This window comes from Sus scrofa, chromosome 7 (genome assembly GCF_000003025.6).
Source record: "Sus scrofa isolate TJ Tabasco breed Duroc chromosome 7, Sscrofa11.1, whole genome shotgun sequence".
NCBI classification, from domain to species: domain Eukaryota; kingdom Metazoa; phylum Chordata; class Mammalia; order Artiodactyla; family Suidae; genus Sus; species Sus scrofa.
In genome coordinates, this window is record NC_010449.5 from 75,783,079 (window position 1) to 75,854,146 (window position 71,068).

At 43.3% G+C, this 71,068-nt stretch overlaps 2 protein-coding genes across 2 annotated transcripts; one reads left to right on the forward strand and one right to left on the reverse strand.

The window, feature by feature from the left end:
• Positions 6,106 to 14,949, forward strand: HOMEZ (homeobox and leucine zipper encoding). The gene is made up of 2 exons (XM_003482254.4): positions 6,106 to 6,322; positions 12,186 to 14,949. Exons 1-2 carry the CDS (start codon positions 6,283 to 6,285, stop codon positions 13,781 to 13,783), a joined length of 1,638 nt encoding a protein of 545 aa, XP_003482302.1. The 5' UTR covers positions 6,106 to 6,282; the 3' UTR covers positions 13,784 to 14,949.
• On the reverse strand, positions 15,817 to 48,377 carry RNF212B (ring finger protein 212B). The gene is made up of 15 exons (XM_021099238.1): positions 48,223 to 48,377; positions 46,442 to 46,542; positions 42,757 to 42,809; positions 41,525 to 41,599; positions 33,196 to 33,311; positions 32,279 to 32,339; positions 31,013 to 31,041; positions 30,089 to 30,135; positions 29,885 to 29,927; positions 29,661 to 29,721; positions 28,644 to 28,692; positions 20,683 to 20,722; positions 20,294 to 20,394; positions 18,734 to 18,795; positions 15,817 to 16,622 (listed from the first exon to the last, which is right to left on the reverse strand). The coding sequence occupies exons 2-15, from the start codon at positions 46,539 to 46,541 to the stop codon at positions 16,557 to 16,559; spliced, it is 903 nt and encodes a 300-aa protein (XP_020954897.1). The 5' UTR covers position 46,542; positions 48,223 to 48,377; the 3' UTR covers positions 15,817 to 16,556.

The window sequence follows — 71,068 nt, forward strand, 5'->3', positions numbered from 1 at the left end:
TCCTATTCCCTTCCCTGTCTGCTAGAGTCATCTGGCTATGTGAAAGCTGGGCAGGGAGTTCCCATTGTAGCACAGTGGAAACAAATCCGACTAGTATCCATTGAGGATGCAGGTTCAATCCCTGGCCTTGCTCAGTGGGTTGGGGCTCCAGCATTGCCGTGAGCTGTGGTGCAGGTCGCACATACATCTTGAATCCTGTGTGGCTGTGGCTTTGGTCAGCAGCTGCAGCCTTGATTCAACCCCTAGCCTGGCGATTTCCATATGCTTCAGGTGCGTCCCTAAAAAGAAAAAAAAACAAAAACAAAAAAAGGTTGGGTGGGAATAAGACGTGGAGACACTCCTATAGTAGTATCACACCACCATTTTGGGTAGTGATAGAAAAAGTTACCAGGGCCCAGTGCTTAGGTCCCCTGCACACAGCACCACCTGCTGGTGCAGTTAAAGGGAAAAGGGAACAGCTCAGGTAAAAGCCTCGTGTTTCTCCCTTGGTGGGGTATTCTTTTTTTTTCCCGGTCTTTTGTCCTTTTAGGGCCGCACCTGCGGCATATGGAGGTTCCCAGGCTAGGGGTATAATCGGAGCTATAGCTGCCAGCCTACGCCAGAGCCACAGCAATGCCAGATCCAAGCCATGTCTGCGACCTACACCACAGCTCACGGCAATGCCGGATCCTTAACCTGCTGAGCGAGGCCAGGGATTGAACCCGCAACCTCATGGTTCCTAGTCCGATTTGTTAACCACTGAGCCACGACAGGAACTCCATGGTGGGGTGTTCTTAAGGGGGCCATCCAAATTACATTCTGCTCCATAGGCACTGGAGAGAAGAGTGCCTTTTTCTCCATCAAGGGCAACCCCAAAACAAAGGATGAGAAATACTGGCAGGAAAAGCAAGGACCTCTGTCTAATCCAAAATAAAGTGACAAGAAATATATTAAGGGAAGCATCCTTGAAAAACATCAAGTACTAACTCCCATGTCACCTGAATGATGAAAGAGTCCAATTGCCCACAAAGTAATGAGACAATGTTCCTTATAGGGACGCCCTAGCCCAAGAATAATCAGATGCCTCGTCATGACATCATAATGGCCAAGTTGTGATGTCACTGCCGAGCACCCAGTCCTTAGTATGCATTGTAATTGAAACCAGATATGCTGAAGGGTAGAGCCAGCATGAGGTGCAGACACCCAAGGAGAGGTAAGTGGGGTTCCTTCAATGGCTTATTGCCTAAGGTTGCTCTGTGGCTGTCTTTCCTGACTTGTCAAACAAACATCTTAGTTTGGTGGTAGGTTTGTCTGAAATCTTTCTTCTGCAAACTCCTTTATTGCAGCTTTTGCTGTCCCAAATCCTCAATACATGCAATTCTGATTAGCTAGCCCTTTCACTGGTATTTCTTAGGACAGAGTATAGAACATTGGAGGAAAGTTTCCCTAAATGGGGCAGAAACTCACTACATCTGTTTGGTTAGTCCCAGGGATAGATATAAGTTTTTAACTGCCTGAAGCATATAGCTTTCAGAGTCTTTTTCAAGAAAAATAAATACATAAGGCACAAAAGTGATTGCATTTCAGAATGAGAGACGATATAAACAAATTACAATTTTAAAAAGCTGACAGGGAGTTCTCTGGTGGTCCAGTGGTTAGGACTTGGCACTTTCACCACCACCACCCAGGTTCAATCCCTGGGTCTGGGAACTGAGATCCCATGTCAAGCTGCTGCATGCCATGGGCAAAACAACAAATAAACCCAACCAATATCACAAAATCAAGAAAAATAAATTTTTTAAATTACCTACATGCAAACCTATATGGTTTTTTTTACTACAACTTTGTTTTTGGCTGCATAGTCTTTGATAATCTTTTTATATGATGATTATATACAATTTTTCCATAAAAAGGTAATTCTTTCTTCCCTATGATCACTTTAAAAAATTCAGAGTTCCCGTCGTGGCGCAGTGGTTAACGAATCCGACTAGGAACCATGAGGTTGCGGGTTCGATCCCTGCCCTTGCTCAGTGGGTTAATGATCCGGCGTTGCCATGAGCTGTGGTGTAGGTCGCAGACGCGGCTCGGATCCTGCGTTGCTGTGGCTCTGGCGTAGGCTGGCGGCTACAGGTCCGAATAGACCCCTAGCCTGGGAATCTCCATATGCTGCAGGAGCAGCCCAAGAAATGGCAAAAAAAAAAAAAAAAAGACAAAAAGACAAAAAAATTAAAATTAAAATAAATAAATAAATAATTCTTGGAGTTCCTGCTGTCGGGCAGTGGGTTGTGAATCTGACTGCCGCGGATTGGGTCGCTGCAGAGTTGTGAATTTGATCCCCTGCACGGTGGGATTAAGGTTCCCACGGTGCTACAGCTATGGCATAGGTAAGAACTGTGGCTCGGATTTGATCCCTGGCCTGGGAACTTCCATATGCCAAGGTGTGTTCTTGATAATTTTTCACCTTCACACCTTGTAAGTAATGAGGTCACAATTTTTTTTGGCTGCACCTGTAGCATGTGGATGTTTGATCCTCCTGGGCCGAGGATCAAACCTGAGCCTCAGCAGCAACCCAAGCCTCTGCAGAGACAATACCAGATCCTTAACCCACTGACCCACGGCAGAAACTCCACAATTGTTTTTGGCCTTGCTCACAGCATGTGGAAGTTCCCAGGTCAGGGACTGAACCCAAGCCACATCAGTACAAGCTGCTGCAGTGACAATGCTGGATTCTTAACCTGCTGTGGCACAAGGGAACTCCAAAATGTCACTGTTTAAAATTTTTTTGTTGTTGTTGAACTTGGAAAAACACTACCAACACTCTCCCTCTCTCTCCCTCTCTTTTTTGTCTTTTTAGAGCTGTGCCCGTGGCATATGGAAGTTCCCAGGCTAGGGGAGTTGAATCAGAGCTGCAGCTGCTGGCCTACACCACAGCAACACCAGATCTGAGCTGCGTCTGTGACCTACACCACAGCTCACAGCAACACCAGATCCTTAACCCAGTGAGTGAGGCCAGGGACTGAACCTGCATCCTCATGGATATAAGTCAGTTTCATTACTGCTGAGCCACAACAGGAACGCCCCCAGATTTCTTTAATATGTGTGGTGTAAGATTTTGGTGCATTTTCAAATTTGCAATAATGAATGTCATAAACTCTGAATTGCTGACATTAGGAGTATTGCTGAAAGCTGTATGTACTAGTTTGTTAGAGCTGCCATAACAAAATACCACAGAGTGGGTGGCTTAAACAGTGGAAATTCTCTCACAGATTTGAGGCTAGAACACTGAGATCTGGGTCAGCAGGGTTGATTTCATTCCAAGGTTCCTCTCTTTTGGCTTGTAAACTGCCATCTTCTCCCTAAGTCTTCACATGGTCTTTCCTACCTGCATATCTGCATCCAAATTTCTTATTATAAGGACAGCAGTCATTGAATTAGGACTCACCCTTAAAGACCTCATTTTATTTTTTATTTATTTATTTTTTTTGTCTATTTGCTATTTCTTGGGCCACTCCTGCGGCATATGGAGGTTCCCAGGCTAGGGGTCCAATCGGAGCCATAGCCACCGGCCTACACAAGAGCCACAGCAACTCAGGATCCGAGCCGCGTCTGCAACCTACACCACAGCTCACGGCAACGCCGGATCGTTAACCCACTGAGCAAGGGCAGGGACCAAACCGGCAACCTCATGGTTCCTAGTCGGATTCGTTAACCACTGCGCCACGACGGGAACTCCTAAAGACCTCATTTTAATTACCTTATAGACCTTATCTCTAAATACAGTTACATTCCAAGGTACTGGGAGTTACAACTTTAACATAAGAATTTCAAGGGGACACAGTTCAGCCCATAACACTACACTTAATATTTAACTATTCACAGAAGTAACTGCAAACCACAGATGCATACCTCCTAAACCCAAACTAAATACATCCCCAACTCAACACTGTTAGTCAATCCCAAAATGCCCATGGCTTCTCCACTGCCACTGTATAAAAGGAGAAGTATGATGGAGGGGAAGTCAGAAAGGAAAGAGACATCAATATTGACCAACTGCGGTTTAAATTATTTTTTCTCAAATTCTACAAAAACCTATGACTATATTAACACATTATTAGGACTCTTTCAGTGCTTTGGAAGAGTGCAAGGGAGAGGCCTTAAGTTCCTCTAGCTTTCTCAGCTATTGGGTAAATTATGTGTTTGATCAGCCCTGCAAATCTTACTGAACCCTGCAAATGGGAGAGGGTGTTTTCACCAAAGGTTGAGGATGACCTGGTAAATCCAAATTCTGCAGCCCTAGTCCTTAGAAGAGCTGGGAAGATTATTGTCTTGCAAAAGGTGGGACCCTCCCTTCTCTGATAATGTCAGTCTGGACCGCTTCCTCTCTTCCCCTCCCCCATCCCAATCTACTCCATCTTCTAAAGTGTTAGGATGAAACCCACACAAAAGAGGGAGGCTTTAGCCTGCTCTCCAGAACTGCCAGAGGTCTTTCTTCTCCTTTCCTTGGATTCTTCTCCTAAATCTGTCTTCAGTTCTGTTCCCTACTCCTAACTTGGGAATGAGTATCCTTCTGAGACAAGAAAGGTGGCTGAGTTGTCTACCCTTCGTAATTCGCAGCCCATGATCAGTGATGTCCAGAGTGACTGATTGAAACCTTCAGGGGCAACCACTAAATTCTTATAGTGCTTGCCCGGCTTTCCAGACAAACAAGCTCATTGTTTGGATTATAAGAGAATGAACTGACAATTGCGAGCAGCCACTGCCTGAAATATTTCACTTTTCCCTTCTTTCGTTACATACAAACCATTGGGATATTGTAATAAGTCATGATTTAAGAGAAGATCTGTATATGCCACAGCCCTGGCTTAATCCTAAGAGATTAAAAGTTTCTAATTCTAAAACTGAGAATATTGTTTCTGTTGCTTACTCCTATGATGTTTTTGTGGGATACTAGCTTAAAGGACACAGCTTTTAGGAGCTGAGACTGTTACTAAATGTGCTGAGGGAGAGAGGAGAGGAATGGGCAAACGCAAGGCACACAAAAGAAAATAGGGTTCTGAGCTGAAGCACAGATATATTTCTGATGCTTTGCAATCCTAAAAAAGCTCTAGACCTTAGTGTGGAGTGGTGAAGAATCAGAAGTAGCAGTTATGATGGCTGAATTTTAGGGGGTACACGAGAAGGGGTGAAGTCTGTGGAATACAGAAGAGTCACTTCTGAAAGTACTGTTCCCATATATGTATAACTGGGTCACTTTGCTGTACAGCAGAAATTGACAGAACATTGTAAATTGACTACAATAAGAAAGAAGGAAAAAAAAGTACTGTTCCCAAGTTTTAGTCAGAAGACTGAGAATCCTGACTATACAAATTTACGGCCCAGAATTGTGGTGTGGAATACTGTTTTAGTGTAAACCCTTTCTTGACAGCAAAACCCACGGTCCCAAATATGAGTTACAGCTCCAGGTCCTCTTTACTATGGCAGAAAGGGGGGCCTGGGGAGGTGTGGAGTGTCCTAAACAAGGTGACCCCTCCAGCACTTCCTCTTTGAGAACATCCGTCTGGTGACAACTGGACCCGGGAAGCGGCCCAAGGTGCCAGGCTGCTAGGATCCTTGTCTTTCGGGGTGGCCAAGACATTCTATACAAGTTCCCGGTTGCTCTACGCGTTTACAGTGACGCCGCCGACGGCAGCTGGGAACGCGCGCCTCCTTGTGTGAGCTGGGAAAGGAATACAGAAAAAGTCTTCCTTCCGGAGGAAACAAATAAGGAGTAGTTTGTAGGCGGTCTGGACAGTTCAACAAACTGCTGTGAATTCCTTGGGGAATTCCAGCAGGAACAGGGCCCTGTGGACTCCGAAGATCCGGTGCCCACAAGGTGGGGGGGGCGGGGGAGCGCGGGGCGGAGTACCATTCACGGCACCCTAGCGGCGGGGGGACATCTTCCCTGTCCCACGCACCCAATAGTCACCCCGGCTGAGGCACAACGCAGCCAATAGCGGACTTCAACAGAGACCCACGCTGCCAATGGCCGGCTCAGCCCCTTCCGCCGGGGCCCGCCTCCTTAAACCCACCAATCAGGACTCTGGCCACCTTGGCACCGCCCCTGGGGCCCGCCCCACCCATCCGCCCCGCCTCCAACTCGCTGGAGCTGGGCTGGGCTTGACCGGCGCGCTCTCGGGGGCGGGAGGGGGGCAAGTCCCGGTCCTGGCCCTCGGCGCGGGTGGGCTCGGAGCAGGCCGCACCGGGCAGCAACCCTATTCTCACCCCGGAGGCCCCCTGCCCTTTCTCCCCCTTTCCCCCCGGCCCATGGTGCGAGGCTGGGAGCCGCCGCCCGGGCCGGACAGCGGTGAGTGATCCCCAGCCCTTTCGACTTCCCCTCCCAGCCCGTGTACGATCTCCGACCTCTGGAGTTCCATCCCCGCGCTAGGGGGAGGAGAATTCTGGGTTCGAAGTTGCCCGGTTCTCTCTCCTTTCTCCTCTGGACTTTTCGGTTCCCTGTTGTAACTGGGGGAGGGTGAGTGGGTGTGTAGGGAGGAGGGGAAAGCAGGGTTGGGACGCCCTCGGAAAGGGGAGGATAAAGATTCGCCTGCTCTCTGGGGCTCATCGCCCCAAGTGCAGCAACTTTTTGTTCTCTGACCCAGTTCGGAGCCTTCTAGACTGCCTGTGAAATGGAGGATAGGAGAAACGTTTCCTTCCCAAGGCCTCCCCTCCTCCCCTCCACGACTACCTCCTGGCGACCTCAACACACGCACAGAAACCTGGCCTTATTCCTGGGGAGCAGTGGCCTTTGGGAATGAAAGGTTTAAGAGAAACTACTCCTTCTGACCCCTTTACCCAGCCATACTCAGAAAATCAAACCAGTAAAGTGAGAACCTGAGTCTTCAGAGGTTCCTGGTGTTGCGTCCTAATCTGAGACTTCTGAACCGAAAGACTCAAGCTGAGACCTATTTGGTAATGTGGGCCCAGATGAGATCTTTTATCATATGACCCCCCTTCTCACCATACCTTTGAAGCGCTTTTTATGGTTAAGATAGGTAGGTGGCAGTAATTGAAAACAAAAAAGCCAGCTGGGAATTTTTAAATGATGCATACACATCTTAAGCATTGTCATTAAAAGTACATTCATTTCACCAATCTCTTGGGTTAGTGTCCAGGCGTTTTCTTTGTGTACATTCTGCTGACTGGCAGTCCCAGTTGCCTTTGTAGTATAAACTACATAAGCAAATCTCAAATCTGACTGCACCCTGAGAACTTTTTAAAACTACTTATGCCTGGGCCCTAGTCCAGGCTAATTAAGTCGGAGTGAGGAGGTGAATGCTCTGGTTTCAGTTTTCCAGGTAATTCTAATGTGCAGTCTGAGACAGGAGCCACTGCCTCTCATCTGTGATTTCCAGGTTTCGTTTCTTTATAGTGAAGTGGAAATTTAAACACAAATTTAAAAACATTTAAATCTGAATGGAATACCTCTTGAGATTTTTAAGTCCCCTGCCCCTTCCATTCTTTTACAGTTGTCTTGCCTACTCTCAAGTTTTTTAAAATGTACGCTCCTTTGTATTACGTCTTTTGAAAGCATGTGACTGTTTTCATAGGAACAATTCTTAACATACTAATTTTTTCATAGGTTTATGTGATGTTGAATTTATATAAACACAGAAAAACAATAGGCCTAAGCAGGCTTGGAATATCACACACCATGCCTGAGGACACAGAACGACTGAAGGAAGCAGGTGATTTTGGCACACTGGAAAGTAGCCTAACAGCCTCTAGTTTCCAGTGCCCTGTGGGTGTGGATTACCATGTAATCCAGTGAGGATCTGTTAAGTCAGGCTCCTGGCCCAGTTGAACATCCCTGGCTGCCACTCTTTCCAACTAATATCACCAATACCTAATCCCTTCAAGGCTAATTCAGATTCTCTTGAGGCTTCCATCCACTCTTTTGATTCATTCATAAAAAGTTGTTTCTTCTTTAAGCAATTACCACACATTGCCTTTATTTATTAAATCGGGAGGACATAGGCAGAGTTTCTTAACCTGGGCTTGTGGGCACTCAGTGAACCCCCTGAGATTATACTATATATAATATGAGAGTGTGAATGTTTATTGGTGGGGGGGTATAAGTCATAACTTTCTGAGGGTCTGTAATTTCTGATTTTCAAAGAGTTCCTTGATCCAAAAACTTAAGAAGCACATGAATATCACTAAAAGCCCCTTAAGGTCCTGAAAACTCTCACCAAAACACATTTCATTCAAAAACATACTTCAGTTCTCTGAGTAAACATTTAGGGAATTTAGCAGGATCATATCTGTTCTCTTATTTGAATGATCTCTTGCTTTAACCACAAGTCTAGGCTCAAGTTCAATTTTTTTTTTTTCCTTTTTGTCTGGGCCAGGGATCAGATCCCAGCTGCAGTTTGTTATCTGAACCGCAGTTTGCGACCTACACTGCAGCTGCAATGCTGGACCCTTTAACCCACTGTGCCAGGCTGGGGACTGAACCTTGGTCCTAGTGCTACAGAATATTGATCCCATTGTGCCACAGCAGGAACTCCTAGGCTCAAGTTCTGAAGACCTCCTTTCTCTAGGATTATTGTGAACATCAACATCAGAAGTTTAAGGCAACCCATTTTTTTCTGCCATCTGCCCAGGGGTATGGAAAGCCCAAAGGGAAGTAAGAGTGTTATCTTGACTGTATTTATTGATGACTTTAAGTAGCAGTGGGACATATGTGGCAATTTTTGGGGGCATTTTTAATAAGGATGCAAACTTAATAGTAATTCAGAATTGATAATACCACCACTGACATGGACACCTCTGCCCAGAGGATTTATTTCTCTAGCTCTGATTCCCTTTTTTCCTACCTTCTCCAAAGGAGGTACAAGAACACAAGACACTGTAGTGTCTTCACTGTGGTTGTGATTACTGTAGAATCTACCCTTCTTGTTGGAGTTCTCATAAGCCACTCCCTGGTTTCTTCTTATTTCAAAGCCAGATTCTTGTAGGGAGTTGCCAGCTATACAGCTGTGCCTTGATTTAAGCCACCATTCTGTATCAGGAAATCTACAACTGTGTTTTGTGTAGTTGGAAAACTGTGGATATATGCAGTGTAACAAATAGGGCCTTGTTATACTGAACTATCAAACTGATGCCATGAGAATATGAAGGATAGCAGACCACATGAATAAAAGCAAAAACTTAAGTTTTTTGTTTGATAAGCTGTGCCTGCTTTATTTCTCATCTGGCAGTCTTCTCACACTGGACTGCTTTATTCCTTATGCCACCTTTTCCTCATATCTGAAGTGTTACTATTGCCTTGAAGAAAAGGACACAGATAATGTTACGTGGATGTCAAGTATTGGATCATATTCTCCAGTTTAGATTTGATGGTGTTCCTGGTCGGCCACAGTTTCTGAATGGTGATTTAGGAGTTCCCTTCATGGCTCAGCGGTTAACAAAACCAGCTGGGATCCATGAGGATGTGTGTTCAATCCCTGGTCTCACTCAGTGGGTTAAGAATCTGGCATTGCTATGAGCTGTGGTGTAGATCGAAGACACGGCTCAGATCCCATGTGGCTGTGGCATAGGCAGGCAGCTGTAGCTCCGATTCGACCCCTGGCCTGGGAACTTCCATATGCCACAGGTGCAGCCCTAAAAAACAAAAATAAATAAATGAATAAATAAATGGTGGTTTAGTGCCTGGCCTTGCAATGAATTCCTCACAGCTGATCCTGGGATGAACCCGAAGGATAAAGGCAGAGCCACCACACTGGCAATTCACCTAGCAATCGAAAAGGATTTATATCTAAATTATGGATTCAGTTCTGAAGCAGTGATTTGGATATTTCCTTAAAGCTGCAAAGTCCTTTTTGGAATTATATCCAACTCTGCAAATATAAAAAGTACAAAATCCGAGCTACCTTGGTTTTCTCTACTACTCATTAGAATTAAGACTGCAATAGCAGTAATTTTAAAGGAGTCTTTGCCTCACTTCCCCTGTTGTCTAGGAGTAGTACCTTATATCAGAATCACATGAGGCTAAAGCAACTGATAAAAGCTGTTATTTATTGAGCCTTTACTTTGGTCCAGGCATAATGCCAGGTGTATTTTTTTATTTAGTCATAAACTTACAAAGTAGATGCTGTTAGGACCTCTATTCTAATGGGAAACTGAGAGCCCTCTAGCAAGTGGTTAAGCTGTGATTCACCTCAAATCTGCCTCACCCTAGACATCTACCTCTAACAGGTTTAGGCCCCACCTGTATAAGACAGCTAGCACATAATAGGTGCTTTGTAAAAATACATAACTTTACATACACTCAACACTGTCTCTATTTTTTGGGGGAGGTGGGGGGGTGTACCAGTGGCATGTGGAAGTTCCTAGGCTAGTGATGGAACCTGTGCCACAGCAGTGACACCAGGTCCTTAACCCACTGAGCCACCAGAGAATTCCTTATCTCCGGTTTTTACACATGAGGAAACTTAGGCTCCTATAAATTCAGTGGCTTTTGCCCAAGATCACATGGCTGGTGGAAGAATTGGGATTCAAACTGCAGGTTGACCTTAATCATATTTTTAGCCACAATGCCATGCTACCTTCATTTAGCCTCTTAAGGTTCTCTTCAAGCTGTAGTGCCTTTAGGGTTTGCATGACCTTCAATTTGTTAAGATTTGCTTGTTGAAAGAGGATAGTGACACACATTAGAATGCTTCCAAATTTTTTTTGATCATCATATAAAATCCCTCATACTGCTCTATCTGTAACTTTTCTGGACTTGAGATTTTTCTTAGTTCATCATGTAACGTTTACACAGGAATCCTGTCCTATCCTTAACATATCAGAAGTAATACTTATAAACTCAGATGAGATTCCTCTAAAAGTAAAGATGTGTTAAAGTTGCTAATACCCACATATGGGATCAGAGTTAAAATTTGGTCAATAGAATTATTCTGGGAAATAACTTGAGCGGGTACTCCAGGAATGAAGCAGTCAGAGGCTTACCCTGCAGTCCCCATACCCATGACGACCCTAGGAGCCCTGGTGCTGCTGGGTAGCTTGGTTATAATTTATATTAAGTCTGCCCACCTGAACTGAAGAGATAAGAGGCTGCAGGCCTCCCACCCTGTGTGGAGGGGGCTGTCAAGGTCTGAGGGAGCTCTCTGGGCTCCCTAGAGAGAGAGACACAGCAGCTCGAAGAGACAAAGGCTGTGGGGAGGGGGATAAACCTTTGTTCCCAGGATGATGACTTGCAGAAGGAAACATTCCCCTCTCTTTACCTTCCCTGGACCAAAACCTGGGGAGAGTAAGCCCCATTTATCTCAGATACTTGGCCTATCTCACCCTGCTGATTGAAAAAATAAAGGGTTTAAAAGTACTATCAATCCCCACTGTACCCCCAAGAAGGGAAAGAAAAGGGGGCTGGGGGCTGGGCAGAGAACAGAGCTGTCCCACCTTCTAGATTTTCACATGTTGTATTCCCAACCTTTCCACATTCTAGAGGTAATCTATAGAGATAACTACTTTTATTTCTGGGCCAAACCTGCGACATAGGGAAGTTCCCAGTCTAGAGGTCAAATCAGAGCTGCAGCTGCTGGCCTACGCCACAGCCACAGCAACATCAGATCTGAGCCAAATCTGCAACCTACACTGGATGTGGCAACGCTGGATCCTTAACCCATTGAGTGAGGCCAGGGATCGAGCCCGTATCCTCATGGATATTGGTCAGGTTATTGACCTGTGGAGCCACAAAGGTAATTCCAGAGATAACTAGAGATAATCTGTTAGGAGCTAAAGTGTTCTGAGATTACACCTCTTGTTTTCATTCTGAGTCCTCAATTTGTCACGCTGGTTCCATGAACTTAGAGGATGAAGTGAACTGAATTGGAATGATAAAGGCTATAAGGATGTTTTCCTTCTTAACCTCTAAAGACAGATTTTTCTTCCTGGTAACAACACTTGATAGTCTTGTGACTTGGGATAATTTAATTTCTATGGACTTTGGGGGTTTTTTTGTATAGCAGGAATTATGGCAGGCTCTGATGACTCAGAAGTTTATGAAAATTAAATGAGAAATTGTTAAGCACTTTAAAAGCAATCCAACACAGTACACCTAGAAAGTTGATTGTTTTGGACTCCAAACATTTTGTTTGGTAGAAAGTGAGCAATGGGCTGAAAGAGGAGCCCCAGTGATTGAACTGTTTTTCTTCTTATTACAGCGATCTCTGAAGGGCACAAGTCAGAAAGCACCATGCCTCCTAATAAAGAGGCCAGCAGTCTTAATAGCTCCCCTGCGGGGCTCATCTGTCTCCCTCCAATTTCTGAGGAGCTACAGCTTGTGTGGACCCAAGCAGCCCAGACCAGTGAGCTGGATGGCAATGAACACTTGCTACAAACCTTCAGCTACTTTCCCTATCCCAGTTTAGCAGACATTGCCCTTCTCTGCCTACGCTATGGGCTGCAGATGGAGAAAGTCAAGACTTGGTTCATGGCCCAGCGCCTCCGCTGTGGCATTAGCTGGTCATCCGAAGAAATAGAAGAGACTCGAGCCCGTGTGGTCTACCATCGGGACCAACTCCACTTCAAATCCCTTCTCTCTTTCACTCATCATGCAGGGCGGCCCCCAGAGGAGGTGCCTCCTTCTCCGATGCCACCTCCAGAACAAGTGGGTCTTGGAATAGTGCCCCTGACTCTTAGCGAGCCCACCCAGAAGAAAGGATTGAAGGTAGAGCCTGAGGAGTCCTCAGAGCCACTGAGTCACCAGAAAGCAAAAGAGCCCCTGTTGGTACCTGGCACTGGGACATTCCCCCACCAATCAAACTTTTGGCAGGATCTTCAGAGCAGTGGCTTCTCTAAAGGGCAGGCAGGCAGGGATCCCGACCAGTCCCACGGCCTAGGTACTGCTTCCTGGAACCACTCCACAGCTGTCCACCAGCCCCGAGCTCGGGATAAGCCCCCGCCCATCTCATTACTTGCCAGTAGTTGCAAGAAGGAGTCCGCATCTAATGTGACTCCTCCTTCCTCTACCTCTTCTTCCTCTTTCCAGGTACTGGCTAATGGAGCTACTGCCACCTCTAAACCCCTCCAGCCACTGGGCTGTATCCCACAGCCACCATCACCCAAGGAACAGGCACTACCCCCACATCTGGAGCCAGCCTGGCCCCAGGGGCTAAGGCATAACTCAGCACCAGGGAGGGTTGGCCCTGCAGAGTACCTTTCCCCAGATATGCAGCGCCAGCGAAAGACCAAGCGCAAAACCAAAGAGCAGCTGGCTATCCTCAAATCATTTTTCCTACAGTGCCAGTGGGCACGGCGTGAGGATTACCATAAATTAGAGCAGATCACTGGTTTACCTCGGCCTGAGATTATTCAGTGGTTTGGTGACACACGCTATGCCTTGAAGCATGGGCAACTAAAATGGTTTCGGGACAACGCAGTACCTGGGGCCCCTAGCTTCCAGGATCCAGCAATTCCCACACCACCACCTTCAACCCGCTCCTTGAATGATTGGGCTGAGACACCACCTCTGCCGAATCCCCCACCCCCACCGGATATACGACCCCTGGAGAGGTACTGGTCAACCCACCAACAGCTACGGCAGAGCGATATCCCTCAACTGAGTCAGGCATCAAGGCTGAGCACCCAGCAGGTATTGGATTGGTTTGACTCTCGATTACCTGAGCCAGCTGAAGTGGTGGTTTGTCTAGATGAAGAGGAGGAAGAGGAGGAGGAAGAACTGCCAGAAGACTGTGAGGATGAAGAGGAGGAGGAAGAAGACGATGATGATGATGACGATGATGTGATCATCCAGGACTGAGTGGGGGGCGAGGGGAGGTCTGTTACTAAAAGATGAACCAACTTAGTAACTGTTTAAACAAAGAAACCACATTTTTTTATAATTACCTTGTGGCAAAGAACTGAAAAGCTTTGTGTTCTTGAGGGTCGGGACTGGGGGATGTAGTGAGGGAAACCAGGAAGGATGACCAAGGCACAAAGTGAGGTGGGGATTGGATGGGCAGGAATCCAGGCCTGCAGCCTCAATGAAGAGAGTGCCAAGGGTCTGGTCCAAATGATGGGGCCGGAAAAGGCTCTTGCTCTCCTCTCAGATCTGCCATACTTTTCCCTACTGTACTACAGAGAGGCCAGGCTTTGGCCCATGTCTATGGGGGAAGGCAAAGGAGGAGTAAAGAATTTTGATTCACTGATGATTCCAGTACATCCCCCAGTCCCACCATTTTCCCTGGAACATAAAGCTGCCTTGCACCCCTTCTTTTCTCTCCAAGCACAGGTCCTTGCATAATGCAGCTAAGAATCTCATGTCCCCATCAGTCACAAATATTTCCTCTCCCTCATATCAGCTTGACTTTATATGTTTTCCTGCTGCTTTTATCGAGTCACACAGGGAGCAGAATGTTTTCATTTCTGATGCTGGGACCACTATGCCTTGTACCTTTTTATCTTTCCAGAATCCCCATTCTGTTTATTATTTGTCTCAGGGTAAATCTTCCCCCCAGAGCTTGTGAAAAAGTTTAATAATTGGGTGGAGAATAATTTAGACTGGATATTTATTGGAGGTGGGATTTAGGCGAGATGTCCTTTTAAAAATGAATTAGATTACAGAGGGATAAGAGGAGAGGGAATGGTTTCTACTGTTTGGAAGGACGGTGAAGGTAGGTACCAGGTTTGGTTTTACAAACCTGACACTCCCTCCTGCCTAGCTTGACAGAGACTGATTTTTTATCTTTTTCATGTTAGTTTAATTTGTGTCCAGAGAAGAGACTTTTCCCTCTCTTGATAGGATCTGTCTTGGGGACAGAGGGACCATGGTCTTTAACTGAATTAATTGATGTTTTAGAATGGTTTTCATCAGATGGGGTCACCTATAACAATATCAGTGGGTTAACCATCTGGAAATAAAAGGTTGGAAGCCCCCAATTACTAGAATAATAATAAAAAGGCCAAAAATAAAATTGTTTCTCTCTCCTCCACTTTGCTACTTTAATCGTTTAGAGATTAATGGAGCCAAATCCATTAACTTTCTGATTTAGTATACTTTTTATTTATTTATCTTTTAAGCATCAGGATATATTGAGTTAAAGTAAAAGAACAAAAATTTTAAAAGACAGTAGATCAGTATCTATTACTAGGCAGACTGTTTCCTGCACTTGCTACAGCAGAGCCTCTTGCTCAGAAGAGGGGGAGTCTAGAAATGCCTTTAAAAATCCAATTCAGGAGCTCCCATCGTGGCTCAGTGGTTAACGAATCCGACTAGGAACCATGAGGTTGCAGGTTCGATCCCTGGCGTTGCTCAATAGGTTAAGGATCCGGTGTTGCCATGAGCTGTGGTGTAGGTTGCAGATGCAGCTTGCATCCCGTGTTGCTGTGGCTCTGGCATAGGCCGGCAGCTACAGCTTCAATTGGACCCCTAGCCTAGGAACCTCCATATGCTGAGGAAGTGGCCCAAGAAATGACAAAAAGACAAAAAAGAAAAAAAAAATCCAGTTTCAGAAAGGGTAGTGGGGTCCTATTCAGCTATAACGTCATTACCAAGACCTCATTTATTTCTGGCAGATGCTCTCTTTAACACTTTACCAATGTTTTCGCCTAAGGTATGCCTGCCAGTGGCCCACCCACTTAACTCCTCTTTTTTTTTTTTTTTTTTTTTTTTGGCTTTTTGCTATTTCTTGGGCCGCTCCCACGGCATATGGAGGTTCCCAGGCTAGGGGTCGAATCGGAGCTGTAGCCACCGGCCTACGCCAGAGCTACAGCAGCATGGGATCTGAGCTGCGTCTGCAACCTACACCATAGCTCGCGGCAACGCCGGATCGTTAACCCACTGAGCAAGGGCAGGGACCGAACCCGCAACCTCATGGTTCCTAGTCAGATTCATTAACCACTGCGGCCACGACAGGAACTCCTTAACTCCTCATTTTACCCCTTGGTACCCAAAGAAAAATAAATGTTCGATCTCAGTGGTAGTGTTCTTTGCCCATCCCACCATTCTAGAGCTTGTAATACCAGTATAGTTGCAGTAGCAGTAAAAGGGCATCCTCTTTATTTTATTATCTGTGTACTTTAGTAAGCTGAAAGCCTGTGCCTCCAACTGGTACCAGACAGAAAGAAAAATTAACATATTTAATAGTAACCAGGCATGGAGGAAACAAGAGGCAAACAGAAAACGTATACTCAATTAGGGCAAGGAACAGAGTTTTTGCTTGTTAACACTGGCAATGGGAGAATATATCCAAAGCTAAAAAGTGAAATCCGGAAATAAAACACGGTTAATGAGCATATTACCACCATCACCCCCCCATGCCAAGAATTGTTTTTATAACCTTTGTTTCAAGTTGTAGGAAATAAGGGAGCTACGTATATCTTATAGGAAAGATACTGACATCTTTCTGAAGCACTGACCTGATCCCTTTTGTAGGAAGTAATACAGGGTATACAGGGTAAAGACTGAAAGAAGATACAGAGTGAAACCAGGAAATAAGGCAGGGGTGCATTTTCCCAGGCCATCAGGTCTAAACGAGTTTAGATGCTAACGTCCGTCCTTCAGCCGTATATATAGATCAGACCTGGAACATGGTCTATCTGGGAGTGTTCCATACTTCTTTCCCCCTGGCTAATCCCATCTGCCTCTGTTGGTAGAGATTCTGCAGCAAGGACAGGAAGGCAGTTAAGGGTGTTTGTAACAAAAAAGGCTATTAAGGCCCTTGCAAGTCATTATATGAAATTTATCATGACAGTAAACCACCACTGTTGCTTCTCCATAATGATTTCCAGTGCATGGAAACTAACTTTTCCAAACTAATATTTGATACATCTAGTGTGACAAAGGCTACTTATGACCCTGGAACATTTCAGTGGTTTATGGTGGTGATAAGCAGAATATCTGAAAATCAAACTCTGTTTTGGGAAACCTGGAACACATGACTACCATACCCAGAGACAGTCACCAGGGAGGCAGAATTCTTATGCTTTTGAGAAAGTGGTACTTTCTTCAATAACTTTCTTTTATAAAGCTTATTATGGAAAATTTCCCAAAACACAAAAATACAGTAGTATGATGGACTTACATGTACTCATCACTCAACAATCAACTCATAGCCAATTTTCTTTCATTCCTACTCTCTCACTGCCCCTCTCAACTAGATTAAATCAAAGCAAAACCCAATCATTTAACTTTCAACAGGAGTTCCCCTTGTGGTGCAGCAGAAATGAATCCAACTACGAACCATGAGGTCATGAGGTGGCGGTTCGATCCCTGTCCTTGTTCAGTGGGTTAAGGATCTGGCGTTGCTGTGAGTTGTGGTGTAGGTCACAGACGCATGCGGCTCGCATCTGTTGTTGCTGTGGCTCTGGCATAGGCCAGAGGCTACAGTTCTGATTCGACCCCTAGCCTGGGAACCTCCATATGCTGCAGGTGTGACCCTCAAAAGACAAAAAAGACAGGGAAAGAAAAAAAAAGATCCAAGTGGGGGGCATTTATTTAAGAAGGTTTATATGTCTCAAGTCTTTTTTCACTTGCAGGTTAATCCCTTATGAGGATATTAGAGGGATGTTATTTCCCTAGTGTTGCCTCTTAGGGCTTAGACCCTAATTTCTTGCTGATGAAAATAAAGGGCATTTTGGAATTTGAAAGCAAAATATTTACCTCTTAGTAGGTCACCAAGAGGTTGGCCTAAATATTCTCAAAACATAAGCCTTAAAAGTGAATTTAAAAAGCAAGACCGGACTTTTCTTTTATCTTTTTAGGGCCAAACCCCTGGCATATGGAAGTTCCCAGGCTAGGGGTTGAATCAGAGCTGTAGCTGCCGGCCTATACTACAGCCACAGCAACGCCAGATCCAAGCTGCATCTGCAACCTACACTGAAGCTTACAGCAATGCCAGTTCCTCAACCCTGAGTGAAGCCAGGGATAGAACCCGAGTCCTCTTGGACACTAGTTGGGTTAGTTACCACTGAGCCACAGTGGGAACTCCAATTGGACTTTTCATTTAATAGAGCTCCTGACAAATCACTCCTCATTCCCGTGCCATTTTCCTCTTGTTTCCTGGATCAGAATCATAGTCTCATAAATTAACAAGACATTAATTATTCTAGCTATCACTGGAGAAATGAGAATAATTTTTCCTAGTTCAAGCAGTACCTCTATCCAAAAGACATATCCCACTGAAAATAATTAGCTGTGAACCTTTTGGGAATGTCATGTGTCACATACTTAGTGTACCCTTCAAGGACCTCTCAGTTTAAAACCTTTCACTAGGAGTTCCAGTTATAGCTCAGCAGTGGAAAATCCGACTAGTATTCATGAGGACTTGGGTTCAATCCCCTGTCTCGCTCAGTGGGTTAAGGATCTGGTGTTTCAGTGAGCTGTGGTATGTGGTAGCTCAGATCCCAAGTTGCTGTGGCTGTGGTGTAGGCCGGCAGCTGTACCTCTGATTTAATCCCTAACCTGGGAACTTCCATATGCCACAGATACAGCCCTTAAAAAAAAATTAAAGCCTTTCACTACCATGTGACCTAATTTTTAAACCCCAAACTAGGAAACTAATCTGACAGTAGGATAAAATCTTTGAAACCAAGACCACTTTGGAAAATTGTGTACATATCTGTGTACATATCATTACCACACTTGAAATCCATGTCATTCTCCACTGGTTACATTCTATCACCTTAACACTAGACCAGAATGAGGCATTTAGTGTGCAGGCCTAACTGTGTGTTTTTCATGTGCAGCCAAGTTAGTCTAGCCAGGGCTCACCTGCAGGACTGGTAGCTGGAAACCAGGAAGACTCTCTAGGGTGGTTCTGCTCTCTCTCTGACCTAAAATATAGAATGGAATGGTGAAAGAACTTTCTGGAGCAGTTCCTCAGTATTGTTATTTATGGATCAGGATAAATAAGTGGTTCTTAATCTGTAGTACACTACTCAGAAGGGAAAAGACTGTTAGCTAAGCAATTCAAGAAGAGGGTTATAAAGTCCATTCTTTTCCTGTAAGGACGGGGTGCTGACATGGAGGTCTGTGAGTTGAGTAGAAAGATGTAGAGAGAGCAGTAAAGATTTTGATTGGAAGATCATAGACCCTTGGGAATTCCCATGGTGGCTCAGCGGGTTAAGAACTCAGCTAGGGAGTTCCTGTTGCGGCTCAGTGGAAATGAATCTGACTAGCATTCATGAGGACGCAGGTTCGATTCCTGGCCTCTCTCAGTGGGTTAAGGATCCAGTGTTGCCGTGAGCTATGGTGTAGGTCACAGACACAGCTCAGGTCCTGCATTGCTGTGGCTGTGGTGCAGACCAGCAGCTACAACTCCAGTTCAACCCCTAGCCTGGGAACTTCCATATGCTGTGGGTTTGGCCCCAAAAAGACAAAAAAAAAAGAAGAACTCAACTAGTATCCATGAGGGTGCAGGTTTGATCCCTGGCCTCGCTCAGTGGGTTAAAGGATCTGGTGTTGCCATGAACTGTGGTGTAGGTCACAGATGAGGCTCAGATCTGGCATTGCTGTGGCTGTGGTGTAGGCCAGCAGCTACACCTCTGATAGGACCCCTAGCCTGGGAACTTCCATATGCCACAGGTGTAGCCATGAAAAAGAAAAAAAGGGGAAGATGACAGACCCTTATCATGAGGACTGGTAGCAGAGATACCTTTTTGGAAAACATGAGGAGAAAAAAGCAAGCTTGTTTTATCATTCTCTTTTAGTACTGACCTCCCCACAACATTCCAAGACAGGGATCTCAAAAGAAACAAACAAAGAGCCAGTTTAATTCTTTGTGTTTTATGTGTGTGTGTGTGTGAATGTGTGTGTGTCTTTTCAGTGCTGAACTCATGGCATATGGAGGTTCCCAGTCTAGGGGTTAAATCGGAGCTATAGCTGCCGGCCTAGGCCACAGCCACAGCAACTCCAAATCTGAGCCACGTCTGCAGCTTATACCACAGCCCACAGCAATGCTGGATCCTTAACCCACTGAGCGAGGCCAGGAATCAAACCCTCAACCTCATGGTTCCTAGTTGGATTTGTTTCCACTTCGCCACAACGAGAACTCCAAGCCAGTTTAATTCTATGTGCTGACCTTCTGGCTAAATAGCAGAACTCAACCCCTGGTGATACAGGATGAGTGAGATTCAGGCAAAATCCAAAGCCTTCCTTCACTATGAAGGAAATGGAGTAATTCTTAAAGAATATTAAGGCGTCAAACTTGAGTCAGTGCTTTTTGCAGGGGATGGAGTGTGCAAACCCCAATTTTTCACTTTGAAAATCTTCACTTTAGTGTATATGTCAATGACTGAAGCTCCACTCCTTTGGGAATGTTATTTAACGTACCTGAATTGTTGGAGGTGAGGACTCTTGTGAGATCTGAATCCCCACCATTTAGGGATGGTCTGAAAGAAAAAATCCCCTGTCCGGAGGAGGCAGATGAAGGTCTAAGGAGGAAAAATAAAAGCATCAGCAGAGAAAAAGAAAGGTTAAAGTAAAAAGCACATGTAAAAGAAGAGTCTATACATTTAAGCCAGCGAGGAAATAAATCCCCTGCTTGCAACTGAGAATACAATTAAATAATTCAGACGTATTTTAGACACAGTCCTATTCAACCTTCTCTTTTGTTTACAAAGTAGATTATAAACCTCAGTGGTATAGGCCAGTAGAGGAGTAACCCCAGGGCTGCTGGCAGAGTGTCAGTGTGAACAGATCTCAAGTACAGTTTTACTTACCTATAAGACAGGCTGTGAGTAGAAGCTGGTGAAGGGGTTTCTGGAAAGCATAAAAATGAACCTATCAGATAATCCATGAACCAAGAAAGAGATTCAGGTATTTTGGAGGTCAGGGCAAAGGATTAGGGGGTCAAAGATTTCCTGTATACATGTTAGGCTAAGGGACGAATGGCAAGTAAAAACACCCACAAATCACCTAGCAGGGGATCATAAAGGTGCTTTCTTCTCCTTTTCATGAATTTGTGTGCCAGGCCCATCACTGCCTTGATGTGCCCTAATGTATCTGTGCCTTGGTTTCCCCTCTAAGGTGAAGATTACTGGGAAGAACGGCAAAAAGGGTCATTAAATTGGCTGGAAGTGACATCAGCAAAAATGACAGAATAAGGGCCTCCACAGATTCTATCCATAAAAAGAATAAGAAAACTAGGAAAAAAAATTTTGGAACCAACTTTTTCAGAATTCTTGAAATTAGCAAAGTGCTTTTAGCAATCTGAGGGATGTTTATTCCAGAAAAATAGCTGAATGTGAGTAAGAACAGTGAGGTTTGTGGCATCTTAACTTGCCCTGTTCCCATTTCTCCCGCTCCAGCTCCATGGTAGCCTTGAAAAATCAATAGTCTGGCAGTCACCAGAGGGGATGTAATGTGGTGGGAGCTCTTTCAAAGCCTCATTCCCAGAGAACTGTCATTACTTGACCTGTCTAATGGTTCACTGGAAGACTTCACTTGCAAAGCTGCCTTTATTTGACCTGACTTGGAACCAAACTCACCAGGACTTGGAGTTTAGAGTTCACCAAGTGTGAAAAGCATTTTCCTGGGAGTGTTTGTTGCAAACAATTAAAGGCACTTGTTTCAGCTGCCTGAGGAGGTAAATATCAACTGGGGCAAATAATAGGCTAACCAAAAAGCATCAAAGAAAAGCTGTGGAATGAGCTGTCCACTGGGGCTTTGAAAAAGAACAACATGTTCTTAGGAGTCTAGGCCATGTGCATGCACAGCACTGTGTGCACGATCAGGAAATACCTGAAAAGGCCCTAAGTTCTCACCTTGGGTTTACCTTGAGGTCATCAAGCAGAAAGTAAAGGCTAAGGCACACAGTTGTCAATTTCCTGGCTGAGTGTTCAAAGAACACCCCAACACACATTGGTCCCTAAGCAATGACTTAGAGACTTATTAGTAGCAGGTGTTTAAGGAAATCTCTGTCCAATCATTAGCTGACTGCTAAGCTAACTAAATAGAGACTTCAGTGGCCACACATGACAAGGAATACAGATTTTACAGAACTAGTTTTAGAAAGTTACCAAAACAGGAGTTCCCGTGGTGGCGAAGTGGTTAATGAATCTGACTGGGAACCATGAGGTTGCAAGTTCGATACCTGCCCTTGCTCAGTGGGTTAACAATCCTGCGTTGCCGTGAGCTGTGGTGTAGATTGCAGACGCAGCTCGGCTGTGGCTCTGGTGTAGGCCAGCGGCTATAGCTGCGATTCAACCCCTAGCCTGGGAACCTCCATATGCCACAGGAGCGGCCCAAGAAATGGCAAAAAGACAAAAAAAAAAAAAAAAAAGTAAAAAGAAAGTTACCAAAACAAACAACAGAAAACCTTGGTGAAGGGAAGTATCTGATTCCTAGAGTTGCCACGTTATATTATTTAGATGTACAGTTTCTTTTTTTTTTTTTCATTTCTTGGGCTGCTCCCGCAGCATATGGAGTTTCCCAGGCTAGGGGCCAGCCTACGCCAGAGGCACAGCAACACAGGATCCGAGCCGAGTCTGCGACCTACAACGCCGGATCATTAACCCACTGAGCAAGGGCAGGGATCGAACCTGCAGCCTCATGGTTCCTAGTCAGATTCGTTAACAACTGCGCCACGACAGGAACTCCTAGATGTACAGTTTTCAATAAAAAAATTAATGAGGCATGCAAAGAAATAAGAAAGTATCACCCACATAAAGGAAAAAAGTATAATAAATAGAAACTATCTTTGAGGAAGCCCAGATACATTGGATCTTTAAGATAAATAATTTAAACCAGTTATTTCAAATGTGTTCGAATAACTAAAGGAAGCCATGTGTAAAGCACATGAAAGTATGAGAATGATCTCATCAAATAGAGACTATTAATAGAAATTATATTTAAAAGAAGCAAATATAAATTCTGAAATTAGGAGTTCCCGTCATGGCTCAGCAGTTAACGAATCTGACTTGGATCCATGAAGACGCAGGTTCAATCCCTGGCCTTGTTCAATGGGTTAGGGATCTGGCATTGCTGTGAGCTGTGGTGTAGGCCAGCACCTACAGCTCTGATTTGGCCCCTAGCCTTGGAACCTCCATATGCTGCAGGTGCAGCACTAAAAAAGCAAAAAAAAAAAAAAAAAAATCTGAAATTGAAAAGTATGATACTAAAATATAAATTTTACTAGAGATATGAGCAGGTGGAAGAAAGAATCAGCAAATTTAAAGATTAAATAAGATTATCAGTGTAACAAAGAAAAAGAAAAAGTAATGAAGAAAACTGAACCAAGCCTCAGAGACCTTAGTGGGACACCGAGCATAGCAGCATGTGCAAATTGAGGGTTCCAGGAATTCCCGTTGTGGCTCAGTGGCTAACAAACCCAATTAGCATCCATGAGGATGCAGGTTCGATCCCTGGCCTTCCACAGTAGATTAAGGATCCAGTGTTGCCCTGAGCTGTGGTGTAGGTCACAGATGCAGCTCAGATCCGGCATTGCTGTGGCTGTGGTGTAGGCTGGCAGCTACAGATCCAATTCGACCCCTAGCCTGGGAACAACGTCCCAAATTAGATGAAAACATAAATCTACACATCTAAGAAGTTCAACAAACCCCAGTGAGGATAAATCAAAGAGATCCACACCTAGACTCATCATAAACTGTTGAAAGCTAAAGACAAAAAAAAAAAAAACCTTGAAAGCTGCAAGAGGGGAGACATTTATCACAAGCAAGGGATTCTCAATAAAACTGGCACTGATTTTTCCTCAAAAACTATGCAGGACAGAACATAGGAGGATAATATATTTGAAATGCTGAAAGAAATACTGTCAACCAAAAATTTTAAATCTAGCAAAATCACCCTTCAAAAATGAAGGAGAAATTAAGATACTGAGAGAATTCATCACTATCAAACTGACTTTAGAAGGAATACTTAAGAGAGTCCTTCAGGCATAAATGATAAGACACTGGAGAGTAACTCAAATCTTCATGAATAAATAATAAAAATCACTGGTAAAGATAATCAAATGAGTAAGCATAAAGCCTAAGTGTATTTTTGTAACTTCCTTCATTCTGATTTAAAAGACAACTGCATAAAACATAATTGTAAATTTTTGTTGAAGAGAACACAATTTTTAAGGATATAATTTATATGATAACAGGACAGTGGAATGGGAAGGGGAATGGAACTACACAGGAGCAAAGCTTTTGTACACTTTTGAAATTAAGATTGTATTAATCTGAATTAGATTGTTATAAATTAAGATGTTAATTATAATCCCTAATAACTCAAAATATATAGTAAAAGAAACTAGGAGGGAAGGGAAGTGGTATACTAGACAACAGCTATTTAGAAAAAAAGAAGGCAATAATGGAGGAAGTGAGGCACAACACAAACATAAGACCTATTAGAAAATAAATAGCTACTGGCACAAAGTCAGAAATATACATCAGTGGAACAGGATAGAAAGCCCAGAATTAAACCCACGCACCTATAGCCAACTAATCAACGACAAAGGAGGCAAGGATATACAATGGAGAAAGGACAGCTTGTTCAATAAGTGGTACTGGGAAAACCGGACAGCCACATGGAAAAGAAGGAAATTAGAACACTCCCTAACACCATATACAAAAATAAACTCCAAATGGATTAAAGACCTAGATATAAAACCAGACACTAAAAACCCTTAGAGGAAAACAGAGGCCAAACACTCTCAGATCATCTTCTCAGATCCACCTCTTAGAGTAATGACAATAAAAACAAAAATAAACAAATGGGACCTAATCAAACTTCAAAGTTTCTGCACAGCAAAGGAAACCCTAAACAAAATGAAATGACAACCCACAGAATGGGAGAAAAATCTTTGCAAGTGAATCAACTGACAAGGGATTGATCTCCAAAATTTACAAACAACTTTTGCAGCTCCATACCAAAAAAACAAACCCCATGAAAAAATGGGCAGAAGATCTAAACTGACAGTTCTCCAAAGACATACAGATGGCCAAGAAACACATGAGAAGATGTTCAACATCACTCATTATTAGAGAAATGCAAATCAAAACCACGTTGATGTACCGTACACCAGCCAGAATGGCCATCATCCAAAAGTCTACAAACAGTAACTGCTGGAGAGGGTGTGGAGAAAAAGGAACACTAGTACACTGTTGGTGGGATTGTAAATTGGTGCAACCACTGTGGAAAGTAGTATGAAGATTCCTCAGAAAACTAAACATAGAACTACCATTTGATCCAGCAATCCCACTCCTGGGTGTCTATCCAGAGAAAACCACGACTCGCAAAGACACATGTACTCCAATGTTCATTGCAGCACTATTTACAATAGCCAAGACATGGAAACAACCTAAATGTCCATCACCAGAGGAATGGATCAAGAAGATGTGGTACATATACACAACGGAATATCAGCCATTAAAAAGAACGAAATACTGGCATGCTTAGCAACATGGATGGACCTAGAAACTATCATGCTAAGTGAAGTCAGCCATACAATGAGACACCAACATCAAATGTTTTCACTGACATGTGGAATCTGAAAAAAGGACAGATGGAACTTCTTTGCAGAACAGATGCTGACTCACAGACATTGACAAACTTATGGTCTCCGGAGGAGACAGTTTGGGGGGTGGGGGATGTGCTTGAGCTGTGGGATGGAAATCCTGTGAAATCAGATTGTTATGATCATTATACAACTACGACGTGATAAATTCATTTGAGTAATAAAAAAAGTAATAAAGGGAAAAAAAGAAGAAAATAGCAAAATGACAGAAGTCTTTTCTTATCAGTAATTACATTAAATGTAAATTATTAAACTCTTCTATTTATGTATTTGTTTGTTTGTTTATTGTCTCTTTAGGGCTGCACCCGTGGCATATGGAAGTTCTGGGGGCCAGGAGTCCATTCAGAACTGCAGCTGCCGGCCTATACCACAGGCACAGCAATGCCAGATCCAAGTTACATCAGCAACCTACACCACAGATTGCAGCAACACCAGATCCTTAAACTACTGAGCAAGGCTAGGGATTTAACTCTCATCCTCATGGATACTAGTTGGGTTCTTAACCCACTGAATCACAATGGGAACTCCTAAACTCGTCAGTTTTTATTTATTTATTTATTTATTTACTTTTTGTCTTTTTGCCATTTCTTGGGCCACTCCCATGGCATATGGAGGTTCCCAGGCTAGGGGTCTAATCGGAGCTGTTGCCACCAGCCTACGCCAGAGCCACAGCAACACGGGATCCAAGCCACGTCTGCGACCTACACCACAGCTCACAGCAATGCCGGATCCTTAACCCACTGAGCAAGGGCAGGGATCGAACCCACAACCTCATGGTTCCTAGTCGGATTTGTTAACCACTGCGCCACGACAGGAACTCCTAAAGTCATCAATTTAAAAGGCAGAAACTGGCCAAATGGTGAAAAAAGATCTAGCTATACATTATCTACAAAACATGTACTTTTTTTTTTTTTTTTTTTGGCTGCACCTGAGGCATGTGGAAGGTCCTGGTCCAGGGGTGGAATCTGGGCTGCAGCTGGGACCTACGCCACAGCTGCCATAATGCTGGATCCTTAACCCACTGGGCTACAGTGGGAATTCCTACAAAAGACTTTAGATTCAAAGACACATATAAATTTAAAGTAAAAGGACAGGAAAAAATACACCATGCAACCAGTAAACAAAAGAGAGTTGGAATGGCTAATATCAGACAAATGTACTTTAAGACAACCTTGTGGCGTTCCCGTCGTGGCTAAGTGGTTAACAAATCTGACTGACATCCATGAGGATGCAGGTTTGATCCCCGGCCTTGCTCAGTGCGTTAAGGATCTGGCATTGCCGTGAGCTGTGGTACAGGTCACAGACACGGCTCAGCTCCTACGTAGCTGTGGCAGAGACCCGCAGCTACAGCTCTGATTTGACCCCTAGCCTAGGAACCTCCATATGCTGCAGGTGTGGCCCTAAAAAGCAAGTAGAAAAAAAAAAGGATCCAGCATTACCGAGAGCTGTGGTCTAGGTCACAGATGCAGCTCGGACCCCAAGTTGCCATGGCTGTGACTGGCAGCTCAGCTCTGATTCGACCCCTAGCCTGAGAACTTCCACATGCTACAGGAGTGGCCCTAAAAAAAAAAAAAAGAATGAGTTCCCGTTGTGGCTCAGTGGAAAAGAATCTGACTAGCATTCACGAGGACGCAGGTTTGATCCCTGGCCTCACTCAATGGGTTAAGGATCCAGTGTTGCTGTCATGAGCTGTGGTGTAGGTCGCAGATGCAGCTTGGATCTGGTGTCGCCATGGCTGTGGCTTAGGCTGACAGCTACAGCTCTAATTGGACCCCTAGCCTGGGAACCTCCCTAAAAGACAACAACAACAACAACAACAAAAAATTGTTGGAGACTCCAACACCCCACTTTCAATAATGGGTAAAACAAATAAATATGAACTCCCTGATAGCCTAGAGGGTTAAGGATCCAGCATTGTTACTGATGTGGTTTGGGTCACTGCTGTGACAGGGGTTTGACCTCTGCCCCGGGAAATTTTCTATGCTGTGGGCGAGGTAAATAAAAAAAGATCTCAAGTCAATAATCTTCCACTTTAAGAAACTTGAAAAATTAAACCCAAAAGAAGAAGGAAAAAAATAAAAATTAGAGCAGAAATAAATGAAATAGTGAATAGGATAACAGTAGAAAAATCAAGAAAACCAAAATTTGTTTCATAGAAATGATCAATAAAATTAACTAATCTTTAGTCAGTCTGCTCAAGGAAAAAGAAGATAACAAAATCAGGAATGAAAGAGAAAGTATTAGTACTAATCTGGCAGAAATAAATTGGCTAGAACACCTACATTTTTCAAAGGGGTGATGTGAAAGAATCGGAGAGAGACCATTTGATGACATTTCAAAAATGGTTATTCAAGAAGAGATCTGTAAATTTCAAAACTGCCTCTAGGGAAAGAAAGGGAAATCCTCTCTGATAAGTATTCTCTATTAATTGCGCAATACTTTGAAAACAGTAATAATTCTACGGAGAAAGAGACAAGAGCTTAACTGGGTGGAATCAAAATATTTCTTCTCTGAAATTATTTTTATGTTTGATACACAATGAAGAAGCCAGATACCCTTCAGGCTAACATAATCAGCATCGAGTTTATTTTTTTTTAGACTTAACTTCTACCGCCATCTTGTGGCAATTTAAAAATTCACGTCAGGAGTTCCTGTTGTGGCTCAGTGGTAATGAAGCCAACTAGTATCCATGAGAATGCGGATTTGATCCCTGGCCTTGCTCAGTGGGTTAAGGATCTGGCGTTGCTGTGAGTTATGGTGTAGGTCGCATATGCTGCTCAGATCTGGCGTTGCCATGGCTGTAGTGTAGCTCCAACTTGACCCCTAGCCTGGGAACTTCCATACACTGTGGGTGTGGCCCTAAAAAGCCAAAAAAAAAAAAAAAAAATCCACATCAATTATTTTACTCAAAGTTATCTGTCTCCTGACCAGAGATTTTCAATGTCTTTCTTTTACTCACATTTCAAGTTTCCCCTTATCAGTTTGAGAAAAGAAATATATCATTATTTGAAAAGGAGGAATACATATGTGGATACCTAGAATCACTGTCTGGAGAAAAAGCAAAATAAAATGGCATTATATTATGCACAGAAAATCAGAAATCTACTGGTATCTGCACAGAATATGCTGGTTTCTGATACCTTTTCTCCCCCTGCTCACCGGTATAAGAGTCTCTGGGAGTGCTCCTAGCCTGCAGGCCTCTGACTCCCTGAGGGACAAATAATAAACATTAATAAATATATCCCAGAATATATCCCAGTTCTCTGGCCTCCATATTTCTTTCTTTCTTTCCTTCTTTCTTTCTTTCTTTCTTTCTTTCTTTCTTTCTTTCTTTCTTTCTTTCTTTCTTTCTTTTTTGCTTCTGAGGGCCATACCCGCAGCACATGGAAGTTTCCAGGCTGGGGGTTGAATTGGAGTTACAGTTGCTGGCCTAGCCACAGCAACTCAGGATCCTGTGTCTGTGACCTACACTATAGCTCACGGCCATGCCAGATCCTGGACCCACTGAGTAAGGCCAGGGATTGAACCTGCATCCTCATGGATACTAGTTGGATTTGTTTCTGCTGCACCACAAGAGGAACACCTGGCTTCCATATTTCTTGCTATAGCTATACACCAAAGCATATGTTGTTCTCCCAGAGTGGGTATGCTGGTCCAAGAAGAATCCACACATTACTTCTTCCAAAATGAACATGAGGGAAGCTGTTAATGCAGCCCACTATATTCATTCTGAGTCATGAAATAGGTCAGTTTCTAACATCAGGTCTGCATTGCCAAAAGAAAAGAGAGTCCAGACATGGCATCAGGTAATTCATGCCAAAACCAATACAAGTTTACTCTTGTTTTAATCTTGGCTTTTGTTTAGTATTAGAAATCTCAATCTGGGAGCTCCCACAATGGCACAGTGGGCTAAGAATGGGACTGCAGCACCTCTGGTTGCTGTAGAGGCTCGGGTTTGATCCCCTGCCTGGCAAAGTGGATCTGGTGTTGCCGTAGCTGCAGTATAGGTCGCAGCAGTGGCTCAGATTCAATCCCTGGCCTGGGAACTTCCATGTGCCACAGGTGTGGCCATAAAATAAAGCAAAAAAAAAAAAAAAAAAAAAAAAAAAAAAGAAAGAAAAAAAGAAAAAGAAAAAAGAAATCTCTACCTGGAAAGACCAAGTAAATAATACTTACTTGTCCCAAGTTACTAAAGCCAGCCACTCTATAAGGGATAGACTCCACTGAGGAGGATCGACTATATAAGGTGAAACAAAAAAGGAAAAATAAACAAACCTGGTATTAAACTTTTACATAGGCACAAAGGCTCCTCAGTCCCTACCCCAGCCACAACTAGGCATTTCTTTCATGTTTCAACTTTTGCCAACAGTGTTAATGTTGCTGTGTAGTTTTCTTCTCACCTGACCACTTGGCTACTATGCTGAGAACTGGGTCGTGGGGTAACTGAAAGGGAATAAAATGAAGAATCAAAAACTGCCATTAATAGTGTGGCATGTTTTCCTAGCCTATCTACTGCAAGTGTGTATCTGAAAGTACAACCTTCCATATGAGAAAAGGATATTTACTCATCTCACACAGATATTTGGACAAAACATGGTCTCTACCTGACTGTGATGGAGAGGTAATGCCCACTGGTCGAGGTGTGGTTGATCTGCAAGGGAAAAAGAAAGAAAGGCAGTACTAATTTTTCTAAGCAGATGTTAGCGCCACCTTAAAGGATCAAACAGATCACAGTTTACAGATATCGCTTCCTCACTGAATACAAGTTGTTTACTATCATGTAGTACAGTTATCAGACCAAAATATGGAGGCAAGGTTTCCATATGGGACTCCTTGACTCTCCACCTCCCTAAATGAAACATTCTCCACTTCTCTATTGCCTGTAATAGAAGTTCTAAAATCCTTTCTCCCTTCCTTCAGTGCCTTGCCACGTACTCCCAACTTTATATATCTATCTATCCATCTGTCCATCCATTCATTCATCTACCACCTCCTTACTCCCTCCCATACCTTCATCCATCTGTCTACAAGCATTTATTTAGTGCTTATATGTCTCAGACCCTGAGGTTACAAAGATAACTAGAGAGTTTGTGTTGTGGCTCAGTCGTTAATGAACCCGACTAACATCCATGAGGACACAGGTTCGATCCCTGGCCTTGCTCAGTGAGTTAAGGATCCAGTGTTGCCATGAACTGTGATGTAGGTCACAGACGGGCTCAGATTCTGAGTTGCTGTGGCTGTGGTGCAGGCTGGCAGCTATAGCTCTGATTTGATCTCTTGCCTGGGAACCTCCATATGCTATGAGCGCGGCCCTAAAAAGCCAAAAAAAAAAAAAAAAAAGAAAGAAAGAAAGAAAGAAAAAGAGAGACAGACAGACAAACAGATTTTACATCAGTATTTCTTGGAAACATAAAAGATAAGTTCATAAACCATTTCCTCCACCTCAGAGCCTACATAGGAGATATAGCCAAGAGTCAAGAAAGGACAGAAATTTTCAGAGGGCTAGTACAGGGCCTGATAAAACTCACCTGCTTCCTTGGTACCAACTTGGAGATTCCTGTAGGTGAAAAAAACAGGAGTGAAGGAAGCTATATAGCTCAAGGGTCCCAATTAATGGATCTTGCTTGTCTCATAACTAAGCTGCAAAGTCCTCTAGTTGTATGATTACTCTAAGATTCCCAATAGGAGAAAAAAGAGCAGCAATGTTTCCTTAGAAAATTATTAGCTTTAGGAGAAGAAAATTTTAGTTCCTCTTCACAAAAACACATTGGCAACCCTGTAGATTGATACATGTGGGGGAAATAATCTATGGGGAGAGAAAGGAAAATGACAGGATGACAACATGCTAGAATAGTTACGAGAGTAAGATCAAAAGGAACGTTACATAAACACAAAGAACAACTTTGGGAAGAGAGAAACGTGTAGGAAATAGAGTTTGAGGGAGAGGAAGGATCCTGAGGTGTCCTGGGATTCTTGAAGAGAAATTTTAAGTTCTAACAGACATTTCCTCTATAAGAGAGCTTCCGGAGTTCACATTGTGGCTCAGCAGGTTATGAAGCTGACCAGTATCCATAAGGATGTAGGTTCAAGCCCTGGCCTTGCTCGGTGGGTTAAGGGTCCGGAATTGCCGTGAGTTGTGGTTAGGTCACAGACACAGCTAGGATCAGGCGTTGCTGTGACTGTGGCATAGGCCAGGAATTGCAGTTCTGATTCAACCCCCCTAGACTGGGAACTTCCATATGCTGCACAAATGGCCCTAAAAACCAAAAAAAAAAAAAACAAAAAACAAAAACAAAGAAGGCTTCCCAAGTGGCATGTCATCACTCACTGATGTTCAATATTGGGTTACCAGAGTTCCCATCATGGCTCAGTGGAAATCAATCTGACTAGCAGGTTCGATCCCTGGCCTCGTTCAGTGGGTTAAGGATCCTGCATTCCCATGAGCTGTGGCATAGGTCGCAGACTCGGCTCAGATCTGACGTTGCTGTGGCTGTGGTGTAGGCCAGCAACTAGAGCTCTGATTCCACCCCTAGTCTGGGAATCTCCATATGCCACAGGGGCAGCCCTAAAAAAAAAAAGCAAAACAAATTGGGTTACCAGTATGCTAAATTTAGTCCTTTCATCCCTCTAAGGTCTTCATGGCCTTGTCCATTTACTATGGTGTGCTTGTTGTACAAATATTATCAGCTGTACGTGCCATAATGTGAAAAAGGTTAAGAAACACTATACAGTCAGCTAGATAGAGGGGCAAAATAGGAGAGAAAATGATAGTAAGGAAAATCTGTTTTATTCACCTTTAGGATGGCTAGAAATTTCTTCAGTTCTCCATTCTCTTTCCTTAAGACTGACAGCTCTCTAGGCAAAAGATGGAAACAATCAGCAGGTCAGTGGGACAAAAAAACAAACAAAAACCCTGATTTTTATTATTATCAGCATCTAGTTAATGCTTGCTGTTTTACAAGATGTTTCTGCCAGAGATCCAGGCATTCAGTGAGGTTTTGGTGGTGAGAAGAATCAGGTGAACAAAATAAGCAGTTATTTGGAATGATTTCAGAGGAGTCTACACAGGATTGCATTTCCTCTCCACAAGTACCCCTGGCCTGCTGATGTCTGAAAATTTCCATCAGAGATTTTTATCTTTTAGCTTAAGATTTCCAAAATATACCCTCCTAGAGAGGGTATTAAGTGCATCTCCTGGGAATTCCTGTTGTGTCTCATTACTAGTGGTAATGAACCCAACTAGTATCCATGACAACTCTGGTTTAATCCCCGGCCTCACTCAGTGGGTGGTGTTGCCGTGAGCTATGGTATAGGTTGCAGACTTGGCTCAGTCCTGGCCTTGCTGTGGCTGTGGTGCAGCCTGGCAGGTGAAGCTCTGTCTGCCCCTAGCGTAGGAACTTCCTGCACCCCTAAAAAAGAAAAAAAAAAAAAAGCCATCTCCCATCATTATCACTGTGAAAGGCTATGTCTGATTTCTCTGAAGAAGCAATTTTTGATAGAGGATGAAGACGACAAAAGCTATAAAGTGAGGAGGGTCCCTTGAGGGAAGAAAGAGAAAAATAAAATGGAGATTGAGGGACCAAAAATTCTGTATCCAAGACAAATATAACACATATGGAGCAATTTTCAGGCTTTGCAACCATAAGGAAATAGGGGCTACAGCTTCTCCGAAAAGAAAAAAAGCTCTCTAGTGATTTGGTTTGTCACTTACTTGTCCTTGTTGGTCAATGTTTGCTGTGCCTCCTGTAAGGATGCTTCTAACTTTGTAATTCTATGCTTAAAAAAGGCAATGAGGAGATCTGTTTGTTTCTTCTGGAAACTCCACACCTACTAGGAAAAAACACACCTTTGACATATGCCCCAGAACTCTTTTTCCCCTACTCCTGGCAACAAAAGGAAATCCATCCATACTTTATTACTGACCATTTTCTTCTGAAGTGTCTGACTTAATTCATGACTCCCCAAAACTAGAGGGTTTGACACAAAGCTCTAGGAAAAGCCAAAGGTTTTCCTCTGCAGGATAATGCCTTCCTAATATCTTAATGAGAATATTCTGGCACAGAATAGCCCTTTAAAAATATAATCATTCATCTTGAGCAAGAAGAGTGTCAAGCTTAGAAGTGGTTCTGATCTCACTTGTTTACTATTAGTTTGGACTCAGCTTCCACATTCCTAGCTATTACAAAGTATTGGTAACCAATTTACTTTCCCTCAGATACTCACATGAAGACATCTGCAGGCTGTTATTCCACTACAGTAAAGGGCAAAGAGGTGCAGAAGGAGATTACCTATTCCAGAATTTTATTCTATTTCTGGGCATGAGCAAATAATTTTATCTTTTGCTTTAGTTTACCATTCGATATACTGATGTGCCTATCATGCGATCATTGAATCAGATCAAAAGTTAATATTTAGAAGGTGTTTTAGCTTTGTCAGGCTCTATTTTTGAATACACAGCAGTATTTATGTCTCATCTGTTTCCTCCCTACTCAGACTATAAACCTTTTGTCTAAGGTCCTTCCTAGATCTGGTACTTTTGTCATAAACTTTTTGTTCTCACCTAATTTGCAGGTTGCTCTTGGCATCTGACTAAAGAAATCTACTTCAGAGTTTTTAATAGTCTCTAGCCTCTTTCCTTTCCATTCAAAAGCAAACTAAACTAATTCTACACAGATAAGAATTCACTGTAGTCTATTTTTTAAGTTACTGTTTTCAATGAAAGTAAAATATATTCATTTTAGAAAATGTGAATAATGCAAAGCATAAAAAAGGCACTCAACCCTGGGAGTTATCTAAAAAGGCAAAGGCTTAAGGATCAATAGATAGTACAGATAGATATCGCATATAGCCAAGAAACGGCATCCCAAACATCCTAACCTGCTCTTGGGATCAGTTTGTGGTAAAATTTAGTATCAGTCTTGAGCAAAGAAAGCCCAAATCCTGCCCTAGATCTTAAAGATCACCAAGGGTCATGTGTGAAGGGGGAACAGACACTCCATGGAACTCCAGAGAGCCAGACTGGACTATGCCCGGCAGGGATGGGGTAGGGGGCGGTGGGTGCTTTTACCTAGGCCTAAGCATGCCTGCATGCTTCACCTACTTACCCCCTAAACTCAAACCCAAATCTCAGAGCTAACCATTCCAAGAGGAAGAAAGACCAATCCAGAAAACCACCACCAACAAGAACAAGCGTTAGAGACAAACAAGGGATTCTGTCCCATACTGGAGTACAAATGTTTAGCCTATTTCAAACACATCCATCAAAGATTCTAAACCCTAACTCGGGAATGAATCTCAGTATTTTACAAATCTCGACTGTTAGCAAACTCATTATTCTGTCTTATTCAAATTCTTCAGCCTCATAAAAAGGTTAGTTTCTTTTTTTTCCCCTAAAGAACAAATTTTGGGGAGTTCTCATTGTGGCACAGTGGAAACAAATCCAACTAGTATCCCTGAGGATGTGGGTTCACTCCCTGGCCTCACTCAGTGGGTCGGAGATCCAGAGTTGCAGTGAGCTATGGTGTAGGTCACAGATGCGGTTTGAATCTGGCATGGCTATGGCTGTGGCCTAGGCGGGCAGCTGTAGCCCTGATTTGAGGCCCAGGCTGGGAACTTCCATATGCCTTGGGTGTGGCCCGAAAAAGCAAAAAAAAAAAGAACAAGTTTTGTTTACTTGGCTTTTTTTAAAAGTTGGGATTATTTTATTAAAATAATAACTTAGAGCAGATAATAGTAAAAGTAGTTTTGTTGATACCACTAAACATTGGATAATGCCAAATGCTAAATATTGTTTTATCGGAACAATGCATGCAACTGTCTACTTCAATACTCAGATTCCTTTCCTATATTTCCATACTGGGACCGGCTAAGGGTATCATGGTCTTCATGCTCTGGATTCCCACTCCTTCTAGAATTGATAACATGGACATAATTTTTATTTTATTTACTGAAGAGATTTTTTTAAAAACTTTATTTATTTATTTTTGGCCACACCTGCAGCATGCAGAAATTCCAGGGCCAGGGATCAAACCTGAGCCACAGATGTAACCACAACAGTAACAATGCCAGATCTTTAACCTGCTAAGCCACAAGGGAACTCCCTAAAATGTATACTTTGGAAATGAATATTAACTTGACCAACCTTTTTTTTAACTAAAGAATTTCTCCCCTGTCCATCCCAATCCCTCCCCCTCTCCTTTGGCAACCACAATGCAAACTATTACATTTAGAATGAATAAACAATGAGGTCCTACTGTATAGCACAGGGAACTATAGCTAATCTCCTGAAGTAGACTATGATAGAATAATATAAAAAAAGAAAGAATATATATATATATGTAAAACTGAGTCACTTCGCTATACAGCAGAAAATGGCACAACATGTAAATCAGGAGTTCCCGTCATGGCTCAGGGGTTAACGAATCTGACTAGGATCCATGAGATTGCGGGTTCGATCCCTGGCCTCCCTCAGTGGGTTAAGATCTGGTGTTGCTGTGAGCTGTGGTGTAGGTTGCAGACACGGCTCAGATCCCGAGTTGCTGTGGCTCGGGCGTAGGCCAGTGGCTATAACTCCGATTAGACCCCTAGCCTGGGAGCCCCCACATGCCGTAGGTGTGGCCCTGGAAAAAGACAAAAAGACAAAAAAAAAAAAAAAAGGCACAACATTGTAAATCAACTATACTTTAATAAAATAATAAAAAAGAATGGCTTTCCTAATTTTTACTTTTTTAAAAAAAATTTATTGAAGTATAGTTGATTTACGATGTTGTGTTAATTTCTGCTGTAGAGCAAAGTGATTTAGTTTTATATATATATGTTATATATATATTATATATATATATGTGTATATTCATTTTCTTTTCTTTCTTTCTTTTTTTCTTTTTCTTTTTTTGCTTTTTAGGGCTGCACTTTCAGCACATGGAAGTTCCCAGGCTAGGGGTCAAATCAGAGCTACAGCTGCTGGCCTAGGCCACAGTTTCCGATAAGACCCCTAGCCTGGGAACCTCCATATGCTGCAGGTGCGGCCCTGAAAAGACAAAAATAAATACATACATACATACATAAAAAAGAAAGGAGAAGAAACTTATAGTTTATAAAAAACTTGGAGTTCCTGTTGTGACTCAGTGGGTTAAGAACCCGACTAGTAACCATGAGGATGCAGGTTTGATCCCTGGCCTTGCTCAGTGGGTTAAGGATCCAGCATTGCCGTAAGCTGTGGCATAGGTCACAGACGTGGCTCAGATCCGGCATTGCTGTGGCTGTCAAGTAGGCCAGCAGCTACAGCTCCAATTTGATGCCTAGCCTGGGAACTTCCATATGCTGCAGGTGCAGCCAAAAACAACCAACCAACCAAAAAAACCCTTGAGACATAATAGCCAACTCAACTATATAGACCTTACTGAAATCTGATTCAAACAGTTTTAAAATAATTAGCAGACAACTGAGGAAATGTGAATGCTGACTGATTATTGGACAATACTAGGGAATCATTATTTTAGCAAAAACATGGTTATATTTAATAAAAGAGTACCCATCTTCTAAAGATTCACTCTGAAATCTTTGCTAAGTGGCATGGTATGGGTTTCTATCCTTTGGTAGCTACCGCCATATAGTACAAGAGACATTCAGACATGTGAACCAATAGCTAAAACAAGCTGATAGGCAGCACAGAAGTATGTATAAAATATAGAAATAATAATTAAGAGATAACTTCAGTGTGGAAGCCAGGCTGGCATTCCAGGCATAGAGGTATGAAACTACATGATGTATAAAAGAACTGCAAAGATCTAAACCTACCCTGTAAATTAGGTAATAGATAATCTATGTAAGACCTTACATTGGCACTTAAGCTGTGACGTGGCAGTTGTGGATGAGATTGGATCTTATGGCCTATGTACATCACAGCCACAGCAGTGCCAGATCCAAGCAGCGTCTGTGACCCACACCACAGCTCACGGCAATGCTGGATCCTTAGCCAACTGAGCAAGGCCAGGGATTGAACCTGTGTCTTCATGGATACTAGTCAGATTCATTTCCACTGAGCCACAACCAGAACTTCATGTACTTAATTTTAAAGTGGATGAGCCCTTGGAGTTCCCTTTGTGGCTCAGCAGTAATGAAGCTGACTAGTATCCATGAGGAAGAGGGTTTGATCCCTGGCCTCACTCAGTGGGTTAAGGATCCTGCATTGCTGCAAGCTGTGGTGTAGATCGCAGATATGGCTTGGAACTATTATTACTGTGGCTGTGGTTTAGGCCAGCAGCTACAGCTCTGATTCAACCCCTAGCCTGGGAACTTCCATATGCCACAGGTGTGGCCCTGAAAAGAAAAAAAAAAAATTAATTAATTAATTAAAATTAAAAATAAATTAAAAAGCAACCATTAATAATAATAATAATAATAATAAAGTGAAGGGCCCAACAAAATGGGAGAGAATGAATAGGAGTTATCTTCTGGTGCATTGGGTTAAGGATCTGGCAGTTACTGTAGTTGCTTGGGTTGCTGCTTAGACTTGAGTTTGATCCCTGACCCAGGAACATCTATATACCACGGGTGCAGCCAAAAAAAAAAAAAGTTTACTTGCTGTATAGCAGAGGGAACTGTATCTAATCACTTGTGATGGAACATGATGGAAGTTTCATGTGAAAAAAAGAATATACATAAATGTATTACTGGGTCAATTTCTGGGTACAGCAGAAATTGACAGAATATTATAAATCAATTATAACAAAAATTTTTTGAAAGTTTACTATGTGACCCATTAATCCAATTCCTATGTATATATCCAAGAGAAGTGAAATATATGTCCACACAAAAACTTGTACACAAATTCATAGCAGTATTATTTATAACAGCCCAAAAGTAGAAACAACCTAAATGTTTCTCAACTGATGAATGGATACACAAAACATATCCATCTATATAATGGGATATTATTTGGTCATATAGGAATGAGGTATTAATGAAGTTCTAATATAAGCTACAACATGGATTAACCTTGAAAAAACATTATGCTAAGAAAAGCAGACAATAAACAAGTACATTATAAAATGTGAGAGGTAACATCTACGATGTAAAATAAAGCAGGGTAAGAAGTAGAATTGGGGCTGATATTTGAGATATGAGGGTCAATAAAGGTGTGACTATGGGAGGAAAATGTGAGCAGAAGCCTGAATCAGACAATCTAAATATTCTTGGATCAGTTATTCAACTTCATGGATTAGGAAAACACATTGTCAGACACTGCTGACTTCACCAAACTGGCCCTTCACTTAAGTGATGATTAACTGACCCTTTCCATTTATTTTAACTTGATTACTTGACCATGTGTAATTGGTCCCGTGATTAGGCAGGTTAGAATTCAGACTACACTGAAGTTCTCCACTGATCATTAACTAACCCTGGGTTTAGCTATTAACCAAAGGTCTGCTCTTTCTCTTATTCATGTGACCTTGTTTACACTTCTCCTTGAGTCTCAGCTAGATTTTTATCTCCCCATAATGTTAAATAGTATCTCAAATATGATGGCTCACCCAAACAGCTAAAGTCAAGATACAGTGAAAGCCTTAATTTCCCTCACTCTATCCACAGAATCAGGATTGAGGGGTGAGACACCAAAAATTAAATCTACTAACTTCAGCCAAACATGACAAAGGACAATTTTCATGTTTAATATAGGAATAGTCCCATAAGAATAAGAAGTAAGGCGTTCCCGTCATGGCACAGCAGAAGTGAATCTGACTAGGAACCATGAGGTGGCATGTTCGATTCCTGGCCTCACTCAGTGGGTTAAGGATCCGGTGTTGCTGTGAGCTGTGGTGTAGGTCGAAGATGCGGCTCGGATCCCGAGTTGCTGTGGTTGTGGCGTAGGCTGGCAGCTACAGCTCCAATTGGACCCCTAGCCTAGGAACCCCCATATGCCGCAGGTGCAGCTCTAAAGAGACAACAACAACAAAAAAAAAAGAATAAGAAGTAAGAATAGAGAAGAAAGGAGTTCCCGTTGTGGCGCAGCAGAAACGAATCTGACTAGGAACCATGAGGTTTGGGGTTCAATCCTTGGCCTCACTCAGTGGGTTAAGGATCCAGCATTGCTGTGAGCTGTGGTGTAGGGCACAGATTCGGCTCAGATCTGGTATTCTGTGGCTGTGGCGTATACCAGTGGCTACAGCTCACATTAGACCCCTAGCCTGGGAACCTCCATATGCCACCTGTGCGGCCCTAAAAAGGACAAAAGCCAAAAAAAAAAAAAAAAAAAAAAATAGAGAAGAAAAAGTGTTCAAATCTCAAATAATAGGAGTTCCCATTGTGGCTCAGCAGGTTAAGAACCCAACATAGTCTCTGTAAGGATGCAGGTTGGATCCCTGGCCTCACTCGATGGGTTGTGTCCAACATTGCCACAAGCTGTGGCACAGGTGGAAGATACGGCTGGGATCTGGCATTGCTGTGGTTGTGATGTAGGCTGCAACTGCACCTTCGATTAGATCCCTAGCCTGGCAACTTCCATATGCCACAGATGCAGACGTAAAAATGAAAAAAAAAATCTCAAGTACCATGCCCAGATTGGAATCCCATAAGGCTATGAAATGATCTCTGTGGAGAACTGGAGAGTGAAAGGGAAAACCTAAGCTTTTACAATTTGGGGGCTCTCTCAAATGGTTGTCCTATCTCCTACTTCCTTCTACAATCTTATTGCTCCTGACCAAGTCAATGGCATAACAACATATTATGCATCAGGAAAAGAAAAATATCTTCTAAAATTCAGGCAACCAGTTGTAAACACTAAATAAAGAATGAAACATATATGCATTAATAAGAGTTTTTGAAAAATAAGAATGGGGGAGTTCCCTAGTGACCAGCTGGCTAAGGATCTGGCTTTGTCACTGCTGTGGCGTGGGTTTGATCCTTGGCCCGGGAACTTCCATGTGCAATGGGTTCGGCCAAAAAAAGAAAGAAAGAAAAAATAAGAATAGGAATTCCCATCATGGCTCAGTGGTTAACGAATCCGACTAATATCCATGAGGACACAGGTTCAATCCCTGGCTGTGCTCAGTGGGTTAAGGATCCAGCGATGCCATGAGCAGTGGTGTAGGTTGGTCACAGATGCGGCTCAGATCCTGCATTGCTGTGGCTGTGGCGTAGGCTGGCGGCTACAGCTCTGATTAGACCCCTAGCCTGGGAACCTCCATATGTTGCAGTGCAGCCCTAAAAAGACAAAATAATAATAATAATAATGAGGAACAAGAAATCCCTTCTTGAACTCAGGTCTATAAGCAAAAGTTTGCAACTTAGGCCACTAAACCCGTTTGCAGGATCAGGCCTATATATTCAAAGCAGTTTTTAGAAGATTCATTAATCTGCACAGAAAGATGACAAAGCTCCCTAGAACCCCCCCCCTTTTTTTTCTTTTGTATTTTCGGGGCCGCACCCTTGGCATATGGAAGTTCCCAGGCTAGGGGTCGAATTGGAACTACAGCTGCCAGCCTACACCTCAGCCACAGCACTGTCAGATCCTTAACCTACTGAGCAAGGCCAGGGATCGTACCTGAGTCCTCACAGATCCTAGTCAGGCTCCTTAACCACTGAGCCATGATGGGAACTCCCCTTAGAACTCTCTCTATTCTCTACAGTTACCTAATAGTACTAGGACATACAAGGCAAGATGTTAGCTACGTAGTGGGGTTTTGTTGTTGTTTGTTTGTTTTGGCTGCACCTGTGGCATATGGAAGTTCCTGGGCCAGTGACTGAACTCATGCCATAACAGCAACCAAAGCTTTTACAGTAACAACACCGGATCTTTAACCCACTGTGCCACAAGAGAACTCTTACATGGTGGTTTTTACAGCTTATCACAGATTCGGGGTCAGTAAAAAGTTAACTGTTGAGATTTATATCATCAGGGAATAAAGCAAACAGGGCAGCCAGTTTCTCCCCATTGTGTGCAAATGTACAAATGCAGTTTAAAGAGAACCTTTGGAAAAGAAATAAGATGCAATCAGGACTTGCCTGGAAAATCAGATTTTCTTCACTTTGATTTCTCATACCTGAGAGATGTGACTAAAATACTGCAAAGCTGTCTCCACAGGGCTTTTGAAGTACATCTTCTCCTGAGGTTTCAGCTATGAAGAGAGCAAGACACATCCACAATGGAACAAAATAAAATACTGCCAAATATGGTGAAGGATGTACCACCCTTTCGTTCTTTCTTTCTTTCTTTTTTTTTTCTTTTTGTCTTTTTGCCATTTCTTGGGCCGCTCCTGCGGCATATGGAGGTTCCCAGGCTAGGGGTCCAATCAGAGCTGTAGCCACCGGCCTACGCCAGAGCCACAGCAATGCGGGATCCAAGCCGAGTCTGCAACCTATACCACAGTTCACGGCAATGCTGGATCCTTAACCCACTGAGCAAGGTCAGGGATCGAACCCGAAACCTCATGGTTCCTAGTCGGATTCGTTAACCACTGAGCCACGACGGGAACTCCTGTACCACCCTTTCTAAAGCACCCAGTATTAAATAATTTCACTGTGCTAAGAGGACCACTGCTCTAGACATAGACTATAAGTCCTAATTCCCCTTAACCTCGTGCTCTGTGACAGGGCCACAAATCATTCTTCTATCTACTGTTGATCCTCCCACTTTTTTTTGTTTTGTTTTGTATTGTTTTGCCTTTTAGGACTGCACTCACAGCATATAGGGGTTCCCAAACTAGGGGTCGAATCGGAGTTATAGCTGCCGGCCTATGCCAGTCACAGCAATGTGGGAGCCCCAACCCACTAATCGAGGGCAAGGATCAAACCTGTGTCCTCATGGATGCTGGTCAGATTCATTTCCACTGAGCCACGATGGGAATTCCCCCTCAACACTTTTTTTAAACAATTGCTATCTACAAGTTTTGTCTTGTTTTTTGTTCGCTTTTTTTTTTTTTTTTTTTTTTTGGTCTTTTTGCCTTTTCTAGGGCCCCTCCCATGGCTTATGGAGGTTCCCAGGCTAGGGGTCCAATCGGAGCTGGAGCCACCTGCCTATGCCAGAGCCACAGCAATGCGGGATCCGAGCCGCGTCTTCGACCCACACCACAGCTCACGGCAACACCAGATACTTAACCCACTGAGCAAGGACAGGGATCTAACCTGCAACCTCATGGTTCCCAGTCAGATTCTCTAACCACTGTGCCAGAATGGGAACTCCAATTTTCAGTTCTTAGTCAGTGTATTCTTTGTATACTTCCTATAGGCCAGGAATGGGATAAGATGATTCATGGGAGGGGAGGAAAAAACTTACACTATCAGAAAGAGCCAGATGCTTGCAGGCAGTTCCGCAGATAGAACATTTTTCTAAAGGGGAAAGGGAAAAAAAAATGTTTTGTTCTCATGGGCATGAGGTGAGATTTTCCTAAAATACATGATACAGTCAAATAGGCTAGCTAAAGAAGAAAAGCAGGTTCTTACTGAGTTCAGAATGTCACTGTGCTATAAAAGGACATCAACTTGAGCTCCGTTCTCTAAATCACTCTTTCCAAACTTTTATGCTGATGAGAAGTAAGGCTTTCACACTGTATCTCTAGCCATCTCCCTTTTCCCAGTTTTCTTCTACAGGGGAGAGGGAGTAAACTTCCAACAGGAATACTGGAGTACATTTACAATGGTCTGGGAGGGTACAAAAGTACCAGTGATCTCAACTTCATTATAATTATTTTTTTAATGGCCACACCTGTGGCATTTGAAGTACCGCAGCCAGGGATTGAACCTTTGCCTCTGAAGCAACTTGCACCCTTGTAGTCAGATACCTAATCTACTGTGCCACAGTGAGAACTCCGAGGTCAACTTTTTTTTTTTTCTTTTCCTTTTTAGGGCCTTACACTTGGCATATGGAGGTTCCTAGGCTAGGGGACAAATTGGAGCTGTAGCTGCGGGGCTACACCAGAGCCAAAGCAATGCAGGAGTCGAGTCACGGTCTGCAACCTACACAACAGCTCATGGCAATGCTGGATCCTTAACCCACTGAGTGAGGCCGGGGATCAAACCTGAGTCCTCATGGTTGCTAGTCAGATTCATTAACCACTGAGCCACAATAGGAATTCCCCCGATCTCCACTTTAAGTTACTATTTTTTTATTCCATCTACCTGACAGTAGGCACACATTCGGTACCGTAAGAAACTCTCCAATTATTGTTGCCCTGTTCTCACTCTGCTATATTCCTATTGTTTTAAAGCTCTCCTACTCTCATTCTCTAATTAACCCAATCTGTAAGATGTGAAAATTTAAAAAAAAAATTCTTTTTAGGGCTGCACCTGCAGCATGTGGAAGTTTCCAGGCTAGGGGTCGTATGGGAACTATAGCTGTTGGACTACACCACAGCCACAGCAACACAGAATCCTTAACCCAGTGAGTGAGGCCAGGGATGGAACCTGTGTTCTCATGGATACTAGTCAATTTCATTACCATTGAGCCATTATGGGGACTCTGAAAATTAAAATTCTTAATCTCCCTTTTTAGTTGAAATTTTAGTAGTGGTGCTGGTTATTAAGATAAATGACATATAAGGAGAAAACATCACATGACACACGCTTCTGCTACCACAGTAAATAGCTTTGTTATATTAGCAGAAAACTTAAAAGGTTCATAAGGTTGACATGGAGAAAGAGATTCTCCAAAGGCTGCCTAACCTGATTCTTCTTTCCTTGGGCATAAAGCTTTCCCCTCTTCCCTCCATATTATTGCCAGAGTGAGCCAGTAAGTGCAAGTCATTCTTCTACTTAAGAAAAATACAAATTGGAGAGTTCCTGTTGTGGCGAAGCTGAAACAAATCCGACTAGTATCCATGAGGATGTGGGTTCAATCCCTGGCCTCGCTCAGTAGGTTAAGGATCCAGCGTTGCCGTAAGCTGTGGTGTAGGTCGAAGACTCGGCTTGGATCTGGCATTGCTGTGGCTGTGGTGTAGGCTGGCAGCTATAGCTTCGATTTGATCCCTAGCCTGGGAACTTCTATATGCCGCTAGTTCGGCCCTAAAAAGCAGAAAGAAAAGAAAAGGAAGGAAGGAAGGAAGGAAGGAAGGAAGGAAGGAAGGAAGGAAGGAAGGGAAAGGAAGAAAAACCGAAGAAACTTACATAGCTCTCCATCACTTGCAGGACAAAGTTCAGGTTCTTTAGCCTGCTATATAGAGCCTTCCATCATCTGGCCACTGCCTGCCTCTCTAGCCTCATCTCTGGCCATTTCTTACCTCATTCTTACAAACTCTACCAATCCCAACCATGTGTACTCCCCTGTACTAAGTTTTATGACAGGGTATGCCTTTATACTTGCTGTTCTTTTTTTTTTTTTTTTTTTTTTTTTTCTCTTTAGAGCCACACTGGCAGCATATGGAATTTCCCAAACTAGGGGTCACTTCAGAGCTGCAGCTCCCGGCCTAGACCACAGTCACAGCAATGCAGGATCCAGGCCACATCTGTGACCTATACCACAGCTTGCAGCAATGCCAGATACTCAACCCACTGAGCGGAGCCAGGGATAGAACATACTTCCTCATGGATACTAGTCAGGTTCTTAATCCTGAGACACAAACAGGAACTCCCGTGCTGTTCTCTTAAACTAGAATGATCTTCCCTGCTTAATTCACTTGGCGGACTCCAGTTTATTATTCAAAACCTACTGAAGCAACACCTCTTCTATGAAACCTTCCCTGATCAAAGCATCCTAAGTCCCTCTTCTGGACAAACATTCCCAGAATACATAGATACAGAATTCAATACATACCTTTTAAGTATTTTAGCATTAAACACACACACACACACACACACACACAAAACCTTAAATTTAAGCCTCACTTCTAAGAATTCTAAGACTAATAGCTGTTAAGAACTTGGTCAAATCACTTATACTAGTTGAACCTGTTCCTCACTTGTAAAATATGTCCACTAATAATTACCTCCTAGATTCTGGTAAGGATACAAAAAATTGGTACATGTGAAAATACTTTTTAAACCGTAAAGATAACACCACCACCATCATCATCAACATTTCTAATAAAATTTATTTTACAGGGAGTTCCCGTCGTGGCGCAGTGGTTGACGAATCCGACTAGGAACCATGAGGTTGCGGGTTCGGTCCCTGCCCTTGCTCAGTGGGTTAACGACCCGGCGTTGCCGTGAGCTGTGGTGTAGGTCGCAGACGCGGCTCGGATCCTGCGTTGCTGTGGCTCTGGCGTAGGCTGGCGGCTACAGCTCCGATTCGACCCCTAGCCTGGGAACCTCCCATATGCCGTGGGAGCGGCCCAAGAAATGGCAAAAAAAAAAAAAAAGACCAAAAAAAAAAAATTATTTTACAGATCATGGCACTTACCAGTAGAAATGGCTCTCTCTCACTCTTTTTTTTTTTTTTTTTTTTTTTTTTGTCTTTAGGGCCGCACCTGCAGCATATGGAAGTTCCCAGGCTAGGGGTCGAATTGGAGCTGTAGCTGTTTGCCTACACCACAGCCACAGCAACTCGGTATCCGAGCTGCATCTGCGACCTACACCACAGCTTATGGCAACTCCGGATCCTTAGCCCACTGAGCGATGCCAGGGATGCATCTTCATGGATGCTAGTCAGATTCGTTTCCACTGAGCCATGATGGGAACTGCCAAAAATGGCTTATTATCAACCACTTTCCCAATTTCTACTCAGTATTTTTATTTTTTTCTCATTTCTCTCATCAGTCTGATAACCTTGAGGCTTTCCCTACTACAGGCTTCAGAACACTGACAAGAACATTTTGATGCTCAAATAATAAATACTCCAATTGCTAAATCAGTTTTTGTTAATAGATTCCTTCAGTTTTCATAAGGAACAGTTTCCTATTATATATCACACTATCTTTGGCCTACTAAGTGATTTTTTTTCCAAGTTACAAAGAGAAATGACTAATCATTATTTCTAGGTTAAAAAAAATATACATTTTGCCTGATTTGAAAACAGTTAAGTCACTTACCTAGAGTCACACATTTTTTACAGAAAATATGACCACAGCTGGTAACAAAGAAATGGGCCCCATCTTTTCGGAAACACCGGTTGCAGTGAAACCAATCCATTCTGGAGAAGAGAAAGATAATAACCCAGGGCATAACATCATTATAGCTCTTCTAAAATCTACTTAACAATGTTTGCTTAGCTTCTGCTAACTTATTGGGATGTAGGCATATTATTACGGATATTCCAATTGGTTATAAGGAAGTACACATACCTCTGAAGTGAAAAAAGCAGACTGAAGACTATGCTATACCATTTTTTAAAAAGAAAAAGTAGGGAGTTCCCTGGTGGCTCAGTGGGTTAAGGATCTGGCGTTGTCTCTGCTGTGGCTTGCGTCACTGCTGTGCTGTGGATTTGATCCTTGGCCCAGAGAACTTCTGAATGCTGGGAGTGTGGGATAAAAAAAAAAATCTATTTCTTTCCTAATAGCTTCCTGTGATATGACAAGATGGAGCAAGGAGGCAGTGTGCCAAACACAGAAGATCACATATTAGTTACTTGGGACACATTTTATCTAAGGGAAACATGGCTTGTGAATGACAATATCTCAGCTTGTTCATTTTTCCTTCTTCGCTACAGAAACTCAAAATCTTAGATCCAGAAAGGACTTGAAATCATTTAATGTTTTGTCCAATCCAATAATTTTTCAAAAGATGTACCTGATGTTCACTGAAATTTAATTAAACTTTGAAGTCCCCTCTTTAGTTAGTGGCACCTCTGCAATTAGAATCCAAATCTCCTCACTTTCTGTGTCAAGTTCTTCCTACCATATAAGTAAGTTTTTGTGTTAGACATGGCAACCATACATCCCATATTTTCTGCCAAAACGAATTCCATAAATTTGATAAATATGTAATTATGTAAATATAACTTGGTAAGTTTTTTTGGGGGGGAGGGTGTTTTTGTTTGTTTTTGGCCATACTCGGAATCTGGAAGCTTCCAGACTAGAGATGGAACCTGCACCACAGCAGCAAACCCAAACCACTGGCAACACCAGATTCTTTTTTTTTTTTTTTTTTTTAATCTTTTCTAGGGCCGCTTCTGGCGGCATATGGAGGTTCCCAGGTTAGGGGTCTAATCGGAGCGGTAGATACCGGCCTACGGCAGAGCCACAGCAACGCGGGATCCGAGCCACGTCTGCAACCTACACCACAGCTCATGGCAACGCCGGATCCTTAACCCGCTGAGCAAGGACAGGGATCGAACCCGCAACCTCTTTGTTCCTAGTCGGATTCGTTAACCACTGCGCCACAATGGGAACTCCAACACCAGATTCTTAACCCGCTGAGCCACACGGGAATTCCCCTAAATTTTTTCTTTAAAACAATTGTTTTAAGTAGTTTATGGAGACATTTGCTCAAAGAATGTTGGCTATTTGTGCCATTCTTGAACGTTTTTGTCACAAGAGGGCAAGATTCACGATAAAAACTTACTGAATAAACATTTCAGTGCAAAGACATTACATAGAGGCGTGAGTTTCAGATTTCTATTTGTTTCTCACAGATAATACTAATTGCTACCAGAAAGTAAGTATAAAGAACTACTGAAAAGGTCCCAGTACTCATGCCCTGGCTTGTTTAGGGGCACAAAGAACAATTTTAATCAAATGAGTTGACAAAATGAAGCCCCTCAAAGGCCAGCTAACAGCGTTTGTGAGGGCAAGACTTGCCTGGTCTCTAGGGTGATGGGAATTTAACAGAGTCTCAAATTTACCAATAGCTCTTTTTAAACTACATTCCATACCCGTTTGGCCGCCGTGATTCTCAGAAAGCCTCGGATCTCACCTAAAACAACCAGTTCTCCTCAAAAAGCTAAAAATGGCGGGAAAAAAACAGCAAACCTGGCACTCCGGAGCGACAAGAAGCTGGGCGTGGCCCGCTGAGGTGTGTGATCGATGTGGGCGGGGCCCAGGGCTGCGGGCTAAGCATGTGGGAGGGGCCCGGGAATGGGCGGGGCCGGTGTGTAGTGAGGCTTGGGCGCGGCCGTAAGGCAAACCAGCTTCCCGTAAACAGTACAGGAAGGTATACCTCATTTAAGATAAAGAACAGGAGTTCTCTTCATGGCTCAGTGATCAACGAACCCGACTAGGATCCATGAGAAGGTGGGTTCGACCCCTGGCCTCGCTCACTGGGTTAAGGATCTAGCGTTGCGGTGAGCTGTGGTGTAGGTAGCCAACACAGCTGGGATCCCGGGTGGCTGTGGCTTAGGTCAGCAGCTCTAGTTCAGATTAGGTCCCTAGCCCCGGAACTTCCACATGCCCTGGGTGCTGCCCTGAAAAGCGAAAAAAAAAAAAAAAAAAAAAAAAAAAATCTAGGAACAAGTAAGAAACAGGATCTAGGAGTTCCCGTCGTGGCGCAGTGGTTAACGAATCCGACAAGGAACCATGAGGTTGCAGGTTCGGTCCCTGCCCCTTGCTCAGTGGGTTAAAGATCCAGCGTTACCATGAGCTGTGGTGTGCTATGAGGTGTGCCATGAGGTGTGGTGTAGTGTGGTGTGGTGTGGTGTAGGTTGCAGATGCGGCTCGGATCCCAAGTTGCCGTGGCTCTGGCGTAGGCCAGTGGCTACACCTCCGATTCGACCCCTAGCCTGGGAACCTCCATATGCCGTGGGAGCGGCCCAAAAAAATAGCAAAACAAAAACAAAAAAAGAAACAGGATCTAATCCCATACGTGCTACTAGAAACGACAAGGTTGAATAGGTAATAGGTCATAACACACTAGAAAAATGTGGTCACAAAAGAGATGGAAAACTTCAACCTAGTGCTTGCTGTTTTCATATTAGTTTTACAACCTCTTACTCACTGACCTAATAGAAAGGTGGGTTCACACATCTGTTTCTGCAATCACTGTCAGAGTATATTGTTTTGGTTGAAGTGTGTGAAAATCTAGATTCATCCAAATATGCAGTTGGAAAAGGGAGTAGTACTTTAATAGCTTATTTAGATAATTCTGAACATTTTTCTTTGATACTCCACCAAAATCGAGTAGTGGGAGTTTGTTAAAAGCTAGCTGCAGCATGGGACCCAACATCCTTTCAATGAACATGTAACAATTTACATTTAGACCCAACTGGTCATTTGGAAAATACTGGTTCACTGAGTTATACATATTGACATATTTCATTATGCAATAGTAAATACTGACATAGTTCATTATACAATATTTTAAAATCTTTTTTTTTTCTTTTTATAGCTGTACCTGTGACCTATGGAAGTTCCCAGGCTAGGAACTGAATTGGAGCTGCAGCTAAGGCCTATGCAACAGCAACACAGATCTGAACCACATCTGAGAACTATGCCTCAGGTGCAGCAATGCAAGATCCTTAACCCACTGAGAAGGGCCAGGGATCAAAACATCCTTACAGAGACTATGTGAGGTTCTCAATCTACTGAACCACAATAGGAAGTCTTTTAAAGTTTTTTAGCTCTTCTTTTTGGCTGCACCTGCAGCATGCTGAAGTTCCAGGGCCAGGTGTTGAACCCATGCCACAGCAGCAACAATGCCGGATCCTTAACCCACTGTTTCACCAGGGGAAATCCCATTTCTGATGTAAAATCTCAATGATGTTGGAATCAACTGATACCTTCTTAACATAATTAAGAGATATATAACACATGTATGCAAAAAGCCAACATGTCTTTTAAATGAGGAAACAGTAGAGGCATTCTTGTTAGATGGGAATGAGACAAGAATACTACTATGAGTTAACATGGTATCAAAGCATTAATTTAAAGGGATAAAAGAAAAATACCTCTTTTAGCAGATTATACCACTGTATATCTGAAAAATCCAGGAGAAAATAAATACTAGTTTTTCCATTGGACCCCTAGCCTGGGAATCTCCATATGCCGCGGGAGCGGCCCAAGAAATAGCAAAAAGACAAAAAAAAAAAAAAAAAGAAAAAAAGAAAAAGAAAAAAGAATAAAATAAAATAGAAACAAAGAAGGAGTTACCACTGTGGCGCAGTGGGTAAAGAACCCAACTGCAGCTGTTTGGGTTGCTGCCAAGGCATAGGTTCGACTCCCCAGCCTAGTATGGTGGGTTAAAGGATCGTGTGTTGCCACAGCTGTGGTGTAGGTTGCAACTGCAACTCAGATTCGATCCCTGGCCAGGGACTTCCATATGCCAAAAGTGTGGTCCTAAAAAAAGGAAAAAAAAAAGTGGTTAAGTACTACCTCTGTAAGGAAGAGTATGTATGTCCATTATTTGTAATTGGTCCATAAAGATTTGTTTCTACTCCATAATTCCATTGCATATTCAGTCATTTATTTATATCATATGGACTCATGTATATTTATTTCATACATTGGATTATAATCCAATACTATGCTATTTATTTTGTTACTCAAATTATTCCATTTGGCCACTTGGAAGCTCTTTTAGGTTGAGTCCTACATCCTTTTAAAATTTTTAACAATTTCCAGAGTTCCCGTCGTGGCGCAGTTGTTAACGAATCCGACTAGGAACCATGAGGTTGCGGGTTCCATCCCTGCCCTTACCTAGTGGGTTAACGATCCGGCGTTGCCGTGAGCTGTGGTGTAGGTTGCAGACGTGGCTCGGATCCCGCGTTGCTGTGGCTCTGGCGTAGGCCGGTGGCTACAGCTCCGATTCAACCCCTAGCCTGGGAACCTCCATATGCCGCGGCAGCGGCCCAAGAAATAGCAACAACAACAAAAAGACAAAAAAAAATAAAATAAATAAAATAAAATTTTTAACAATTTCCTTCCCTTCTGGTACTACAAGATGCTCTGGATTCATTTTTTATTTTCCTTGCCCCAGCTCTAAAATTAGACATTTCTCCAAAGATCCTTGGTTGCCTTTATAGAGAATGGTATTTTGAAACCAAAATTTGGGCATAAATGATCCTCATTACTCAGGAGATGTCATTGCTTCTAACACCCTCGCGGTAGACAAAACTAAGTAATATATGTGTGTATACTAACTCATGGATACACACTTTTCTATCATTATTTCTGTCACATCTGCATGTATATTTAGCTAAATAAGTCCATACTGATAGCGCTGTCTCTAATCCATTACCACAGGATTCATTCCAGCCTTCCCTTCTTGCTTCCTTTCCTTCTTTTTCTGACAGTGAGAACTCTGACACCCAACACCCATTATACATTTACTTGTTTCATTAACCCCAGTATACATGTAAAGCAATTTTTAAAAAGTTTGATACCAAAGAATTATCATTAGTTGTTAGGTGTGGTAGTGACCTTGCAGATACGTAAGAAAATGTCCATATTTTGGAGTTTCCGTCGTGGCTCAGAGGAAATGAATCTGATTGGTATTCATGAGGAGGCAGGTTTGATCCCTGGCCTCGATCAGTGGGTTAAGGATCCAGCATTGCCATGAACTATGGTGGAGGTTTCTGACGCAGCTTGGATCTGGCATTGCTGTGGCTCTGGCATAGGCCAGCACCTATAGCTCCGACTAGACCCCTAGCCTAGGGTGCGGCCCTAAAGATCAAAAACCAAATAAATAAATAAGATAACGTAGGCAGCCTGAGACAGGGCTCCCTGCAAGTCAGGCAAGCTACGCCTCTACTTAGCATCCTCTCCCTCCACCTCCCCCAGGAGCGGGCTTGCTTGCTTTCTTGCCTTCTTTCTGCCGCATCTGTGGCATAAGGAAATTCCCAAGCCAGGGATCAAATTCAGCTTTGCCAACACTGAATCCTTAACCCACTGTGCCTGGCCGGGGAATTCCTGTTTACTTTCATACAGATTCCTCAAATGTTTTTTGTTTGTTTGTTTGGTTTTGCTTTTTAGGGCCCCACCCGCAGTATATGGAGGTTCCTGGGCTAGGGGTCCAATTGGAGCTGTAGCTGCTGGTCTACGCCACAGCAAGCCAGATCCGAGCAGCATCTGCGATCTACACCACGGCTCATGGCAATGCTGAATCCTTAACCCACTGAGAGAGGCCAAGGATTGACCTGCAACCTCATGATTCCTAGTCAGATTCATTTCCGATGTACTGCAACGGGAACTCCCAGATTCCCCAAAAGATAACATTTTACTACATTTGCTTTGTTATTCTATTACTTTTTTTTTTTTTTTTTTGGTCTTTTTTTGTTGTTGTTGTTGCTATTTCTTGGGCCACTCCCGCGGCATATGGAGGTTCCCAGGCTAGGGGTCCAATCGGGGCTGTAGCCACCGGCCTACGCCAGAGCCACAGCAACTTGGGATCTGAGCCGCGTCTGCAACCTACACCACAGCTCACGGCAACGCCGGATCGGATCGTTAACCCACTGAGCAAGGGCAGGGACCGAACCCGCAACTTCATGGTTCCTAGTCGGATTCGTTAACCACTGCGCCACGACAGGAACTCCTCTATTACTTTTTTATTGTTCCATTTGAGAATTAGTTGCAAACACAATGCTCCATTACTCCTAAATATTTCAGTGTGTGTTTCCCATAAACAAGGACATTCTCTTCCATAAACACAGTACCAGTATCAAAATCAAAGAAATAACATTGATATGGTGCTATTATCTAATCTAAAAACCATATTCAAATTTCACTGATTGTCACACAAATGTCCTTTATAGAAGGAGAAAAAAATGTTTTTATTTCTTTTTCTTTCCTTTTTTTTGGGGGGGCCACACTCATGGCATATGGAAGTTCCCAGGCTAGGGGCCGAATCAGAGCTACAGCTGTCTACCTATGCCACAGCCACAGCTACGCAGGATCCAAGCAGCATCTGTGACCTACACTACAGCTCATGGCAACACTGGATCCTTAACCCAGTGATCAAGGTCCTCATGGATGCTAGTCAGATTTGTTAACCGCTGAGCCACGACAGGAACTCCCAAAAATGTTTTTTTCTGTCCAGGCTCACATGTTGCATTTAGCTGTCCATTAGAAAAAATGAAGGAGCTCCTACTGGCTCAGTGGGTTAAAGGTCTAGCACTATCACTGCTGTGGCTCTGGTTACCACTGTGGTACAAGCTCGATCCCTGGTCTGGGAACTTCCCCATGCCACAGGCATGGCCAAAAAAACCCCCTCAAAACAAGAGTTTCTGTGGTAGCTCAGCGGAAACGAATCTGACTGGGAACCATGAAGTTGCAAGTTCGATATCTGGCCTCAATCAGTGGGTTAAGGATCTGGGGTTGCTGTGAGCTGTGGTATAGGCCAGTGGCTGCAGCTCTGATTTGACCCCTAGCCTGGGAACCTCCATATGCTGCAGATGCGGCCCTAAAAAGTAAAAACAAACAAAACAAAAAACAAAAAAAAACCTCCACAAGTTTATAAATTGTAAAGTGAAAGCCCATCACCCCAACACTGTTTCTCAAAGACAAACATATAAATCCTTCCAGAATTTCAATGCATATACCAATGCACAACACAGATGTTATACACATTAAACAAAAATGTGATATTATACATAGATATTATGGTTGGTTTTTAGTTAATATTTCATTTTTACCTTTATGTATCATTCTTTTTTAAAGTTTCATGCTTTGATTAGTTTTACCTTAATTTAATTAATCAATCCCATATTGATGGACCTAAGGTGTTTTCAGTTTTTACCTATTGCAAAAACATGATGCAGTAAACATCTTTATTAATTTACTGTTGGGGGAGTTCCCGTCGTGGTGCAGTGGTTAATGAATCCGACTAGCAACCATGAGGTTGCCGGTTCGGTCCCTGCCCTTACCTAATGGGTTAATGATCCAGCGTTGCCGTGAGCCGTGGTGTAGATTGCAGACGTGGCTCGGATCCCGAGTTGTTGTGGCTCTGGCGTAGGCCGGTGGCTACAGCTCCGATTCGACCCCTAGCCTGGGAACCTCCATATGCCGCGGGAGCAGCCCAAGAAATAGCTAAAAAAAGACAAATAAATAAATAAATACATACATACATAAAAAAAATAATAATTTACTGTTGGAGTTCCAGCATGGCTCAACAGAAACAAATCTGACTAGCATCCATGAAGATGCAGGTTCAATCCCTGGCCTCAATCAGTGGGTTAAGGATCCGGCATTGCTGTGGCTATGGCGTAGGCTGGCAGCTGCAGCTCTGATTTGACCCCTAGCCTGGAAACTTCCATATGCCACAAGTGCAGCCATAAAAAAGACAAAAAATAAAATAAAATAAAAATAAAAATATGAAAGTTTTATCCTGCAGAGGTGGAGAGGAAGGGCATACCAGGCAGGGGGAAAGCATCAGTAAACATATTTTATTTTATTTTATTTTATTTTTTATTTTTTATTTTTTATTTTTTTTTGTCTTTTTGCCATTTCTTGGGCCGCTCTCGTGGCATATGGAGGTTCCCAGGCTAGGGGTCCAATCGGAGCTGTAGCCACTGGCCTACACCAGAGCCACAGCAACGTGGGATCCAAGCCACGTCTGCGACCTACACCACAGCTCACGGCAATACTGGATCGTTAACCCACTGAGCAAGGGCAGGGACCAAACCGGCAACCTCATGGTTCCTAGTTGGATTCGTTAACCACTGCACCACGACGGGAACTCCTATTTTATTTTTTTAACGTTTAGGGCCACACCTGAGGCATATGGAGGTTCCCAGGCTAGGGGTTACATTGGAGCTACAGCTGCTGGCCTACACCACAGCCACAGCAACACAGGATCTGAACCATGTCTGTGATCTTCACCACAGCTTCCAGCAACACTGGATCCTTAACCCACTGAGCAAGGCCAGGGATTGAACCCGCATCCTCATGAATACTAGTCAGGTTTGTTACCACTGAGCTACAACAGGAACTCCAGTAAACACATTAATATGGGGAAGTGTAGGCTGGTCCAGTGTGGCTAAAGGGAAGCATGTATGGGACATGAAGACAGATGGTGAGGAAAAGAAGATATCATGGGGAAAAGTTAGAGATATGGACTGATGCCTCTGTACTAGACTTTAGACTTTTATTTGTTAAACTAGTGGTTCCCCCAAACAATAGGCAGACCCATCTGAATTAGAATCTCAGAGAGAATTTTGTGGGTGAAATGAAGATAGGCCATTGCAAGAAATTGCCACCAGAGGGTACCATAGGGGAAGATCTCCCTGAGCACTCTCCTGTGACCAGTATATTTTGAAAAAGTTCCTCTGGTGATTATGATGCCCACTCAGCCAGCCTTAGGGACCACTGCTTTATTCAAGAGAGAACCATCAGGAGTTCCCTTCGTGGCTCAGCAGTTAACGAACCCGACTAGGATCCATGAGGATGAAGGTTCGATCCCTGGCCTTACTCAGTGGATTAAGGATCTGACTGTGGTGCTATGATGTAGGTCGCAGACACGGCTTGGATCCCGAGTTGCTGTGGTGTAGGCTGGTGGCTACATATACCTACATATACTGCAGGTGAGGCCCTAAAAAAAAAAAAAAAGAGAACCACCATCGGAGGATTTTGAACAGGATAGAAACATGATCGACCTCATGTTTATATATATATATATATATATATATATGTATATGTATATATTATATATTTTTCATATATATGTATATATTATATATATGTTTTTATACATAGGTATATATTATATATATAATGTTTTATTGGAGTATAGGTGACTTAAAATATTGTGGTTAGTTTCAGGTATACAGCAAACAACCGCATGTTTTATAAAACATAGCTCTTAAGACAGAATGAAGGGATGGAAAATTAATTGGTAGGCTATGGCAATGGGACTGGAGAGGAATGAAGAGTTCTGTTTTTTTTTTGTTGTTGTTTTTTGTTTTTTGTTTTTTGTCTTTTTGCTATTTCTTGGGCCGCTCCCGCGGCATATGGAGTTTCCCAGGCTAGGGGTTGAATCGGAGCTGTAGCCACCAGCCTACGCCAGAGCCACAGCAACGCGGGATCCGAGCCGCGTCTGCAACCTACACCACAGCTCACGGCAACGCCGGATCATTAACCCACTGAGCAAGGGCAGGGACCGAACCAGCAACCTCATGGTTCCTAGTCGGATTCGTTAACCGCTGCGCCACGACGGGAACTCCAAGTTCTGGAATAGGGCAGAATCTATGCAAGAAGATGAAGACAGCTGTGAGACAATTTTCAGAGGCAGAATCCACAGAACTTGGTGACCAATTGCATATGAGAGTATGAGGGGAAAAGATGAAGGCCTCAGGCCTGCGTGACTTGAGAGCATGAGGCTATGATAGGATCATGACCGCTATGCTGAAAAGAGGAAGATTGGAGTGTGGTTTTGTCTGGGGAACTGAGAAGAGTTTGGTTTTGAACCCAATGACTGGTATGACTTAATGGGGCTATTACCTGCCTCAGAACTGGGTCCTATCTTCTCCTCACTCTAAGCCCCTTTTCTGAGTACTGTAACTGTAATTTAGGGACGTTTTCTTCTGCTCCTTGCATCACATGTTTGTTATTGTCTATGGCTTTCATGCTGGAGCTTTCCTCAAATGTCCAATGATCCTTTGTTGGGAATCAAGATGTTGCAGGGAGGAGTTCCTGTTGTTGCACAGCAGAAACAAATCCGACTAGGAACCATGCGGTTGCCAGTTTGATCCCTGGCTGCGCTCAGTGGGTTAAGGATCTGGCATTGCCATGAGCTGTGGTGTAGGTCACAGACACAGCTCAGATCCTACGTTACTGTGGCTGTGGTGTAGGCTGGCAGCTGCAGTGCTGATTCAACTCCTAGCCTGGGAATCTCCATATGCCATGAGTGAGGCGCTAAAAAGCAAAAAAAAAAAAAAAAGATGTTGCAGGGAAATGTAGCAAGAAAGGATAGTCGCGTCCCAGGTCTCAGGTGAGTCCCTGATACAGGCCACCAAGTGAGGGTCCTTGCCTTCGCACAGTAAAGAATTCAAAAGCGATCCATGGTAAAGTGAAAGCCGGTTTATTTAGAAAGCTACACATTCCATAGGCACAATGCTGTCTCAGAAGGCAAGAGCGGCCCTGAGCTGTGGGGGTGGTTAGTTTTTATGGGCTGGGTAATTTCATACTCTGAATGGAAGGAATATTCTAACTATTTTGGAGAAGGGGCAGGAATTTCCAGGAATTGGGTCACTACCCACTTTTTGGCCTTTTATGGTCAGCCTCAGAACTGTCATGGCACCTGTGGGCATGTCATTTAGCTGATGTGTGACAGTGATTCTACAATGAGGCTCAAGGTCTACTGGAAGTCGAATCTTGCACTGTCTTAGACCTAGTCAGTTCTAACTAGTCTTTGTCATATCCTCAATAGCTAAGTCATTCTTTTAAAGGTTGTGCCCTAGGAGATCCCTGTTATGGCTCGGGGGTTTAAGAACCCAACTAGTATTCATGAGGATGTGGGTTCGACCCCTGGCCTCACTCAGTGAGTTAAGGATCTGGCCATTGTTTTGAGCTGTGAGCTGTGGTATAGGTTGGAGAGGAGGCTCGGATCTGGCGTTGCTGTGGCTGTGGTGTAGGCCGGCAGCTGCAGCTTCAATTCAACCCCGAGCCTGGGAACTTCCATATGCTGCAGGTGTGGTCCTAAAATAAATAAGTAAATTTGAAAAAAAAAAAAAAAAAAAATATATATATATATATATATATATATATATATATATATATATATCCTGCTCCCTTTCCTCCTGTCTCACGGGCAACTAAGCTGTACATGGACTTTAGGAGAAAAGAGAAAAAATCTAAAGTGTTGGCATCTTGGAATTCTTGACGTAGTTCAATGGAAACAAATCTGTCTAGTATCCATGAAGACTCAGGATCTGTGGCTGTGGAGTAGGCCAGCGGCTACAGCTCCAATTCAGCCCCTAGCCTGGGAACCTTCATGTGCCACAGTTGCAGCCCCAAAAAGACAAAAAAATGTATAAATAAATAAAATAAAATAAAGCATTGGCACCTAAGATCCTTGTATTAGTCAGGGTTCTCCAGAGAAACAGAAGAAGTAGGAGACATATGTATATAGAGAGAGAGAGAAAGTGAGAGAAAGAGAGAGAGAGAGAGAAGTTCCCATCGTGGCTCAGTGGTTAATGAATCCAACTAGGAACCATGAAGTTTCGGGTTTGGTCCCTGACCTCGCTCTGTGGGTTAGGGATCTGGCATTACCATGAGCTGTGGCATAGGTCACAGACTTGGCTCGGATCCCGTGTTGCTGTGGTCCTGGTGTGGGCCGGGGCTACAGTTCTGATTAGACCCCTAGCCTGGGAACCTCCATATGCCATGGGTGCGGCCCTGGAAAGAACAAAAAAAATATATGTGTGTGTATGTGTGTGTGTGTGTGTGTGTGTGTGTGTATGTATACACATATACACACACACACACACACACATAGAGAGTTTGTTTGTTTTGTCTTTTTGCCATTTCTTGGGCCACTCCCGCGGCATATAGAGGTTCCCAAGCTAGGGGTCGATTCGGAGCTGTAGTTGCCGGCCTACACCAGAACCACAGCAACAGGGGATCCAAGCTGCATCTGCAACCTACACCCCAGCTCACAGCAACGCTGGATCCTCAACCCATTGAGCAAGGCCAGGGATCAAACCCACAACCTCATGGTTACTAGTCGGATTCGTTAACCACTGAGCCACGACGGGAATTCCAGAGAGAGTTTTATTTATCGCACATTGGCTTACTCAATACAGAGGCTGCGAAGTCCCATGGTCTTGTCTGCAAGCTGGGGGCTCAGGAAAGCTAGTGGTGTAAGTCAGTCCATGTCCAAAGGCCAGAGAGCCAGGGGAGCCCATGGTTTAAATCTCAATCTGAGGAGTAGAGAAAATGAGATGTGATGTCTCTACTCAAGCAGGCAGATAGGAAGCAGAAAGGGGTGAATTCCTCCTTCCTTTGCCTTTTCTACTTTTCAGGCCCTCAGCAGATTGGATGATGCCTGCTTATGTGGGGAAGGACAATTTGCTTTATTGAATCCACTGATTCAAATGCTAATCTCATCCAGAAACACTCTGACAAACACATCCGGAAATAGTGCTTAATTTAGGCACCCTCTGAATAATCATCAGAGTCCTTGAAGTCCTTGAAGGCAGATGGTCTCTGTTCATCATTATATTCCCAGTATTTAGCATGGTAAACAGTTGATCTATATTGGCTGAATATGCAACTGAAATTAATTTAGCATATCCCTGAGTGTATATTGAATTTCTATTAGAATTTCTTCCTGTATTAATCTGATTTTTTTTAGGGCCACACTTGCAGCATATTGAGGTTCCCAGGCTAGGGTTCTAATCGGAACTGTAGCTGCCAGCCTATGCCACAGCCAATGGCGGATATGAACTGAGTCTGCAATCTACACCACAGCTCAGGGCAGCACCAGATCCTTAACCTGCTGAGTGAGGCTAGGGATAGAACTTCGACCTCATGGTTTCCTAGTCGGGTCCGCTGTGCCATGACAGGAACTCCTGTATTAGTCTGATTAATTGTGTAGTATTGAAAATTTCCTGAAAGACTACATTCTCTTACTATAGATTGTATATTCTATATTAGTGATTACCACACAAAAGTTTCAAATGACTGGGTCCATAAATTTTCACCTAATTAGACTTTTGTATTTTCTTCCCAACTTTGCTACTAAATTCTAGTAGTATAGGAGATTGCAGTTAATTATCATGATTTGGTGAGAAAAAGGTAAGAAATTAAACTATATATTTTTTTTCTTTTTTCTTTTTTGTTTTTGGCTGCACCTGCAGCATGCAGAAGTTCCCAGGCCAGAGCTCAAACCCAAGCCACAGCAGTAACAACACCAGATATTTACTACTAGGCCACCAAGAAACTCCTAAGCTATATTTTTATTTATTCTCTCTTTTTTTCTTTTTTACTGCCGCACCTGTGGTGTATGGAAGTTCCCAGGTGTTGACTTAAAAAAATCCACAACCTGAAAGTTGAGAGTTAAGTTTTATTTGGGGTGAAATCAGGACTTAAGCCCAAAGGGGAGACAGAGACAGCATCTCAAGTAGCCCTGAGAATCCTCTCCAAAGCAGTGAGGGAGGAGCTAGGATATATAGGAGTCTTTGCAACAAAGGGCAGGGAGCTGGAACAAAAGAGGTCTGGGCTCAGGGAAATCATTCCTTTGATATGCACCTCTGCTATCAGGGCCAGTATCCTGAGTTTTCACAGCCTGCAGGACTCATCGGCTCTCACCCTTGGAGGTGATTGCATGCACAGAAGGCTGTGGCATTCTTTTATTCTCAACTACAGACAGCTCTGAAATACCACCCAAAGAGGAAGAGGGGGAATGTCAGGATATGGTAAAGGTGAGGGGGAGGTGCATGCAACATACACAGATTTTACAAAAGTTTGTTGCTGATGTCCTGAAGGTTACTACTACCTGTCACAAGGAGCAGACATCACCGTGAAGGATTTTAGTGTTTTTCTAGATATGAGAAGATGCAAGAAGTGGGCGCATAAAATCTTCTTCTGAAAGTACTGTGACTATCTGGAGGCCTATTCTTCAGTTTTCCCAGAGCAGAGGGTACCTCACTCCTGGTTTCCACCCTGAGCTCCACTCAGGGGGTGCTATGGGTTGGTAGTTGCAGTGGTTCATGTTTTATTCCATGTAAGAGGCTGATGACAAGTGCCAAATTTCAGTTCACACAGGCTAGGGGTAAAATGGAGCTGCAGCTGCTGGCCAACACCACAACCAATGCCAGATCCTTAAACCCACTGAGTGAGGTCAGGGATCAAACCCACATCCTCACAGACACTGTGTCAGGTTCTTAACCCGCTGAGCCACAATGGGAATGCCATAAGATAGATAGATAGATAGATAGATAATAGATAGATAGATACATACATACATACATACGTAGATTTTTTTTTTTTTGAATAGGTAAGAAATAGATTTATTAAGAGAGGGCACTTGTGAAAGATGCAAGTGGGCAGGCAAGGAGGCTCTGCCCCCAGGATCAGATGGGCCACAATTTTATCATCCAAGGGGAGTGGGGGTCGGAAAAGACTGCCTCTTCCTCTTTCTTTCAGTAGTAGCTCTTCCTTAGTATCGGGTCAAGGGGCTTATTAAAATCAGCGGAAGGGCAGTCCTCAACCTCTGCTCTGGGTCTGAACCTGAATGCAGGCTTAACCCATCCCCCACCCAATGACTTGAGGCATATCTCTCACCTCCACTAGTCTAGCAAGCCTGACTTGTTCTGATGGCTTTTTTTTTTTTTTTTTTTTTTTTGGTCTTTTTATCTTTTTAGGGCCGCACTCACAGCATATGGAGGTTCCCAGGCTAGGGGTCCAATTGGAACTACAGCTGCCAGCCTAAGCCACAGCCACAGCAATGCAGGATCTGAGCTTTGTCTGCGACCTACACCACGGCTCATGGCAATGCCAGATCCTTAACCCAATGATCGAGGCTAGGGATCAAACCTGCAACCTCATGGTTCCTAGTTGGATTCGTTTCCACTGCACCAAAATGGGAACTCCCTCAAGCTATAGTTTTAAAAATTGCTTAAGTTTAGTTTTTGGGAGTTCCCGTCGTGGCGCAGTGGTTAACGAATCCAACTAGGAACCATGAGGTTGCGGGTTCGGTCCCTGCCCTTGCTCAGTGGGTTAACGATCCGGCGTTGCCGTGAGCTGTGGTGTAGGTTGCAGATGCGGCTCGGATCCCGCGTTGCTGTGGCTCTGGCGTAGGCCGGTGGCTACAGCTCCGATTTGACCCCTAGCCTGGGAACCTCCATATGCCGCGGGAGCGGCCCAAAAAATAGCAAAAAGACCAAAAAAAAAAAAAAAAAGTTTAGTTTTTGGCATTCTCACAATCCAGATATTCTTGGATGCAAAGTCTAGAAGTCTTTGTAAAATCTCCTTTGGAACTTAGAATTTTGATTTCAATAATTGGCAGTAAATATTTACTATTTATCTTGAAAATATACTCTCCTAACTGGTTCAAAATGCAATGACTATTAAACAAAAGTGTATTTATTGAATTTTTTCTATACACCAAATACTGCTCTGGGCATTAGGGAGATAATGGTAAGGAAATAAACAAAGGACTCCTAATCCATCACCAGCTTAAACAATATCAACTCATAGCCTTCTTTCACTGATAAACTTCCTCTCCATTCCCTCCCCTTATATTATTTTGAAGCAAATCCAAAACATCAAATTATTTCATCCATAAATATATTGGCATATATCTCTAAAAGATGATTATTATTTTTCTTAAGTTTTGTTTTGTTTTGTTTTGGCGGCAGTGTGCAGTGGCTTGATGTGGGATCTCAGTTCCCAGACTAGGGATGAAACCTGGGCCACAGCAGTGAAAGCACTGAATCCTAACCGCTAGACCACCAAGGAACTCCTAGAGATAATTATTCTTTAATTATAACCATAATATCTTTTCCCCACCTAAAACCCCAAAAATCCAATAATGTGGAGCTTACTTTGTTGTTGTTGTGGTTTTCTGGGGTTTTGAGGGGGGAGTGTGCCCATGGCATATAGAAGTTCCTGGGCCAAGGATTGAACCTGCATCACAGCAGTGACCCGAGCCACTGCAGGGACAACTCCAGAACCTTAACCCGCTGCACCAAAAGAGAACTCCTGGACCCTACTTTTTTTTTTTTTTTTTTTTTGGTTATTGTTGTTGTTGTTGTTGTTGCTATTTCTTGGGCCGCTCCCACGGCATATGGAGGTTCCCAGGCTAGGGGTTGAATCGGAGCTGTAGCCACCGGCCTACGCCAGAGCCACAGCAACGCGGGATCCGAGCCGCATCTGCAACCTACACCACAGTTCACGGCAACGCCGGATCGTTAACCCACTGAGCAAGGGCAGGGACCGAACCCGCAACCTCATGGTTCCTAGTCAGATTCGTTAACCACTGCGCCACGACGGGAACTCCTACCCTACTTTTTAATAGGGAAAACAATCCAGGCACACACAAGCAAACAAGCAAACGAGCAAACAAATAAATAATGTTAGGTACTAATGACAAAAAAATAAGGTTCAGGTGATGGGATAAAGACTGATTTTCCATCTGATTTTCAGAGAAATCCTCTGCAAAGTGAAAAGCAAAACAGGAGGGAGCAAAGCATGTGACTGTCTAGTGGAATTGCGTTCCTCATAGAAGCTCCATCTCGTGCAAAGTTCTGAGACAGAGCTCAGTGTTCAAAGAACAGGAAGGAGACCTTGGAGTCTGAAAGATCCAAGTGGAAGGAAGAGTATAAGGATATGATTTTGGAGAGGTCACTAGAGGCCGTGAGAAAGGCCACTTCAGATTTGATTCTAATTAGATGTGTTGGGTGGTCATTGGAGCATTTTGAGCAGAGGAGTGATATGACCTGATTTATGATTACAAAGGATCATTCTGGTTGCTGTGTGGAGAATGGTGTGTAGGAAGACGTTTTAGGAGATTGAGTGTCAGAACAGGGAGACCAGTTAAGGGATGATTGAAATAAGAGATGGTGAGGAGGTGGTAATGAACTAAGGTAGTAGCAGTGAAGAAATGAGTCATCTCTAGATAAGTTTAAACCCAACAGCTAATCGGATTGGCTGATAAAGCAAACACAGAGTAAAAGATAAGACAAAAAGATAAGTCAAGGTTAACTTTAAGATATTTGGCCTAACCAAGGTGTGTCATTCACTCCAGTGGGGAATATTGGAGTCAAAGAACAGGTCTGTTAAGTTTGAGACGCCTATTAAACATCCAAATGGAGACATCAAGTAGACGGATAGTTAATTCTAAAGTTTCTGAGAGGAGTTCCCCTTGTGGCTTGGTGAAATCGAACCTGACTAGTATCCATGAGGATATGGGTTCCATCCCTGGCCTTGCTCAGTGGTTTAAGGATCTGGTGTTGCCATGGCTATGGTGTAGGCCGGCAGCTGTAGCTCTGATACAACCCCTAGCCCTGGAACTTCCTGCACCCCTAAAAAAAGTAAAATAAGATAAAAAATAAAGTTTCTGAGAAAAATGAGGGCTGGATCTATAAATGTGGGAAATATCAGTGTACAGATGCTACTGGAAGTCATAGGACTGGATGAGATCAGCCAGGAAGGGAGGGTAAAGGAAGAGGGGAGGCTGGAAAGAGAAAAGCATCCAGCCTCAGAGCGGAGCATGAGAAGAGGGAAGGGAGCTGAGAGAAAGCAGGAAGGGTAGATGCCAGGAGCCAGGGCTGCTGGGAGGTCAGTAGGCTGAAGACTGAGAAATACATGCTGGATTGGACACTGTGGTGGCTATTGGTGACCTTGACAGGAATGGATTATTCATGGGAATAGGGACAAAAGCTGAAGTGTAGTGGATTCAAGCATGAATGGAGGTGAAGTGAAAATGGGAGCAGAGAAGTTGGGTGGCAGCTGAATAAGGAAGTAAAATCAAGGTAGGGTTTTTAATTGGTTCTTTTGGTTTGTTTGTTTATTTTACTTTTTAGGGCCGAACCTGTGGCATATACGGAAGTTCCCAGGCTAGGGGTCAAATCAGCTACAGCCACAGCCACTTGGGATCCAAGCCACATTTCCGACCTATACCACAGCTCATGTCAGTGCTGAGTTCTTAACCCTCTGAGTGAGGCCAAGGATCAAACCTGAATCCTCAAAGATAATAGTCAGGGTTCGTTATTGCTGAGCCACAACAGAAAATCCCTGTTTTGTTTTTTTAGTGGAATCCAGTACAGCACCTTTGCTTGCTGATAGGAATCACCCAGGAGAGAGTAAAAAAAACTGATGATGCAGGAGAAAGAGGAATAATTGTAGGAGCAAAGTTCCTGAGTAGGTAAGAAAGGACAGAGAAACTAGTGCACAAGTCAGGGAGCTACAGGAGAGCCAGACAGTGCAAGCCGTTTCTATGGGAGGGGAGGTTAAGCATATGGAAGCTGCAGGCAAATGACAGATTTAGTAGTTGGAGGTGTGGAAGTGGTCTTCTGCCTATTTTTATTTTCTTACCATTGGAGTTTGTGGGATTTTTTTTTTTTTTTGTCTTTTTGCCATTTCTTGGGCCACTCCCATGGCATGTGGAGGTTCCCAGGCTAGGGGTTGAATTGCAGCTGTAGCCATTGGCCTACGCCACAGCCACGGCAACGTAGGATCTGAGCCGTGTCTGCGACCTACACCACAGCTCACAGCAACGCCGGATCCTTAACCCAACTGAGCAAGGCCAGGGATTGAACCCACAACCTCATGGTTCCTGGTCGGATTCGTTAACTACTGCGCCACCACGGGAACTCCTGTGGGATTTTTTTTTTGTCTTTTTTTTTTTTTTTTTTTTGTCTTTTCTAGGGCCGCATCCATGGCATATGGAGGTTCCCAGGTTAGGGATCTAATCAGAGCTGTAGCCACTGGCCTACACCACAGCCACAGCAACACAGGATCCAAGCCTCATCTGTGACCTACACCACAGCTCACGGCAACGCTGGATCCTTTAACCCACTGAGTGAGGCCAGGGATTGAACCCACAACCTCATGGTTCCTAGTCGGATTCGTTAACCACTGAGCCATGACGGGAACTCATCTATTTTCTCATCACAAAACAACAGGCAAGGATATTAACTGAAAGTGAGAACTTAGGGGATGGTGTTGGTTTGCAGGGAGGAAGAGACAAGTGGAAGGGATGATGACCACGGCAGGATTGCTGAGCAGTGTTGAGGGCCTATTTGAAATCTGTGCTCTGTGAGAAATGACCCCTTTTTTTTGTTTTTAATGGTTGCACCCTTGCCATGTGGAATTTCCTGGGCCAGGGATAGAATCTGAGCTACAGGAGTTCCCGTCATGGCGCAGTGGTTAACGAATCCGACTAGGAACCATGAGGTTGCGGGTTCGGTCCCTGCCCTTGCTCAGTGGGTTAACGATCCGGCGTTGCCGTGAGCTGTGGTGTAGATTACAGACGCGGCTCAGATCCTGCGTTGCTGTGGCTCTGGCGTAGGCTGGTGGCCACAGCTCTGATTAGACCCCTAGCCTGGGAACCTCCATATGCCGCGGGAGCGGCCAAAGAAATAGCAAAAAGACAAAAAAAAAAAAAAAAAGAATCTGAGCTACAGCCGCAACCTACACCATAGCTGCAGCAACGCTGGATCCTTAACCCACTGCACCAGGGTGGGAAGTCCTGAGAAATAATCTTTAAGTAAAACCTTGGATGGTGTTTTCAATTTCTTTTTTTTTTCTTTTTTTTGTATGTGTTTTTCTCCTCTTTCCACAATCCAGTCCCTCTCTAGGCACATCATGCTACAGTTAATCAGCACACCAGTTCATTAGTCATTATGTAATTTATTTACTTATTATGCATTAATGCACATCACCATTCATTCATTCTTTCATTCAATCGTATGTATTGAGTGCCAGGCACAACTTCAGGCACTAGGGTTATAGCAGTGAACAAAACAAATCTCTGACCGCAGGGAACTTGTCTTCCATATCTTAAAAAGACAAGAGCCCTCAGCTTTGGTATACATGAATCCTCAGTGAAAACCAATTACAAGGTGGAAGCTTCCATATTTAAGTCCTTAGAACTGAAATCATCTAAATCCTTAAAAAGAATACCAAGGCCCATGACGGATGGCCCAGCAAAGGAGTTAAGGACGTGCAGCCCGCCTCAGAGAATGCATCTTTATTTCTTTCCCACTAGTGCTAGGCTGGCTTCATGGAATCTGGCCAAGTGCAGCAGACAGAAGAGTAATCTGCTGGAATTTTTGTCTCTAGTGTCAGAGCAAGGATTCATCATTATCTCCAGAAGAGCATGAATTAATGGACCATCCTAATAAAACAGAGACTGTGCCATCCAAATTCTCAGGACTACATAAACTCTAGAAGACACTATTTCCTTTGAACTTAGGAATATGTCCAAAAGGCAAACAGAACATACCCCCAAAAAGGCTTATTACTGAGGGCACTTCATCATTTCATCTTCCTTCCTTTCTTACCTGTTTTGACCTTTTCTTTCTCCTTCTTTGTTCACTAATTTTCATCGGCTTTCCCTTTTTTCCCCTTAACCTGCAAGGCCACCAGGGAACTCCTACTTTCCATTTTTAATGAAATAAAAGCTCTTAGAACCACTAGTTCAGGAAGCCACTGTTTGACTATAGGCAGTGGTCACTAGATCACTAGGAAGAAAGCTGGCTTTAACTGAAGTCAGTGTTTCCTTCTGACTCTGGGCAGGTGGGTGTAAGAATACCGGAGTAGGAGAAGGAGAATGCTGGAGTTCCCTCTGGGAAGAGATTTAGGTTCTCTGTTAAGTGACCTCAGACCTCAAAGCTCTGTTATAAGGAACAAGAATAGGAGTTCCCCGTCGTGGCACAGTGGAAACGAATCCGACTAGGAACCATGAGGTTGTGGGTTCAATCCATGGCCTTACTCAGTGGGTTAAGGATCCGGTGTTGCAGTGAGCTTCGGTGTACGTTGCAGACATGACTTGGCTCTGGCATAGGCCGGAAGCCACAGCTCCGACTGGACCCCTAGCCTGGGAACCTCCATATGCCATGAGAGCGGCCCTAAAAGGACAAAAGCCAAAAAAAAAAAAAAAAAAAAAAAAAAAAAGGAACAAGAATAAAATATTTGGGAGTTCCCTGGTGGCTCAGCTGGTTAAGGATCCAGTGTTGTCACTGCTGTGGCATGGGTTCAATCCCTGGCCTGGGAACTTCCACATGCTTCAGGCATGGCCAAAAAAATAATTTTTAAAAAAGAAGAAAATGCTTCTCTTTTGGGTCCAGAAAAAAGAAATCAAGAATGGAGTGAATGTGCTTTGTGCCCTATTTCTTTGCATTAACCGATACTTATCTGCTGTTTCAAAAAGGAAGTACTGAAACATGACATTGCTTTTGTCCAACTATTATACAAGTTGCATGCCCCCATGCCATATCCCTCTTTGTGCTGTAGATGTCAGCCTCACACAGCCGTTCTCTTCCTGAGTCCAGATTCCTAAGAAAAAGACACTCTTACCCTTTCCCTGGTTAAAAAGATCAATTTCTTCCCATTGTAAGCGTGAAAAACAACAGCAGCCAGTCACCCAGGTATTGGAAACTGGCCAAACTGAGGACTTTGGGTAGGGGTGACGAATGGAGGGGCAGCAGGCAGATTAAGACCCATGGGTCTCACTGAACAGAGTTAGGTGTGGCATGAAGTTGGGTCTCTAGCAGCACCATTCTGATAAACTCAAGAAGATGTGGTCACGGCCCTGATCAAAGGTCTTCTGTTTCCCTCTGGTGAAAGAAGCTGGGGTATCAGCAAGTAGCTCTAGTGTCCTGGGAAAAGATCTTGATAGCCATGAGTAGATTAGGTGTCTTATCTTTGTCCTCAGGTAAGACATTGCTCTGAGCCTCAGCTTCTTAATCTTTAAAATAGGGAAAAAAATAACAGCCTTGTCTACCCAAAGTATTTAAAGAGGAAAAAAAATCGAGATATTGTGCAGAAAAGTTTGCAGACTACGATGTACTATGTAAATGTAGACAGTAGAATAAAAATTATAAAGGCAAATATAGAATAATGAATAAAAAAGAATTCAGTGCTTAAAATTTAATAACCTTTAGTTATGTCTATAGATTTTTCTCAATATGTCACCCGGTGACTTTATTTATTTATTTATTTTCTTTTTAGGGCCGCACCCGAAGCATTTGGAAGTTCCCAGGTGAGGGGCCGACATAGAGCTAAAGCTGCTGGCCTACACCACAGCCACAGCAACTCAGGATCCGAAAGGAATCTTCGAACTACACCACAGCTCATGGCAACACAGGATCCTTAACCCACTGAGCAAGGCCAAAGATCAAACCCAAGTCCTCATGGTTACTAGTTGGATTTGTTTCCCCTGCACCACAAGGGGGAACTCCCACATGGTGACTTTTCTTTCTCTCCTATGTTCAATGTTAGCCATGTGGAATTTTGACACACTTAGTATATTTATTTCACAATATGATCCCAACCTGAAGTGAGCTGTATAATATGAACGAACGGTCCTGTTGAAGAGGGGCAGTGGGGAGCGGGGAGACTCTTTTTCAAGCTTTTACATTGCACCATTAATTGACAGTCATAAGCCACTTATAAACACCAAGGGCTAGAGAAATAGAAATAGTAATCTTCAGCAACCCTGTCTTCCCAACTGAGTGTGCTTAATACACAGCTACCTGAGCCATGGCGGCGACAACGCCAGATCCTTAACCCACTGAGCCACAAGGGAATTCCCCCCTTAAGCTATTTAGTTCTTAAAAATGAGATGGCTGGAGTTCCCTTCATGGCGCAGTGGTTAACGAATCTGACTAGGAACCATGAGGTTGCAGGTTCGATCCCTGGCCTTGCTCAGTGGGTTAAAGGATCCGGCGTTGCCCTGAGCTGTGGTGTAGGCTGCAGACACGGCTCGGATCCTACGTTGCTGTGGCTCTGGTGTAGGCCGGTGGCTACAACTCCGATTCAACCTCTAGCCTGGGAACCTCCACATGCCGTGGGAGCGGCCCTAGATAAAGCAAAACAAAACAAAACAAACAAACAAACAAACAAAAAATAAAGTCTCTGAAAAAAAAAAATGAGATGGCTAAAGAGAAAAAAAAAAATGGAGTTCCTGCCGTGGCTCAGTGGTTAACGAATTTGACTAGGAACAATAAGGTTGAGGGTTTGATTCCTGGCCTGGCTCAGTGGGTTAAGGATCTGGCGTTGCCATGAGCTGTGGTGTAGGTCACAGATGCAGCTCAGATCCCGTGGTGCTGTGGCTCTGGCGTAGGCCGGTGGCTACTGCTCCAATTAGACCCCTAACCTGGGAATCTGCATATGCCGCAAGTGCGGCCCTAGAAAAGACGAAAAGACAAAAGTCAACAACAACAACAAAAATGAGATGGCTAAAGCTTACCACATTGTGATCAGTTAGCACCAGTTTTTGGCAAGAGACCTCAAATTTACCACATTCATGTTTTAGCCCATATTAAATCTACATGATGTAGATTAGAAATACATTACTGAAAGAACTCATGTTCAAGAGCAGAAAGGTCATTTGTTTTATACCTTGATGTTGAAATCTGGGCAGAAATCTTCAAATCAGATTGTTGATGCTTTCTGATGCCAGGAAAGGCCAAAAGCAAATCAAATTTTTTTCATTTCCCATGACTCATTCCCTCCCATGGAGTTTTGTGCTATATATTCCCTTCCTTGCCTGTTCTTTTTTGTTTAAAATTCTTTTTACATCACCACCCTCCATCTTTTTTTTTTGCTGATGCTTTCAGTTTGCTGTATCTTGGACTGCAGAAGGAGAAGTAGTTTAAGTTCCAACCTTTGAAACCTCTTAATACTTGCTGAGTGGTGAGTGGTCAAGGGGTGAAGTGGAAAAGATTGCTGATTGAACTTACCACATTTGGAAAAGCCCTTCTTACAATAGCTCAACCATCCCTGCTGTAAAGAATTAAGTATTTATTTTCCTTAAAATCCAAAATATTTTGGAACATTCTCCAGAAAATGATGCCCACTTTCTGTACTTAGTGGACAGCTTGAGGAACTTTATTTTTCAGACCCACTTTAAACCCAAGTTCCTTTTGTATAATGTATGTCATGCAGATTCAAAATGATTTCATTTTAGATTTATAGTGTTGGTTATCTGCTCTATTGCTTCTTGCGGTTTTTTCAAACTTCTTTGCAATTATCAATAGACAGCATTGATCTCGTGTAAGGCAGTAGTTTCTGAGTAAAATTCTTCACAGAAGCCAAGACACAATATCAATATGGAAATAAGTTAGTCAACTCATCATCAACATCAACAATTTGCTTCATGATCAGAGAGATACTAACGCCCCACCC

Bases quoted from the DNA above. Each gene is read 5' to 3' on its own strand.
- HOMEZ (XM_003482254.4), top strand. From the start codon at position 6,283: ATGGTGCGAGGCTGGGAGCCGCCGCCCGGGCCGGACAGCG. The intron at 6,323-12,185 runs GTGAGTGATCCC...TTCTTATTACAG, and splicing joins GCCGCCCGGGCCGGACAGCG to CGATCTCTGAAGGGCACAAG.
- RNF212B (XM_021099238.1), bottom strand. From the start codon at position 46,541: ATGGATTGGTTTCACTGCAACCGGTGTTTCCGAAAAGATGGGGCCCAT. The intron at 31,042-32,278 runs GTGAATAAAACA...TTTCACCTACAG, and splicing joins AATTTCTAGCCATCCTAAAG to GAATCTCCAAGTTGGTACCA. The intron at 30,136-31,012 runs GTGAGTTTTATC...TTTCCCTTGCAG, and splicing joins AGTTGGTACCAAGGAAGCAG to ATCAACCACACCTCGACCAG.